At 31.2% G+C, this 62,522-nt stretch overlaps 6 protein-coding genes, 1 long non-coding RNA gene, 1 other non-coding gene and 3 pseudogenes across 13 annotated transcripts; 8 read left to right on the top strand and 3 right to left on the bottom strand.

The window, feature by feature from the left end:
• The first annotated feature begins 7,854 nt into the window (after positions 1-7,854).
• Positions 7,855-9,448, top strand: LOC106356191 (bet1-like protein At4g14600). The gene is made up of 4 exons (XM_013795990.3): positions 7,855-8,112; positions 8,190-8,313; positions 8,525-8,581; positions 9,063-9,448. The coding sequence occupies exons 1-4, from the start codon at positions 8,066-8,068 to the stop codon at positions 9,222-9,224; spliced, it is 390 nt and encodes a 129-aa protein (XP_013651444.1). The 5' UTR covers positions 7,855-8,065; the 3' UTR covers positions 9,225-9,448.
• Positions 9,449-10,573: 1,125 nt separating this feature from the next.
• On the top strand, positions 10,574-12,101 carry LOC125576120 (annotated as a pseudogene).
• Positions 11,127-12,614, bottom strand: LOC106355017 (annotated as a pseudogene).
• Positions 12,615-12,990: 376 nt separating this feature from the next.
• Positions 12,991-14,423, bottom strand: LOC106356193 (ervatamin-B-like). Its single transcript, XM_013795994.3, has 2 exons — positions 13,925-14,423; positions 12,991-13,667 (listed from the first exon to the last, which is right to left on the bottom strand). Exons 1-2 carry the CDS (start codon positions 14,367-14,369, stop codon positions 13,066-13,068), a joined length of 1,047 nt encoding a protein of 348 aa, XP_013651448.2. The 5' UTR covers positions 14,370-14,423; the 3' UTR covers positions 12,991-13,065.
• Positions 14,424-19,721: 5,298 nt separating this feature from the next.
• LOC106413847 lies at positions 19,722-22,100 on the top strand. Its single transcript, XR_007314844.1, has 2 exons — positions 19,722-21,345; positions 21,543-22,100. It is a non-coding gene; the product is annotated as an uncharacterized LOC106413847 (transcript).
• Positions 22,101-25,204: 3,104 nt separating this feature from the next.
• LOC106356194 (heavy metal-associated isoprenylated plant protein 29-like) lies at positions 25,205-26,729 on the top strand. 2 transcript variants are annotated; one of them, XM_048736642.1, is made up of 3 exons: positions 25,810-25,852; positions 25,933-26,008; positions 26,142-26,729. In XM_048736642.1, exons 1-3 carry the CDS (start codon positions 25,844-25,846, stop codon positions 26,498-26,500), a joined length of 444 nt encoding a protein of 147 aa, XP_048592599.1. In that variant the 5' UTR covers positions 25,810-25,843; the 3' UTR covers positions 26,501-26,729. The 2 variants fall into 2 exon arrangements, with proteins under 2 accessions (XP_022545245.2, XP_048592599.1); XM_022689524.2 differs by having other exon boundaries at positions 25,205-26,008.
• Positions 26,730-30,785: 4,056 nt separating this feature from the next.
• On the top strand, positions 30,786-35,297 carry LOC106357756 (putative lipase ROG1). 5 transcript variants are annotated; one of them, XR_007314843.1, is made up of 11 exons: positions 30,786-31,105; positions 31,217-31,337; positions 31,424-31,491; positions 32,506-32,585; positions 32,866-33,099; positions 33,207-33,370; positions 33,438-33,493; positions 33,595-33,647; positions 34,500-34,668; positions 34,738-34,855; positions 34,940-35,297. XR_007314843.1 is itself a non-coding variant. In XM_013797452.3 (11 exons), exons 2-11 carry the CDS (start codon positions 31,261-31,263, stop codon positions 35,042-35,044), a joined length of 1,095 nt encoding a protein of 364 aa, XP_013652906.2. In that variant the 5' UTR covers positions 30,786-31,105; positions 31,217-31,260; the 3' UTR covers positions 35,045-35,297. The 5 variants fall into 5 exon arrangements, 4 of the variants coding, with proteins under 4 accessions (XP_013652906.2, XP_048592596.1, XP_013652907.2 ...); XM_013797452.3 differs by having other exon boundaries at positions 32,515-32,585; positions 34,758-34,855; XM_048736639.1 differs by having other exon boundaries at positions 34,758-34,855.
• An 857-nt stretch (positions 35,298-36,154) lies between these two features.
• On the top strand, positions 36,155-37,313 carry LOC125576478 (pollen-specific protein-like At4g18596). Its single transcript, XM_048736641.1, has 2 exons — positions 36,155-36,360; positions 36,682-37,313. Exons 1-2 carry the CDS (start codon positions 36,192-36,194, stop codon positions 37,026-37,028), a joined length of 516 nt encoding a protein of 171 aa, XP_048592598.1. The 5' UTR covers positions 36,155-36,191; the 3' UTR covers positions 37,029-37,313.
• Positions 37,314-37,673: 360 nt separating this feature from the next.
• LOC125576477 lies at positions 37,674-38,854 on the top strand. The gene is made up of 3 exons (XR_007314842.1): positions 37,674-38,081; positions 38,163-38,220; positions 38,553-38,854. It is a non-coding gene; the product is annotated as an uncharacterized LOC125576477 (long non-coding RNA).
• A 4,715-nt stretch (positions 38,855-43,569) lies between these two features.
• LOC125576476 lies at positions 43,570-45,585 on the top strand (annotated as a pseudogene).
• A 2,853-nt stretch (positions 45,586-48,438) lies between these two features.
• LOC106356297 (dof zinc finger protein DOF1.5-like) lies at positions 48,439-49,280 on the bottom strand. The gene has a single exon (XM_013796076.3). The coding sequence runs from the start codon at positions 49,218-49,220 to the stop codon at positions 48,687-48,689; it is 534 nt and encodes a 177-aa protein (XP_013651530.2). The 5' UTR covers positions 49,221-49,280; the 3' UTR covers positions 48,439-48,686.
• Between the last annotated feature and the right edge of the window lie 13,242 nt (positions 49,281-62,522).

Below are 62,522 nucleotides of genomic sequence, written 5' to 3'. Positions count from 1 at the left end.
GTATCTTTACTATGTAAAACAACCATAATTGCCAACATAATTGAATCACAATGAAAATATTGGTTTTCAATCTCATAAGACAGGTAGAATTGTCGGCTGTAAAATCGGTCGTAATATTTTCATAATTTGTAATAACATAACTAGATTTTGACCCGTGCAACCGCACGGGTGTTTGTTTTCAATTTTCTATACATAAATTATTGTTTTAGAAAATAAGTGATATATATTTTTAATGTTAATCATATACTTAAATATTTATATAACTATTTCAAATACAATAATTTTATAATTTACATGTTATAATTAATTAATTGTTTAAATCTTATGTATTTGCCTCTTCTTATTATATATTTATCTTATTGTATTTGCATTTAGTTATTAAGCAAATTAATATATTCATGAGAAAATATATTTAAAAAATATTTTGTATTTAATTTATGCTAAATTCTAACCCGTATTTCAAAACTGGATTTATTTTTACCAATATATTTATGCTTATTCATTTTAGATAATTTATTATTAGACATGTATTATATAGTTTGTTAATTTTTAGTCGTTCTATCATCATATTATATTTTAAATAAATAGTTTATATTTATGAAAATAAAATTTATAAATTTATCAATTGAATATAATTTTATCATATTGATTTTAGTATAATAATTATATTTTAACATGATCATGACTATAAAAGTAGATAAAATAGGATATAATTTATTTATTTTCATTTCTAAACGATAACTTAAAATACATTAAGTTATTGTTTAAATATTACACTGATTTATTAGAATTTTTAAAATATAATATATAAATATATATTATATTTAAAATGAAAATATATTATGATTAAAGTAGTTACAAAGATTTTATATTATTAACTTTAAAGAAATACATGTTAATTTTTATACATGTATTATATAGTTTGATAATGTTAACCCATCTTACCAACATATTAGATTTTATTTTTGAACATAAATATTTTATAATTACGAAAACAAAATATATAAATATATAAATTTAATACAATTTTATTATATTTAGATCAATATAATAATTTTAATTTAATATGATTGATTATGATTATATAATAACTAAAATATTATAGATTTTTTTTATTTTTCATTTTATATAACTGAATATATTAATGTATAATAATATTTTAAACTAATTTCGAAATTAGTGAAAATATTTAAATATAATTTTAAAAATGAAGATCTTGTAAAAATCTTTTAAAACAGATTTGTTTGAATTTTAAAATAAATATATTTATATTTAAAATGAAAAGATATCAAAAGATACTATGATTAAAATATTTTAAAAATTATATTTATTATTAGTCTGAATTAAAATATAGTATGAAATTCTATGAATAGGTCCATTAGGTCCATTTTTTAAAAAATCACACATGAATCAAGGTTGTGACTTCTGTTTTAATATATAAGATTATCCAATGTTAGAAAATTAAAAAAAAAAACTACTCTGAATCGATTCACATATACAATTAATTTGGGCTGAACTCAACTTTAGCTAACAAAACACAAACTGGGTATTATATGTGACTGATTATGTATTATCTTACTATAAATATAGTAGTTTTTTTTTTAATCAAAAGTTCTCCAAGTGCACCATACAAGTCCATAACATTTTGGTCAACTAAAAATACAAATGAAATAGATGGACCTGTTTAGGTCCCATGGGGGGTGTCGTTTATTGGGTCCACACACGTTACTCCATTGAGTGGATTTTGGTTTGGTGGCCGAAGTTGCTTCCAGGCAATGCTAACCCGAGTTCCGTATCCCACAAACACATTCATTTTATATATTTGGAAATTGCAATGGGTTGATCAATAACATTTTATTTGTTTCTTATCTAAATCACAATCATGAAAATGGGATGAAGTGATTGGTTTGGTGTTGTATTTATAAGATATTATCATATGGTTAGAGGATAGATATAACACTATATCAGGAAGTATAGATTAATTCAACTAAAGTATTAATAGCTAAGTGATGGTAAATGTAACTGTTGGAGATAGGCCATTGATCAATCTTCGCTAAACATATTTTTGGGAGCAGTTTCGGAATTTATACTGGAACACACCGTTACCATACACTCTGGAGAAATAGCTCTTGATTTGAAATGGCCTCCACCATCATAAAATATTACATATTATTTATTTATTTTAATACCTATTACTATAGCCACAATCTAATATGAAATTTAAAATAAATCGTGCATAATTGTATTAGGAAAGATTCCTTGTCATTCCACATTGGCTGGCTGTGCTAAACACGTTGGCAAGTTAGATAAGATATGCTTATCTTCACACAAATATTTGACAGTTATTATTAAATGATTAGATTATGGAGCAAGCTTGGTTCCCTAGTTCTTCCTTCAACGATCAATTATATCCCTACCGAGTTCATATATTTTGATAGAATAACTATAGATTATTGTATACAATCTGAGATCCAAAATATATGAAAACTCGGTAAACTTTAATACATCAGTTCAGTTTAATGATATCATGATAATTCTATAGTGATTTGATGAAAATCAAAATATGGAGAATTCGATATTGCTTAGAAACTTTACTTCGGTCTACAGAAAATTTGATCAATATATAAAGTACGATCATGCAATCCTAAATGACCGTTTATAAATGTCTTAAGTGAGATATTTCTGAACAAGTTAGTTGTAGTTGAGCCAAAGTGCAAAATATGAAGTGGATATAGCACATGAATAATTTTTCATTTTTTCACTTTACTTAAAAATAAAGGAATTGTAAAGTATCATTATGCTGGTTTGTGTAAATTATATACGACTTTGTGGGCTAGAAATTGGAAGATAATGATGAGAAATCGCATTAAAAAAACGAAAAGTCAACCAAGTTGTGAAGTAGTGGAAGTATGTGGTGGGATTTATTAACTAACTTACAATACATCAACGTATCATACTGCACGTCCTTTTTTACGTACCTATGACTCCATATATGACAATACCTCTCTTTTTGGACGACATACATGACCATGGACCTGTGAATTTACTAGTTATCAATTCTTCTTCTTTATTGATTATTCTTTATTATTGATTACTTAATTAGACGTTTGATACCATGTTATATGTATGTTTGTTTAATGGAAATCCGGTCGACAAACTTTGCATCAGCGATTTACAAAGACCAATATACATGTGGTTTGAAAGCATACAATTATTTTTTTTCCTTTTGCTTTGTTTTCGAATTTTTAACAAATCAATTTATTTTATCCACAAAAAATCAATTTCTTCCATACTTTTCGAATTTTATTTATGAACCATTTTTGCCAAATAAGAATTAAAATATTATTTCGTTAAAACAAAGAATTAAAATATTATTTATGGGTACGAAGGTCAAACCTCTGACCAATAGATAGGCCGATGGATGCAACATGAACAGTATATTATATTGTGCTGGTTGTCAGACGAGATCAGACAAAAGAATGATGGAACAAGACTTATAAACCATTTTATTAGATACGTCAAAAACAAAAATCATTGAACAGTTCTTTTTCAAATAGTTTTTTTTTTGGGATTTTTGCAAAATTGACCTACAACTTAAAGTCAAACACAAAACTAACCTCCTTTTTTTTTGAAAATTGGTTTTGCCCTATTCACCCCACAAGTTCATATAATTTACGAAAATGCCATCAATTTTTTTTTTTTTTTTTTTTTTCCGAAAATGACATCTTTACTCTCTCACCCTCATCATCTTCAAGTAATTACAAGATTGCCATTGTCATCAATACCACAACCACCATGAACAACCAATTTGAAGCTCTTAATGCTCCTAAAATCGATTTACCCTTCTTCTTTTTCCATTCTTGTGAACTAAACACAACATATCTCTCACTTTCTCTCCACAATGAGCTAAAAAAACCCAAGATTTTGATTCTAAATTTTTTATGGTTCATAGAGTCATAGAAGCTAACGATTATGGGTGGGTGACTTCCGTTTGTGATTCTGTGTGCTTGGAGAAGCCTTATGTATGCTAAGGAACTTATCTCACCAATTTAAGGTATGACATCGAGTTTTTTTCCAGATCTGTTCGTCAGACGACTTACTTGGGAAGTTGTCTGGCTGTAGACGACTTACCTTTCAGTCGTCTGGCTGTAGACGACTTACCTGGAAGTCGTCTGGTCAACGCAGAGGTTATTTTTGCAATTGACTTTGAAATTTGTAACCTGAGACGACTGAAAGTTAAGTCGTCTACTATTGTTTGGTTTCAAAAAAAATTCCAAAGAACCTAGACGACTTACATTTCAGTCGTCATAGGTTAGTTTTGTATTTGACTCGATAATTTCAGAAGTTTGACTTCCCCAGACGACTTACATTTCAGTCGTCTGGCGAAAATTAAAATAATAATATGTTTTTTAAAGTAAACGACTTACAATTAAGTAGTCATAGGTTAGTTTTGCAATTGAAAAAAAAACTTCAAGATTTAATTATACACAGACGACTTATAATTCAGTCGTCCACCAGACGACTTAATTGTAAGTCGTCCAGGATTTTTTTCCGAGATTCTGGTCAAACCTCGTAAATTCTGGACGACTTACATTTCAGTCGTCTCGTGGACGACTGAATTATAAGTCGTCTGTATATAATTAAATCTTGAAGTTTTTTTTTTCAATTGCAAAACTAACCTATGACGACTTAACTTTAAGTCGTCTACTTTTAAAAAAATATTATTATTTTAATTTTCACTAGACGACTGAAATGTAAGTCGTCCAAAAAGTCAAACTTCTGAAATAATCCAGTCAAATGCAAAACTAACCTCTGACGACTGAAATGTAAGTCGTCTAGCTTTTTTGGAGTTTTTTTTTAACCAAACAATAGTAGACGACTTAACTTTCAGTCGTCCGAAATAACAGATTTCAAAGTCAATTGCAAAAATAACCTCTGCGTTGACCAGACGACATATAGTTTAGTCGTCTAGACAACTTAGATTGAAGTCGTCCGCGTCTTCTCAACTAGTTTTTAAGTCTTCTACGTTAGTTTTTGAATAACTTGTATTTTTAAGAGTGATAAGTAACTTCAAGATATGTAAAACTCATATTTACAAAATATGTTCTCTCCCTTAGTTTTACTAAATTTGACTAAGTTTTTCAATGCAAACTTATAAAAAATATGATATGCTTTGACTAGTTACTATTGTTTGTTTCCATCTCTTACCAACATTCTTGTTTATTAAGATGAGAAAAAGGCCATTGGAGTTTATTATTGCATATGAGAGATCCAAAGATAAGAAAAAGGCTATTGAAGTCTATTATTTCATTGATTTGTAAATGTGTAAACACATTGTTAGCACATTTAATACATCTTGGAAAACATTATTACTGATTTTACAAAAAATTCACAACTAAAAGAGTATACATGCACTTCATAAAACATACCACAAACAAAACTATTATAGATCATTCATCTACAAAGACAAGCTTGGATTCCACTTGAGTAGACAAGACCAGACAACTTTTAAGAAGTCCAGACGACTTCTAAGAAGTCCAGACGACTTCTAAGAAGTCCTGACGACTTCCAGAATGTTCAGACGACTTTGCCAGAAGACTTTTAGGAAGTTCGGACCACTTCCAGACGACTTTACAGGAAGTCCAGACGACTTTTAGGAAGTCCAGACGACTTCCAGACGACTTCCAGATGACTTCCAGACGACTAACAAGTAAGTCGTCCCAGAAGTCTTCCAGATCTGAAAAACCTGCATATTAAATCCAGATCTGAAAAACCTGCATATTCAAAAACGTTCAAATGGCTTAAAAACAGAAAAAATGAGTGGAAGATTAGATAAATCTACCTTTACAGAACACACAAAAATACATATCTAAAAATAATAGATCTACCTTTAAATTAGTGGAAGATGAGTACCAAATAATTAAAAACCTGCAAAAAAAAAATAGATTAGTAACAAAGACATGAGACAAAATTGAAAAATTCATATAAAGTTTGGTGTTTTCAAGTCAAAGAGATTAGAGTGGGTTTGGAGAGTTTTAGTTTGAGAAAAAAGTAAGAACTTTATACAACAAGAAGTTACCAAATGAAGAAAAATCAGACATAAGAACTTACCAAAACGCTCAGAAAAATCCAGACGACTTCCTAGAAGTCCAGACGACTTCCTGGAAGTCCAGACGACTTCCTGGAAGTCCAGACGACTTCCTGGAAGTCCAGACGACTTCCTGGAAGTCCAGACGACTTCCTGGAAGTCCAGACGACTTCCTGGAAGTCCAGACGACTTCCTGGAAGTCCAGACGACTTTGTCAGAAGACTTCCAAGAAGTCCAGACGACTTCCAGACGACTAACAGGTAAGTCGTCCCAAAAGTCTTCCAGATCTGAAAAACCTGCACATAAAATCCAGATCTGAAAAACCTGCATATTCAAAAACGTTCAAATGACTTAAAAATAGAGAAAATGAGTGGAAGATTAGATAAATCTACATTTATAGAACACACAAAAATACATATCTAAAATTAATAGATCTACCTCTAAATTAGTGGAAGATGAGTACCATTTGATTAAAAACCTGCAAAAGAGATAGATTAGTAAGAAATACATGAGACAAAACTGAAAAATTCATATAAAGTTTGGTGTTTTCAAGTCAAAGAGATTAGAGAGAGGTTGGAGAGTTTTAGAATGATGAACATTACATTTTTGTTGCAGCCATTTGAGAGGAGGAGAGAGAATGTGTAAATTTTTCTTTATATAGGGAGACAAAAAATCCAATTAGATTAAATATTTTTTGACTCAGACGACTTCCTGGACGACTTACATTTCAGTCGTCTGGTGAAGAAATTAAAACAGACGACTTACATGTAAGTCGTCCAGAAGAGTTTAATATTTTTAGCGGGAAATTAAATATTTTTAGCGGGAAACTAAAATAGAAGACTTTCCAGACGACTTACAAGTAAGTCGTCTGGACGACTGAAATATACGTCGTCCGGGTAAATTATTCAACAGACGACTGAAATATAAGTCGTCCACACCCTAAACATAACCCCTAAACTTAATTATCTAATTAAACACTTCATAAAACCAAATCAAACTTGAAAAGTGTTTACTATACACAGAAATAAACACATATAGGTGAAAACTAATTTTTGAAAAAAACATTTTAGTTTTCCAAAATCTAACCCTAACAATACATACAATACTACAACATATGTTTGACAAACTCCTAAACCAAAGTATTTCATGATTCACTACTTCCACTCATATATCTTCAAAACAAATCAATTTTATCATATCTTAATTTATATCAGTTAAAACTGTTTATAATTACTTGATTTTTATTTTTTACGCATCAAAATATTTTTTACAAGATTTATAAATTATTTTTAAAATAAACTGGTACCAGACGACTTACACTTCAGTCGTCCAGACGACTTCCAACATCTCAGACGACTCAGACGATTTACTGGGGCTATATTCGTAAAAATGGCTTCTGTTTTTTTGTTTGGTCACAAGGGGCTGAGCTGTAATTTCACTAGGCTTTTAGGTTAGTTTTGCATTTGATTCAATTTTGGGTATAGGTTTGGAATTAAAATCAAGTTGTAGGTTAGTTTTGGCAAAAACCCCTTTTTTTTTATAATTTTTTGTCATAAAATAGCATTCAAAAAAAATAAAGAAAATAACTAAAATAATTCTTTTTTATTTTTTTTATTTTTATTTTTATTTTAATTTTTAAAATTTGAAACTTTATCATCAAAACTCTATGGCTTAACTCTAAATCTTTAAGTGTAGGAAAAGGCAAAACTAGACACACAAAAACCCCAGGAACAATAACTCAAAGACATGATTTTGATGTTGTTCATGTAAAATTAGCGAAACCCTTTGTTCACTTAAGAGTTAGTAGCTTTGGATGAGCCCATTTTAAAGCCCATAAAAGCCCGTTAGCTTTTTTTGTTCTTATAGTTTCGGTGTTTTTCTTCTAATTGTGCAAATCATCTTCTCAATTTGTTCTTCTTGTCTCGATTCTTCACGCCTCAGCATATCCGAGTTTAGGGTCCGATTGATTTGGCGTGGATGGCATCGAATCCTCACAGAGGCGGTGCGGCACCGTACAGATCCAGGTGCTCCTTTTTGAGATTCAAAATCTGGTTTCTTCCTCTGATCAGAGAAAACTAAAGGGTTTTGTAATTGGTTGCAGAGATGGGCTTAGCACAAGAAGTGGCGCTGGGTCAGAGGAAATCCAGCTAAGGATTGATCCCATGCACTCTGACCTCGACGACGAGATCACTGGCCTCCATGGTCAAGTCAGGCAATTGAAAAATGTAATCCCATTACTCTTTGAGGAGTCTATGGTTCTGAATCTCTTTGATCATCATAACGTTGTCTTCCTTAAGTTATTGCAAAGGACTAGATATTTATTAGTTGCATATATGTTTGCTGAGTGGTGATTAATTATTTGACTTTTCTATTCGTTTTATATTCCTTGTGTTTTGCACATAACTTATCTTTTGGTTGCTTATTTTTCTGATGCAGATTGCTCAAGAAATTGGGTCAGAAGCCAAGTTTCAGAGGGACTTCTTAGATGAGCTGGTATGTTGTTGTTCATGTCACTTTTGTTCTTGATTCAAATGTATTTGCTTACTCACCACTCAATTATTCTGGAATCTACACCAATTTTAGGAATGAATCTTTTGTAAATCCACAGTTTGAAGGCTTATATACTGAGGGTCTGCTATGGTCTGAAGTCTGAAAGCTGGTGGGTAGGATAGGAATAGATATTTTCAATCTCTGCTAGTTAGGTGAACGCATTAGGAAATGGTTTCAACTTATCATGGACGGCGGTCTAGTCATGAATGAGAATATGGTGTTGAATATAGAACAGCCAACAGAGATTGTGACAAAAAAAAACTAGATTTGGTGGTTGTGCGAGTCTGGCAGAAAACATACATAAAAGTACTGCTATAAACATACCCTAGGATGTAAAATAGCAAGTGAACCTAATGATGTTCTTGTCTAAAACATAATAAGCTTTACGGTGTTGTTTATCTTCTTTTTTTTCATTTTGTTACAGCAAATGACTTTGATCAGAGCGCAAGCGGGGGTGAAAAACAACATAAGGAAACTGAACTTGAGCATCATACAGAGTGGCAACAACCATATAATGCACGTGGTTCTTTTTGCTCTGTTCTGCTTCTTTATTCTCTACATGTGGTCCAAGATGTTCAAACGATGAAAGACTGGTATCTGGTGTTAACCTCACGAAAAAAATAATTGATGCAATGTTGGAAAGTTGTAGAAATATCTTTTAGTTACGGTACGACATTCTTGTGTGGTTCTTCCCGTTCAGTGTTGTATAGAGTGCTTTTTTTGAACAATTCATAACCGCAGGCAAGATTGTGTTACATAACCACCGGCTGAGATACTTTTAGCCTTTTATTTAATTTCTTTGTTAGACCTGTTCAGAATCTGGTCTGTCTCAAGTCCTAAACCCGATTCATGATTCAAGTCTATTCCGAAAGATAAGTCTCAGCAAGTTGTTGACGATTGTTGGGTTCATAGTCAGTGTTCTGGGTCTACTATTCACTTCATGATCTCTCACGTGGCTTGTTCTTATTGGTGACTAGACTAATCTTACGATGGTAGCGACTGCACATGATAAAACACTCTACGCTGCAGGTAGAAAAAAAAGAAATTGGATGAGATAACTATAAAAAAAACAATAATTTACTAACTAACTAAAATTCTTTTCTTTTCCTATTTCTCTGCAAAATTAATAGTTTTTTTTTAAAGCTGATTTATTATGATACTAGTATATCTTCCGTGCTACACGCACGGCCATTATTTTATATGTTATATTTTTAAAAAAATATAATATGTATAGAATTTATAATAAAAAGTTTAATACTACTTTGAATTATCACCACCCCCCAACTAATAATCACGTTCCAACATATTGAGAATTGATTTACTGCATTGTGAATATGTTATTGACATAGTTTGTTTCCATTTACTTTTTTTGTTTTTTTGACCATATGTAATTTTTCAATATCTAAAGAATTTTTTTAAAAACGTTAGAATAGAAATAATTCATGAAAAAAAGAAATTCAACATGATGAAAATTCTAATTTGAGCATTGTAGAGTTTGGCCCTTTTTAGTTTCATTAACTTGGGTTTTTAAACCTTTATTTGCTCAATACGCTCTAGCCAATATTAGAGGCTTTAATAATCAGAGAAAATAGTTTTAAAATCGTGATCATTACTTTAGAACGTGGTGTTGATGATCTTTTTGAAAGAGGCTTTAATAATCAGAGAAAATTAAGGAATTTTGTTATTAGACAGTTTAGTTTTTTTTAGCGTGTTGTTGATTAATTTTATTGATATTAGTTATTTTTTTAAAAATATATTCTATTTGTCAAGATTTGATTCGCCAAGCGACTTGCGATTTAGTATATAAGGGATGGAAAAGATTATAATACTACAATAAATTGTTTATAGTATTGTATAGTTTGGGATTCGAACCCCAAACCTGAGTGTAGAAGTCTTTAAACCTTAACCAGTAGACTACGGTATTAATAGCTTTGAATACATGTTCTTTTAATTATCAAAGACTTGGAGATTCGGAACAATACAATATCTAGCTTAGATACTACCCGACCATATAACGTTCTTGTTTCGTTTCCATGTCTTTTGCCAGGTTTGTCCATTGCGTTTGATCTCAGCACTGGAATGAATGGCCAAAAACGCAGAGGGCTTTGGTGAGAGCTGGAAAAGCTGCTTTGTGTCAAACAAAGAGAAGCCGATCAAGAAAGTCACTGGCTAGGACTCATGGTTTCCGTTTGAGGATGCGAACCATTAGTGGTCGAGCCACCATCAAGCGCCGACGTGCCAAGGGACGTTGGAACCTCTGCAGTCTGCCCTAAGTCCAACCCCAGCAGCGGCAAACAGGCTTAAAGCTCGTTTTTCTCCTCATTTTATCTCTAATCTTGCCTGATATGCTTCTTCTTTTTATGTGTTCTCCATTCGTTTTAAATCAATTTCTTGGGATACTTGCTTCATTAAATTTTAAACATAATTGTAACGCTGTTAGCAATTATTAGTTTGCTTATTTCAGTATAAAATCATATAACCGAGTTAGCTAGTCAAGCAAAATGAAAGCATACTGAGCGACACCACACATGCCTTGAGGCCACTCCACATCTCTACGAAGTCTAATCTAACCATTCTCTCCCCGAGTCGTACCCCATGAATTCTTAGCCCGCCAATACTTGATTCCTTCTGGGCTTGTCCGTACCCAACCAACGTCATTGCATGATTCATAAGTGTCCCAGTGTCTCCGGCATTATACACTCCACTTGGATGAAACTGTTTCCTTGCAGCAATCCCCACCGAGACGGCCTGTCGCGATACAGCCTCAAGCAACGCACACTCGTTTTTTTGTTGAACTGCATTGAACTCTTTGATCTGCATGGCGGGTTTGACGTGTGACTGGCAAGCCCCATCTTTCACTTGGTAAGGATATGCTTGATCTGAAGCAATGCCTCGGTTTGATACAATGTACAGTACTGGAAAGCATATGACTCATTGATCTGCCTTTGCAGCCATGGTTACGCGCTCTATCACAATCTATAAGTTGCTGTTTGGACAGTGATACTAGGTTTCTAATAGAGTGTATATACTTAAGTTAATTATAGATAGTTAGCTTAGTCTAATCACACATGTATATAAAGAGACATTTGTACATTCATAATCTTTAATGAAGATATTTCCCCTTTATTCATAATCTTTAATCTTTTACCTCCCCCCGCTGTAAACGTCGAGAACCCAACAAGCACCAGCCCCATATATTGATTACTTCAGAACAAATCTCATTATAAGAAAACATATTAAACCCAATTCCAAATAAGTATCCGAAAATAATTACAAATTTATAATGAATACTTCAAATAAATATAACATGTATTAATAATTCAAATACTTGATTTTTTTTTTGAAACAATTCAAATACTTAGTTTAATGTATATATTTTTAACCAGAAAAAGAAGAGTATCGTATTTGTTACCCTGTAACCTAGAATGATCACCCGAACGTGGGTATTAAGTTTTGTATGTGGAGTTAAATTATGACATTAAGTTACTAATGAAGACATTCACTACATTCTTACCAATCCGTAGAGACTTGTTATAATATGTAATTCTAGCAAGCTTACCACATCCTCCTTGTTTTTTTACAGGTGTTACAACTCCTCCCTTTCTCCAGTCCTTACTCTCACCAACGCGGCTGACGTTCCAATTCCAAGGTAGCATCGTTACGGATGGTGAAGTTACGTTAATATCACTGATACCCCGTGTTGGTGGCTAGGAACTCCTCATCGGTCAAATCCGTGAACTCGTTGACACCAAGTTTGTAGCTTTGATTCCCCTTGTTATTGAAGTTCTCAATGAATTCCAAGTTTTTCTTGAATATTTTAAGCCTCATCTGTTTCTCCGATCGACTCATCGCTATAAACTCGAGAGAATTGGATCATCCAGTGTTGGTGGTAATCAGCAATGGTTGTCTCCTGAAAAATGACACGGGATGTAGCTTGAGAGATCCTAAGATCCATGGAAAGAATAGTTAGAACCAATGCGACACTACCATATCTTTTTTAGGTTTTGATGGATACGATAAGTAAGAACATATGAAAATTTCAAGCTTACACAAAAAGTATGAAAGTGTTTAGTATTTATAAAAATGTTAGGCAATAATTATATTTACATTTAGAGGAAACAAATGAACTGAATACTTAAAAGACCTTTACTGGATTCACACCAGTCAAATGTAAATATAATTGTATTGCCTAAGATTGAGAAATTACATTTGTATTTTACCAAAATAGGATGAGTAAGAAACAAATCAAATAATGGGAAACTACATCACTTTTTGCATTTTTGGTCGACTGATTGTATGCAATAAAAGTGTAGATTTAGACCACACCAAAACAATTGATAAACGAGACTATATAATCATTTTTTTTGTTATTCTAATGTTATATAATAATTATATAACACTTTAACAATCAGTCATTTGCCACTTAATTAAGCAATAGGATAATAAGCATACTGAGCCACACCACACATGCCCTCAGGCCAATCAACATCTCTACGAATCCTAATGTAACCGTTCTCTCCCCAAGTCTCACCCCAAGAATTCTTAGCCAGCCAATACTTGATCCCTTCAGGGCTCGTTCCGTACCCAACGAACGTCACTGCATGATTCACTCTGGTCCCACAGTACGGCTCATCGTACACTCCCCCTGAGTAATGCATGAAACCGGGTCCATCTGCGTCAATGGAAACCGAGACAGGCTGTCTCGACACAGCCTCGAGCAACGCACGCTCGTTGTTGTTTGGGACAGCCTGGAAACCTCTGATTGATGCGACAACAGCTGAGAACCGGCACATCTCGTCTGTCCATAGGAAAGGGTACGCTTGCTCTGAGAAAGGGTAAGCTTCCTCTGAGGCAATGCCTTGTTGGACTATGTAGTCGAAAGCTTCTTGCATTATCCCACCTCGACAACCATTATTATACCCTCTGTCGCAATCGAGAAGTTGTTGTTCAGATAATGGTATCAGATTGCCTCCGGCAATCTTTTTCACACCTTCCACAGCGGCAACAGCTGAGAACGCCCAACAACCTCCTGCTCAAATATAAACCCATATATATTGATTAGTTTTCTTATATGTATGTATATACATATAAACATTGATTAGTTTTCTTATCAATGAGTTTCTTAATACTCTAAACCTAAGCTAGACTGAGAAACCGAACTTGGAGTCTAAGTTTTTTTAAAAAAATTATGATGAAACCATGGAATTCAAATTACTACAAAATGTTTATTATGCATATCATACACTAGGAATCATCGTTTAGAATGTATAATTCCTTAAAGCTTACCGCATCGGCCTTGGTATCTAACCGGTGTTACAGCTCCTTCCTTTCTCCAATCTTTGGTCTCATGAGGGGCGACATCAGTGACGTTCCGGTTCCGATACGGTTCCATTTCATAGAAATATCCAGCTGGTGAAAATCCGCCAGTGCTCCTAAGACCGGTATGTGTGGCAATGAAATCCTCTTCGGTCCAATCCGCAAACTCGTTGACACCAAGCTTGTAGGTTCTGTCTCCCTTTCTATTAAATTCCTCAATGAATTTAAAGTTCTTCTTGAACACGTCGAATCTCATCTGCTTCTCGAGCTCGCTGTTATAAACTCGAGAGAATCGATCCATCCATTGTTGATGGTGGTCAGCCGATAATGGCTCGTGGAAGGTGACACGAGATGTGGCTTGAGAGACGTTTAAACCCATGGTTAGAACCACAAACATGAGTACTATCGATGACATTTTTTTTTAATGAATAGGGTTTTGAGTTTGTTGTTATGAAAAAGTAAGAATGGGGGAAAAGGTGCTTATAAAGAAAATAATTGTAGTTGGTTATGATCTTACTGGAAATTGAGAAAATATTGCAAGTTCACTCTATATTTCGCAGCTTTATTTGCACATATATAGCAACCAATCTGTTATCACGATTTAATTTTAAAATTAAGAGAATAAGATCTTGCTATATTTACTAGCAACAATAGTGTTTATGGTAGTGTTACATTTGCGTTCAAATGGAATCCTTTGTGTGAGTTATTAAAAGTTAATTCGAACCCAAAATTTTCACTGCAGCAGTTTTTTTGGGGATAATTGAGTATTAGATTATGGCTGCAACTAGAATCATTTGGAATGTTCTTGGAATAAAATCATTTAGAATGGATCATTCCATAAGATTCTATGAAATAGCTATCATAAAAAGTTTTTTAAAAAATTTCACATATTTAATTTGAATGGAACAAAAAAACTTTTGTAAAATCCATTTTTTGTTTTCATGATTCTAAACTTTAGTGAATAAATGGAACCTGTGAATTTTTTAATTCAAGTAGTAATTTTAGTTTTATTCCATTTCTTACATCATTTCATTTTTTCTATTCCATAAATAATCATTGATTTTATTCATAATAGTTTTATAGGAATAACCAGTTACACTCTATCACTATGATCCGTATTTTTAAAACGCAAAATTATTTGTGTTACCAAATTTATTTAAATTCCATACAAATGAAACTATTTGTAAGTAATTTTATTTTAATAAATAGTGTACCTTATGTTTTTATTGGTGTAAAGTGTTTGTTTCGATAGGCATGTGTTGTTTTATTTGAGTTTGATTAGTTAATAGGTCTGCACGTGAAACTGTTTAAATCAAAGTTTGTTATAGTTCAGTTTACAACTCACGTCGAGTTAGGGTGATTGTTCGCATTTGTAAAACCAAAACAATGGACTTATCTTAAAGGGTGTGTGATGAAATAGGCACTAGATAAAAGTTCTATACATGTCGGATGTACTATATACAATCTTCAAGAATCAAAGTATCAAACCGTGGATTGTAGTTAATTTCTGTGTGTTATTAGGTAAGTTTTAAATGTTGTAGAATATTTGATAATATTCTATTGGAAGAATATACTTATGTCTTCGTGTTTATTTCAAAATAGTTAACTGTTAGTATTGATATAATTGATAATATATTTAACTTTTAATAGTTTTCTATATTTTTGGTCTAATCAAAAATGACAAAATTACTTAACGAAATATTAAAACGTTTACAAAATATCAATGGCATAGAATATTTCTGTTTTATTCTATGCACGGAAGCGCTCGCTTGCCTTCTTAATCATGCAGAGAATCAAGGGAAGATAACGGGGATGCGTGTCACACGCGCGTGTCCGTCGGTATCCCACCTTCTCTTTGCTGATGATAGCCTTTTCTTCTGTAAGGCGGAGCCCCGTGAATGTGAAGAAGTAATGAAAGTAGTCAGGACATATGGTCAAGCATCTGGTCAATGTATTAATTTCGATAAATCTTCCTTACTCTTTGGTAAGAGGATTAATGCAACTACTAGGCAACAGATTAAAGATGCACTTGGAATTCAGAATGATGGTGGGATGGGGAAGTATTTGGGGATCCCGGAGGATATTAGTGGATCCAAATGCAAACTTTTTGCATTTCTGAAGGACAACCTAATGCATAGAGTAAATGGTTGGACAGGCAGATGGTTCTCAAAAGGAGGGAAGGAGGTAATGATCAAGTCCATTCTACTTGCTCTTCCGACATACGTCATGTCGACGTTTCTGCTCCCATTGGAGATTTGTGAAAACCTCGCCAGTGCCATTGCACAATTTTGGTGGAGTTCGAATCCACCAAAAAGAGGAATACATTGGGCGAAATGGGAAAAGGTTTGTCTACCAAAGGAAGAGGGTGGGATTGGCTTTCGTTTGATTCATGAGTTTAATCTAGCTCTGTTGGCAAAGCAATTATGGAGATTGGTTCAGTACCCTGATTCACTGGTTGGCCGAGTCTTGAGGGGTAGATACTATAGAATGACCTCGCCTTTAAGAGCAACATCTACTAGTAGCCCATCATATGTGTGGACAAGCATTTCTGCCGCGAGGAAGCTTTGCTTTTGGGGATTAGACAGAAGATTCATTCTGGTTATGAAGTTAAGGTGTGGGAGGATCCGTGGATTCCAACGATACCTGCAAGACCAGCTACACCTGTAGCGCCTGTAATGAATCCGAATATGAGAGTTAGTGACCTCATTAATCAGGAATCAAAGGAATGGAACATAGGGCTACTAGAGGATTATGTCCACCCAGACGACATATCACTCATCCGTAGCATGGCCATAAGTTCTACCCATCGTCGGGATACTTTCTGCTGGAACTACACGAGAAATGGCCAATACACAGTGAAATCTGGATACTGGGTTGCACAGAATCTGTTGAAGCCAGAAGAGGGAAAAGAAATATTGGAACCAAGTATAACTAAACTTCAAGCCTTTGCTTGGAAGGTGAAAGCACCACGGAAGATGTGCCATCTTATATGGCAATTGATAACGGGTCAGGTGGCAGTAACGAGAAATCTAGTAAGGAGAAATATGAGGTGCGATAATTACTGCTCCAGATGTGGAGAAATAGAAGAATCTGTAACTCATGCGATATTTGATTGCCCTCCAGCACTCCAAGTATGGTCCCTATCAGTAACTCCTACAGCCCCAGGTACATTTCCAGTGTCAAGCGTCTACACGAACATGGACTATCTATTCTGGAGGAAGAATGATATCTTAGAGCCAGGCCAAGACAGGGATCCTTATCCCTGGATAATATGGTATATTTGGAAGGCTCGTAACGATAAGCTTTTCAGGGGAATAGACAGAGACCCTCTAGAACTAGTTCGATACGCAGAAAGTGAGTGTCAAGCATGGTGTAATGCAAATGAGAGGATACCGCCAATAGTACAGGCCAACAATAATGATGAAGACCAAGTCTTAAGCTTGGGTAGTATTTGCATGTTAGATGGATCGTGGACAGCTTCTGATCGATTTAGTGGATGTGGATGGGTCTGGATGGATGGTGGAGAGAACATACAAATTATGGGAACTCGGAATTTCTTTCGATGTGAATCAGCATTACACTCGGAGGTAGAAGCACTGCGGTGGGCGATGGAGAACATGCTTCAACATTCGACATGCCAGAGCTTTGGAACAGACTGTAAGGAGCTGATTGCAATGATAAAGGAACCCCATGAGTGGCCAAGCTTCGCAACAGAATTGGAGAAGATAGAGACGCTGCAGATTTGCTTTCCGGAATTCAAGATTATCCACGTGCCACGTGTGCGCAACCGGTTTTCTGATTTTTTAGCCAAGACTGCTAGGACCTTTCGCAGAGAGTTATTTTTTATTGGTTGTTCTATTCCGGTCTGGTTACCCAGACCACCTCAAGTTTGAGTAATAGAATGGCCGTTCGACGTCAAAAAAAAAAAAAAAAAAAAAAAAAAAAAAAAAAAAAATTAGATAGTAGGTCTTGATCCATGGAACAGCATGGATGTTTGTTTTTATTTTTATATACATAAATATTTGTTTTACGTTGTTAATGATTTTTAGCGTTAAATATACTTAAATTTTGATATGACTATTTCAAATACAATAATTTTACATTATACATGCTGAATTTGAATCAATTGTTACAAATTGTCACATGTATTTGTCGCTTTTTATTAAATATTTATGTTATTAAATTTGTGTTTGATTATTAAACGAATTAATACATGAAACAACATTAAAGAGCGACAAAACCAACTCGAGTATCAGACATATTCATTTATAAGATATACGTAACTACATATATTCTTTGTGTTTCGATTAAAACTGTTTTTTTCATTTTAAAGTCGTTTTAAAACGAAAATATGAAGTTTTTTTGGCAATTTAGGGTTCTTAGACCATCTTCATCCTCACTCCATAATTTACTGCAAAATAGAATGGAAAATAGAGTAATGAAGAAACAAAAAAGTGATTACTCTATAAATGAAATGATTTTTTATTGTTTATTCATACTCTATTTTCCACTCCATATTTGGAATAAATTATGGAGTGGGGATGAAGATGCCCTTAGAATGGAGAATTGGGACTTTCAACTCAACCTTCAAAATTTCAATTGATTCTGGGATTCATGATGATTTAAGGTGATTTCACAATAACAGAGTTCAAAAAAGGAGCTTATGCGACCAAAACGAAAAACTCCGTTTTATTTTTGAGACGTCGCAACGCAAAGGATATATGTTCTGTGGTATATGTAAGAAACAAATATGTCTGATAGCCAAGTTAGTTTGCTCGCTGGATAAATTGGGGCGGAGGCTGGGTTCGAAACTGTGGGGCGCAATGTTTTTAGTTTCAAGTTTAATACTAAAACGACGTAGTTTTGGTTTATGTTAAAATAAAGGTTTGACTTATAAGTTTTTGAGTTTGTGGATTAATTTACAAAAAAAAAACTACATTGAGATTCTTTTTGCAGAAGACCCTATTTTTTTTGAACCAAAAGAATAAATAAAAAATCTTCCTAAGATTATAATTTAAAATATATACATATATATTGTTAAATTAAAATATTTATTCTATCTTCTAATTAATTTAAAAATTAAATTAAATTTTAAGCAAATAATGAAAACTAAAAAATATTTTCAAATATAATTTAAATTTTTTTAAAAAAATTTGGCACATGTTACAAGAAAACCCCTAGTTAGAAGATATATATTAATCTTGACAAATTAGATACTGGATTACATTAGTAACATTGTTGCAACATTAAAAAAATTAACTGAACTTTTTGAAACTTTTGTGTTTACTTATCAATTTAAAGATGTTTTCACAAATTATTATTGGGATACCAAAAAAAATCCAATTGACTAATTAAATAGAGAATTGTACTTGTAACACTGTTGAAACTTGCAGCATAAAAAGAAGATTTTTGTTAAAGTTGAACAAAAAATGAATAAATCCGATCGGACATTAATTAAACTTCTCGAAAGGACGGACTTTTAATAAAAAAGTGTGAAACACAACATATTATTATGTTTCTACAATTCTAATGTAATCAAATAATAGTAAATCTTCTAACAGTAAACACACATCAACTAACCTGTTGTTATAAATTCGAGCTTGATTCAGTAAATATTAGGGAATTTATTTTCATCCAAAACTGAATTTAGATTTTGTTTGAATTCGTATGCTGTTACAGATTATTATAGCGGAAACATTTTGTTTTAATTTTCCGAAGACATTTACCATATAAATTATGCAAAAAACATTATTATTGATATTTAGTCAAAAGTTTCTTAAACTATTTAAACAGCAAGGAATATACAAAATGTTTCTCCTTGTCGATCTTTCCACTTATTATATTCGTAATATTACTCTTACTAGATAAGTAAGAAAATATAAGCTGACCAGATAACTGGGTTAGTGAAACTTTAATTAGCGTGATATTCAAACTCTTGTTTTACTCCATCATTCAGCATGATATTCAGAACCATAAGAGTAAACTAGGGAATTGTTGTTTGGAAGACATGGATAAAGCTAATTTGAAGGTTGCTAATGGTTTGAATCTAACCATGCTAAATAACTATATCAATATGTATATTAGGTAAGAGTGAATTGGCTCAAAATCCTAAAAGAAGTTATTAATTAAGTAACTACCCATGAAACAAATTGTGTGGGATTTAATATTCAACTTGGAGAACTGCAATTACAAAACAGTCCTTTTGGTTTATAGGAAATGTTTAGGGTGAATTGGGTGAAAATCCTAAAAGAATATGGAAATTAGCAAAGTACCAAAGAGAAGAAAATAGTGGGGTTTAGTTTTTCTCTGTGACATAGCAATTTACCTTAGTACCCCTAAGCTCTTTGGACGTAGGTTTATAGATGGGAAAAAGATTTTTAAGCTATTATAAATATTTTGCTTAGATTTTTTGGGGGATTTTCTATATAGTAAACAATAACGCTTTTTCTTCTCTCTTATTTATCTCTCTTGTCTCTTCACCCTTCCTCTTCTCTTTTCTCTTCAACTACTTCAGCTACATCTTTGGTCGGATCGTCTTTTTTTAGCTGTATCTTTGTTTTCCTTTTGTCTATCACTGTCAATGATTTACATCTCCATTCTTGCTCTTAACATGTAGATCTAGATCGTTAGATCCCTTCTCGGTTGTTCTTGCATGTTTGTTTTAGATCTTCTGGTGCATGATCTCTTCCAGTTGCTGGCTCGGGGTTTGATCTAAGCACTGAGGGGCTCTGTTTCTAGATTCATGGATCTTTATTTGGTTCAAATTTCCTTTCTCTAGGCGTTTTCATGGCACTAGATAGATAGGGAGAAGAATGTGAGGCTTCAATGGACGTAGGCGTTGAAAGTAATTAGTGATTATAGGTGTAACAAAAATATTAAATATGTATCAAACATGTTAGCCGCATTGAATAGTATTAACCGGTTTGAGTATGTAATCATATGCGATTGTCTGTGGCTAATAACAAACGTAGAGGTTTAATTTCATATGTACCCGGCTAAAATTTTATGTTTTCTATTAAATATAATATTAATTTCAACAAATCGAAACACAAATGCTAAAAAATGTTGATATTAGGATAAATAATTCAAAGGTTGGGTAAAATTAATATTAGCTATCAATAAGAAAAGCTTATATGTCTCACAATGGATCTTAAAGATTAATTCAAAATAGAAATGAAAATATGAATAAGTAGTTACATGTTAACAAATTAACTAACAGGCTAATAATAAACACAAAGATGCTGATATTCCACCGACTTTCTTTGGAAATGGTTTTGCTGACAACTTTATAGCAAACGAAAACAGTGGACATCCACCAGTAAAAGGAATAATAGAAATTCTTGATGACCAGGATGAGGTGGTGGACATTAATCATGGAACTTTGGGCACAGGTTAGTTATGTAGAACAACATCTACATCTTTGTCAGTCTTTTTACTAGCTAATATAATTTGTTTGAATGCTACTACATATATTAACCTGATAAGTATATCATTAACTGTCAATATTAAATAGTATAGCGTTTTATGATATGATAACTGCTAAAATAAATTATGTAAGCGTAACTAACTGTGCTGAAAATGAATATAGGTGCTTCAAACAGTGTGCAGGTTCTTACTAATCAAGAGGATGCACCGCCAACCTTATAGGATTTTGGGATAGACTTGGTGAACTACACTAAACATGGAATTCACCAGGGACATACTAATGAAGGGTTAGACAATGGGATGATGTTTCGGGAGGGAGTTATAACTTATAAGTGATGGCCGAGCGGCTGAAGGAGAGTTAACTATTAATGATCCAGATGTCAAAATGTAGGGGTGATTCTAGGTACCACGGGAAACAGTTGATGGAGGAGGTTCTTCAACAGGGTCCAGTAATGAATACATTTCACCCTATCGGCACGGTTATGGAAAAAAAATAGCATTTAGGATGGTTTTGGGGGATAAACTTATATGTAACCGTATAAGTATTGTTTAGTTACCGTTAATTATAATCGGAAACTGTTAGAAGATAGTTTAGCAAGGAGTGATTTGATTTTGGTTTGTTAAAATATCTTGTAACCATTGTTGTTATATATAATGGTCAGCTACTTTTATGTGATTGTTTCATAAATAAAATGTATGTTAACCAACTGGTTTTAATTGAGGGAGAGAAACATAAAATGAAAATCATACATTAAAACATATCCAGTGGCTGGATAAATATATCAGTTAGCAATATATTTATAAATTTGGCTGGATAAATTATAATATGACGATGAAAACTGACATTGCAAGCGAATGTATTTAGTGTTTCCTCAACACGGTTTAGTGATTACTGTTAGCTGTGTTAATTAATAATTAGAGACTTAATAAATCTCAGATACGAGGACGGAGATTCCGCCGGAGCGATGGATCTGAGCGGAGGTTCGGACTTGTTTCTCCCACTGGATGCCGCCCCAGGAGGCGGTGAGGTAGCTGCTGCCGGAATCAACGAAGCTCTGGAAGCTTAGGTAGGAGGCGGTGAGGGCGATGAGGAAGAGAGCCCAGAGGAACATGGTGCTCATCGAAGCGAAGCAACAGTGGAGATGACGGTTTCACCGGTCGATTTTGCATTTTCTGGCGTTTACGGAAACAGCTCACATGGTTAACGGCGTTGACGGAAAGATTTATCGAACTGAAAAAAAAAACAAAAAAAAAAATTCAAAAGAGGGGCGACACATGTAGATTTTTATTTTATTTTTTGGTATCTTCCAAAAACATCTGCTAAGGAGAAGAGCGAGCAACGGAGGAGTAATTATGAATTTTGGGTTATCAGATATGTTAGTTTTGTCTTGGAGTTATCGATAGAAAGGTAGTAGGGGTGTAATCGTCATAAAAGTTTCGAACAAAGTGACAAAAATCCTAAATGGGTATAGAGCTAATTAGGACATAAATCTTATGTGTAGAGTGCAAATACTCAAATGTTTATAAGAATAGGGCCACGGGTACATTAAAAAGTGAAAAGAATGTGGAAACAATAATACGGGGAATTAATAATGATTAGATTGCCAAATGAGAAGCTTGGTCATTCTGACACAAGGAGTCTGAAAAAAAAGGGAAATCACAGCAATGAGTCCTTGCATGCAAAAAAATTGTACAGGGAGAGAGGCAAAAAATTAGTGATATCATGTTTTATAGATTGTTCAACATTTACAAGCTATTAAAGTGTCTGCAATCTAACGTTAAATTTGGATATATTACATAATCTGGTTTGATATTATGTTCTACAGATTGTTCAACATTAACAATACTATTATATGTGATTTATTATTTGTTATGTGTTATGTATATGATATATAACGGATAAATAAATTGTTACACATTTTTAGATATGTTAGCTATATAACAGTAAATCTCATAAAGTAATCTAAAATATCAATAAAAATTAAAATAAAATTTATGTTAATATGTAAGTTGGAAGGTTACTAAAGAACCTTAAATATTAAAAGATAATGTAAATGTATGATAAAATTAGTTGTTATATGCTATAAATTATGGTAGCAGTCTAAAAAAGAACATTCAAAGGTATACTCAAAATTATACATGGCTAAAATCTTTATTGTATCAAATTAAATTGGTAGATACTTTCAATATTATATTTAGCGCGTAAAAAAAATATTAACAAGTTATACAACGATAAAAATATATAAATTCTAAGCATGACCTAGTTTTTAAGCATTTTAAGCTTTTACGTGTATATGTATCTATAAATTCTAAATTTGTAATTAATAGTAAAAAAATTTCGTCAGCTAATTTGGCAAGTGTATATTAACAAAACCCAAGTTCGAATTGTGCGTCCTTGAAGTTTTTGTTTTTTTTTCCTAAGGAGCGGCAAACATGTAATTTTGGTATCATCTCTTCCCCTTTTCTATAACCTGCGTTTTCTGAAGCTCAAACAATGACTGCCTCCACCTTTTCCCAGATTTTGCACTCGCTTTTTTTTTGGAACTGAATTCACTTGTTTATTCACCTATTTAATTATTTTAATTTAAACTTTATAAATCTAAGTTGGATTCGAAAAGAGAGGTTGAGGGGTTAGCCACTACAATCTTAACCATAGCAGATCGTATGAAAAAAATTGATTGAGAATATGACTCTGGTAATTAAGTATGAAATGAAAGGAGATGCATAGAATTGAATAAATTAGAGGAATAGGGAAACACAAAGATTTTAGAAAGCTTTGTTCAGGAGAATAATTCATAAAAAAAAACAATTCAATTTGTCTAACATCATATCTTTTGTGTAAAGTTGGTTTATCAGAAAAAGAAATTTAAAAACAGATTTGAGTTAGAGAAAACCGTAGCTTAGCATCAAGATAAAATAGGGGTATTATGGTCATAAAAATTTCGACAAAAGCTATGTAAACACTAAATGTGTATATACTTAATTATGCTATAATGTTAGTGTGTGGAGTGCAAATACTCATTAGGTAATTTATAACAAGATTCGATCCACGCTTAAAAAGTGTGGAACTATTTTTATTAAAATTTTCTATTTCAAAATTATTATTTTTAGATAATATAGAATTGTCGATCTAAAAATTTAAGACATGTTAAAAAATTTTACTTTTGTATAAATTTTTATATATTTACTATTTTTAACATGTTCTAAGAACATATTATGTATTATATATTTTAAATTTAAATGAATGCAATTTTATATCATTAAAATGTATGTTAAGTTATCAATGTAATATGATTTGTCATGTGTCATATAATATTTTTATTTTAATATAACAGATTTGATGAGTATAAAATATATTAAATAGCATTGAATTATGAGAAATTTCCATAAAAACCACATTCATAGTACCACTTTTCATGTTTACACTAATCATTTTTACCATCACTTTTAATGAAGAATAAAAGACACTTATACCTCTAGGGTTAACTAATCTAGACTTAGGGTTTAGAGTTAAGGAGGTCGGGATAGGATTTTTGGAATGCGAAATTTAGGATTCTAATAAATATATAAATAAATATTAAAAAATATAATTTTAGAAAAATAGTTTCAAACATAATTTTCGATTTTCAAAAATAAATTTCGAAAAAACAATTCAAAAAAAAATTCTAAAAAAGTTCGAATATGAAAAAGTATAATTCGAAAATATATTTTTTTATTTAAGTAATGATTTATTATATATATAAATAACAACGGTATAAGAGTATTTTGCCACTTAATGAATAATATATTTTTAAAAATGTCCTTTTAGTGGTGGTAAAGATGAAAAGTGGTACCATGAAAGTTGTAAACATAAAATTTCCCCATGAAAATTGGTGTGATTATGTTTTAATAAGATAGATAGTTTTTTTTAGAATTTGTGTAGTTTAAATTGTTTTGATATTAAAAACATCTCTAACTCATCTTTATAATTTTCTCTATATTAGATGAACTCTAAAATATAATCATTTTCTTTTGTGCCAATGTGGTTTTCTATGATATAATATTGCTATATTTTCCCCTATTATACAGCAAGACATTTGAATAAGAAACATCTGTATTTTAGAATTGCTTTGTTATAGAGAAAAAAGTAGAAATTGGTTGGAGATAGGCTAAAGAAACACAAAATCCTCATGTCATAACGTTAGCAAATATCTAAATTTGATCTGTCAAATCATGATCATCATTTTCAAGATTATATATTATTGTAAAACCGGGTCACATAAGCTTTTGACTTCAAGGCAGTTTCCATGCATTTTCACAAAATTTTCATGTAGAAGCAACATAATATAAAAATAATATTCTATAGACCTTCAAATATATTCTCAATTCCTGTGATGCCTATTTATATATGTGTTTCTCTTCTAGTCAGTCATTCATCGACCAAACTGTGATAAGTCTAATAAGGTCTCACGCTACAACGTAAAAATGACGACGGTGAATAACTTTTCTCTATATCCATTTTCATGGGTACTCGTACATGCACACATTTACTGAATATATTTTTGTGTACGCAGGTAGTGGAAATGGATGTGCCTATGGACTGTCCTGGTTGCGAGAGAAAAGTTAGGAAGGCTCTTGAAAGCATTAAGGGTAATTAATTAGTGAAAATGGGTTAACAATCATTTAACTTATTTCATCAGTAACTTGTTTATATATAACATTTCATCAAGAATTACTTTCTTGCCAATCAAGAAAATTGGTAATCAAGACTTGGATTGAACAGGAGTCCATGATGTTCAGATAGATATGAATCAGCAGAAAGTAACGGTGACTGGTTCGGCGGAGCAGAAGAAGGTTCTTAAAGTTGCAAGGAGTATTACAGGAAGAGAGGTATGCTTATGGTCGTGCCCTTACCACCCCGAATCTAATGGATTTAACGACAAGTACTACAAGAAGAAGTTCCGCAAGAGAATCATCATGTCAAAAAATGGTGAGAAAGTGAGTTCTTATAACTATTATATGCATGGATACCACGGACACGACCATGGTTACCATCAGGAACGGCCTTATTCTGGTCTTATCGACGAGAACGCTACTTCAATGTTCAGTGAGGAAAACCCTCATTTCTGTAACATCATGTGATCGATCTCCATTTCAACGGCTACTATGCATGGAACAACTTTAGTTTGGTTATGCTCCTTCCTTTGTAAATAAACACGCAACCTAGTCGAAACCAAATATGAGTCCTCGTCCTCAGCTCAGTTGGATTTGATCCAGTCTCGATCAAAATGTTTATGTAATAAATGGGTTTGGTTTAAATTTAGTAAGATCAAATAAAGCTTGGTAGTTATCATCGCATGTATAATGTATACGTGGCTTTAATTGGTTTAAAAAAACCAAATATTTTATTATTGTATATACAGTAGAAACTCTATAAATTAATATTCGATAAATTAATAAATTTATCCGGTTTCAAATTAGGCCGTTTTAAAATAAGATATTTTCGATAAAATAATAAGATAATAAAAATGTAAAAGCCAACCGTTAACGAACAAACATAAAATTAACAGGTTTTGTCTATTTTTAATGATTGACTAATATAATCTTAATTTTGCGTAGTTAAATGGCTAGTTACGAAATAAGCCTGTGCACACAATACATGTTTATTAAATATGCAGATTTTAAACACTTCAAGAAAAAAAAACTATTTTTCCGTTATGATCCATTTCTCTTATATATTAAAAGCGAAACATTACAACCTTTGAGTTATGCATATGTCATCATTAGTATGATTTTTAGAATCTTAACAAAATAGGTTGGTCTATCTAGTTATATATTATATATTTTTTATTAAACTAAGCATAGTTTAAATATTAATGTTTTAAAATATATTCTCCATTTTTTCCATAAATAAAATCTACGGAATTACCTAATATGATTAAAATATATATGACAATTAATGATTTTGAATAATAAAGATATGATAACAATTTGTGTAACTTCAGTCATTTTTGTTTAATTTTATATTACATTTTTTAAATAACTTTAAATTAATACAACTTTTACAATTCCACATTATTTTTTTATGATTAATGGATTTAATTTTATTTATAAAAATACAAATTAACATAGAACATATGAGTATGAAGTCTCATTTAATAGATATTCAGATTAAAATATATATCTATTTTAAAATCAGTTAAATTAATAAATTCAACTGTATACCATATAAAATACATAAATATTGGAAACTTTAAATTTACATTGAACAAATCTTAAGAATTTACTATTTAATTTCAAAATTTGCATTGAATTTTTTAAAATAATTATAAATTACTAAAACTATTAAAAATCTCATATTGAAAATTTGTTATCAATGATTTACAAATTTTGTTATAAAAATATAAATGATCATGAAACTATATGAGTTGGAAGATTCATTTAATAAATAATTATATTAAAATATATTATTTATCTGTGTTAATATCATAAAATTTTAATTATATATCACATAAAATAGATAAAATCGATTGTTTAGATTTATTTATTATAAACTGATTGTAAATAAACAATAATAATTGTTTTAATTTATACGCTGACATCAATTTATTTATATATGTAACAGTAACTGACTTATAAAATTTAATATATATTTATTATTTTATTATTTTATAATATTTAAAAGAACGCAAATAAATGATATTGCATAAAAGTATTTATATATATATTATTTATTCCGCCCAAAACGCGGATCTTAGTTTTTAAATTAAGAACACCAATCTATTTTCTAAAAGCCGATTTAATAAGATATCTGAAGTTTGATAGAATAATGTGATAAGAACATTAAGTCATCATCATTTATGGAGCAAATAGTCATGAGCCATAGAGAGGAGAATGTCAAGTTGAGTTAAGCCCAAAAAACACCTGTGTCAAACATGCTCACTCAACTAACACAAACATATTCAACTCATCTAGATCACACTAAGAAGAAGAATCATACCCAAAATATTCACCATGAAAAAATATTGAAGATATAATCCGACAGAAGGTTACTAAACCAGAGGAAGACACATGAGTACTCTTTGAGGGCATTACGACCAAACCAGAACAAAGCAATAATCTTTGAGTACTGAATTCTCAACTCATGAGAAGCACACGACGAATTAGATTCATGATGCAATTCATTATGTTTTAAAAATTATTCAACTTCTAAACCGATTTATTCTCGACTTGCTTTATTTAGAAGATCACGAATAAATTACTTGAAAACCAGATTTTGGCTTACCAGGAAACACATTAGATACATTAAATCATTTAGGAGAGTTATCAAGCATCTTCTGATGCATCAGCAAACACAAATCATGCAAATCAATTAAAAGAATCATTTTTCATATTTGGATCATTTTTACATATTTACAACTGCCATATCTTCATTATTTTTTTTTGCTTAAATTTGGTGCACCATATCTTCATTATTGCTGCATCCTGGAGGCTTTCTCATGAATCAAGACAATCCAAGACATCTTCTGTTTATGCTCAAGCTCTCAAGATTCAATAAATAATCATCACACCAACTTTCTTTGTCTGGACTGATTACACCACGATCTCGTGCAACTACCATATTCATTAAATTTGAATTATTTGTTTCTTTGTTTAACTTTTAGAACGTTAGAATAGCAATAAGTTTGGAATCTCTTGATCATCTTGTGATCTCAAGTTTGGTGAATTTCAATTTTATATCATAATGTTAACTCTCAGACAGAGTTTTTAGGAATTATCTTTGGGTGATTCTTTAGGAATTCTCTTTCGATCATAGAATATATTAATATAACGCTCTCTTTAATTGATTCTTTGTAATGCTCTACTTGGATGATTTTTGGGAGAATTCTAACTTTACTTCGAATTCGAGATCATTTTTCAAATTTACCTTTAAATGATAACTATTTTCATAATTATCTTAAATTTATTATAAAAACAAAATTAATCTTACTAAATCATTTATAAATGTTTAAAAATTATTTATAGAAATTTATAAACTAAACCTCCCCTAAATACTAAACTATAAAAATAATAAATAAAAAAATAAATTCAAATGTTATAGTATTTTGGATTGAGTTTATTTTTGAAAAATAGTGTCCAACTTAGTATAATTTAAACAATTTCTCATGCTTTTTGCCTTAAAAACTAATACGGATCATAAAGAAAATATAATTTTGTATTCTACAGATATTTTCAATCGATATATTTAATACTCAACTATTAGTGCACATATTTATGCTTTTAGACTAGCTGCTGACTCCCTCTGTAATATAAGATTTAATTAATAAACGGTTAAAAATGGACAGAAATTGTCAGTTTCTTTTTTTCATTAGCGGTTGATTTTTTATGTTCTAAGGTCTTAGCATGTCTTGCTTTCACTCTGTCTGAGCTTTTATCATTTATACTCAGAGATAAGGGTGAGCAAAGATCGAATATCCGAATTTTTGGAGGTCTTCGTGATCCGCTCTATTTCGTAGTAATAATTAATTATTATCTGATCCGATTCGATTTATAGTCAACCGGATATTTAGTGTCTGGAAAATTTTAGATTTTTAACCTTATATATTATTTTATTCGTAAAAATAAAATAATAATTAAAAAGAAATTAAAAATTCAAAACTAATATAAAATAATAATATTTGTTTACAAAATAAAAAAAAATATTTTTTTTTCTAACTTCAAAAAAAAATTATTTAATTTTAAAAATTCTAATAGCTAATGAATAAATTTAATAAATTAAATGTTGTATAACTTATATGAAATATAAGCTATATATATATATATAATTCTTTAAATATATATATATATATATATATATATGTGTGTGTGTGTGCGCGCATATTTATGCATATAACGGATATCATTTCCTACAAATATAAGTATTTGTGATTTATTTCGTTTTTTTACGGATATTGCATATTAGTATTTGCTTTGCTTCGTTGATTGCGAATATCCAATTTTTTTGGTTCGATTCGAAACGAATAACAAATCGAATCAAAATTCACATATATTTTTTTGAAGCCCTACTCGGAGATAGTCAATTGTCTGTTTAGTTTTTTGTTACTTCTTTCATGTGTTTCTGTATTAATTTTTAGTAAATTTTGCCAACATTTTAAAACTGGTCTAAAAATTAACATTTTACAACAATAAAAAAGTACGATAACTGATAGTATGTTCATGAATGATCCAACACGTTAAATTCTTTTTAAGAGGGTTTATGCTTTCCATTTTTACTAGTTGCTAAAATGTTGTAATTGTAGAATATAACTTGTTCAGACTAAAAAATAATCATCCAAGCAACTTCAATCATGTTAATCTATTTTATTAAAACAGGAGCATGGCCTATTGATATAGATATGGTCAGCTATTTTAAAACATTTATTAAAAACATTTATTAATCATTTAAGAGAAATACTATAAAAAAAATATGACTAAAAACATTAATATAAAAATTAAATTTCTAAAAAATATAAAACAAAAAATATACGTGCTCTTGATTTAGGACGAGTCAGAATCTAATTAATTTTGGTAAAACCATAGATCCAAACTTTGTACTGTCACGTGTATCTCGTTCTTTTTCTAAATGATTAAATGAAACAAAAATATTAATAAGAAAATGTGGATTATCATTTGTGGTTGTGGTTTCGCTAAGAGAAGCCTTAGCAGAGCGCGGGTGTTTCCTTCCGTCTTCCTCGTGCTCTTGATTTGGTAATTGCTTCCGTTCTTCTGTCGTAGAATCGTAGGGATTTGGTGTATGAGAATGGCTGATCCTGATAGTCGATCAAAATGTAGATTAGTGTTTGATTTCTGTGCAAACAGGATCTAGCAGAAGCGGGAGTCATCAGAGACTCAGAGTTCAAGCAATGAGTGCCATAGCGCAACGGGATGAGAATAATGTACCTGATCATCTTCTTGTTCTTGTACACGGTATTTGGGCCAGGTATAACGTCTCTTAAGAGATTATTTTTTATTTTAATAGTGTCGGTGTATTGAGTTTGAAAATTGTGTATATTCTATCTGCGTCAGTCCCAGCGTCTGGCTCTACGTGGAAGCTGAGATGAAAAGACGCGTTGGAACAAGATTCCTGATCTATGGTATGCTTATATGCTTTCAACTTTTATTCTTCTTTTAGTTTACTTGAGCACTTGTTGGAGTATGTATGGAAGATAGTTTCCCATTAGAACGGTTACTTAAACCATATCCAATGTTTTGACAAAAAAAAAAACATATCCGATCTATTTTATTATAGAGTTAATTTCAATTTATTTTTCTACAATATTATTCCCCAAAATATAATGTAAAAATAGAGAAATGCTATTTATTTTTCTAAATAAAAAAATATAAATCTCTATTTAGAAGAAGAAACAGAGATAAATAAAATAAATGTAGATGGGCTAGAGAAATTGCCTCTAAATATTATTCTTTTTATTTTTAAAAGATAAATGTTTTAAAATAATTTTTGTTTTAAAAAATGTATGTTTTACATTTTCTATGTAATTTTAATAGTAATGATTATATATTGTAAACTTCAAAGAGTTTTTTGAAAAAAAAGGTTTGTACTTATTCAAATGCTATTGGTTTAAATTTATAAATTTGTGGAAAAATAGCTAAATACTAAAGTGATGTATTTATAGTCAACATTTCATATATATTTTTAATATGTGAAAAACACAAAAAGTGTATTATTTAGAAAATAATGAATAATTATAGAAATAATTATAGAGATGAATTGGAAACATTCTAAAAGCTTGGAGTGTCCTTTCAGTTCCAATCCATCTCTATATGCCTCTAAAACAAATCTATTCTAATTCATCTCTATTTCCTTATATTTAGGACAAGAAATATCATTTCTCTATTTTACTCTATATTTTGGGAAATACTGTTTTAAATTTAACTCTATTATAAAATCTTTTTATTTATTTTTAAATTAGCAAAATGCATTAGAAATAGTTGCATACCATCTTTAGCAGCAACATGCGAAAGAGACATTTTGAGACATGTCTGTTTGGGACCGCATTTTAGTTTGGTTATTTTATCTTGTTCTTCTATGCATGCCTAAATTACACATCATGTTTTCTTTTATAATTCACTCTTTTTCCCTTGAACATGCTGCACAGCAAGTTCTTCCAATACTTCCACTAAAACGTTTGGCGGAATCGATGGAGCTGGAAAACGACTAGCAGAAGAGGTGAATTTACTATTTTGCTTTGGATTTATGTTTTCATATGGTGTTTTGGTTTTAAACGTTTATTTTATCAGTGAAAGTGATGTTTTGGTTTTATCTTTACTGTGTTTTTTTTCCTTATCAAAAGTTTAACATAAGTGAAAGTTAAGAGTAGAATCTTACCGTTTTAGTCGGGTGATACACATTGACGCCAAGTCTAGACACACGACCCAGGGGTTTCTACTCCTCAACACTAGTATATGAGCTGATATATGTATCCGTTCCTGATGTGAGAGAGGAATAGGTTAGACAAGTTGTCCAAAAGAGCAAGAGCTTGAAGAAGATTTCATTTTTAGCCCACTCTCTCGGTGGCTTATTTGCCAGACATGCAGTTGCTGTTCTTTATTCACAAGCCAATGATGATGCTGTCTCTAAATCTGGGGATTCACATATTCTGCGAGGTAGGATTGCTGGCCTCGAACCAATTAATTTCATCACCTTGGCTACACCTCATTTAGGAGTCAGAGGCAGAAAACAGGTTCTCTTCTTCTTCTTCTCTTATCATAATTGTAATCCGAGAGTTTCATAAAGGATAAATATAACCACTATTGTCTCTGACACATATATTATTATATTTTATGTCAGCTGCCTTTCCTTTTGGGAGTTCCTATTTTAGAGAAACTTGCTGCCCCAATAGCTCCGTTTTTTATTGGTCGCACTGGTACCCAGTTGTTTCTTACTGATGGTAAAGCTGATAAACCACCTCTTCTCTTGAGGATGGCATCTGACTGTGAAGATCTTAAATTTTTGTGAGTTAAAGGCACTATCATTATAATGACTTATTCTTAGATCCTAATGTATTTCCTTTTCGGGCAGATCGTCTCTGGGGGCATTTCCATGTCGCATCGTATATGCAAACGTATCTTATGACTGTATCCTATGCATTTCTGTTGATGTTTCTGTTTAACTTGTTCAGTCATGATTTCGAGTTTTGTCTGCATTTGTTTCTCAAATCTCCTTTCACATCTATTAGACATGGTTGGTTGGCGTACATCTTCCATAAGGAGAGAAACTGAACTTTTCAAGGTACATTTACTTAATCCGAAACGGTAAAACCTTTACATTAAATATTATTCCATTTTTCCCTACTAATTCTATATACAGTAGAAACTTCTATATGGTCCCGAGTTGATAAACATTATAAATTAATAAAAAAAATTTGGTTCCGAGTTGGATCAGTTTAAAATATGACACAAATCCCTAAAATAATAATATAATAATATTTTAGAAAATCTTATGTAAATATATAATAATTAATAATTATCTCTTATATAGTCTTGCTGAAATCATAAATTAATAATTTTTGTATATATTCATTTTATTATATTCTTTATTTCAAGTATCTCTATATTTTCGTAACACTTCAATTTTTTTTTATGTTCAGTGAAATTATATCTAAACCACATTTAAATTTTATAGAACATATTTTGTATACACCAAATAATACAATAAAAATAACGTGAAAGTCGAATTTCAAAAATTTAACTAGTGTATATACAATAAAATTAATTATTTTTAATTTATAAAAATATATTCTAAAAGAAAAAATCCAGAAAATACATTTTTATAATCAATAACGATATAAATTAATAAAATATCATAATTCCTAACATTATTAATTTTTAGAGTTTTACTGTATATAACTTGATCGTGAGTAGTACACTTGCTTACATCTATATTCACCGAAGATGTTTCTGGTACTTCATTTCTCTCAAATAGCTTAAGAGTCTAGGGAAGATTGGTTGCTGTAATTTATTCGTGCAAGAAGTTCTCTGGGGCTTGTAACCAACCCAATGCAAGTTTGAAAACTACTCTTTCGGTTTCTTTAAGACTCAGATCTGATAGTTATGTTTTCCCCCTGTTTTATTTTACACGCAGCCTCCACGACGGTCGTTGGATGGATACAAGCATGTTGTCGATGTAGAATACTGCCCACCTGTTTCATCAGATGGAGCCCATTTCCCTCCAGAAGCTGCTAAAGCTAAGGAAGCCGCACAAAGCTCGCCTAGTCCTCAGAACACACTTGAGTATCATGAAATAGTAGAAGGTGAGAACAAAGAAAGCCAACTATTAGCCCCAAACATTCGATTTGATTGATTCTTCTAAATCGTAACAGTTTCCAAAAAAAAATTTCAGAGGAGATGATCCGTGGCCTGCAGACATTGGGGTGGAAGAAAGTGGATGTCAGCTTCCACTCCACCTTCTGGCCGTACCTAGCTCATAACAACATCCACGTAAATTTCCAAAATCTTCACTTTGTGGGAACTGTTTTAATTCTTCCAGACAGGAACTAATAGAGAGTTTTGGGTCTTTTTCAGGTGAAAAGTGAAAGACTTCACAAAGCAGGAGCTGGAGTTGTTGCGCACGTGGTAGATAGCATAAAACAGCAAGAGTCTTCTACCCTTATTACCGCCAGCTTATGAATTGTCCAAGTCTTGGAGTGTTTAACCAGTTAAGCTGAGTGTGCCACGACATTTAAACCATACAAGTGTGTTCTTACTTACCAGTCCGGGAGATAGATGCGGATCAAGAACGTTCACATTCCTGACGATTTCTTTTTGTGTAGCCCCCAATTTTTTTTTTTACAAAATCATTTTACATATATAAAATATTTACTTGTACACGAATAATTTTTTTTGTTGTTGTTATAATTTAATAAAAATAAATTTAAGAATATAAATAAAATAAGAAAATATATTTGTATTAAATTTAAAAGTACACTAAAATAGAAAATATTTTTTATGTGATTAAAATTTAATTAAATTTTTGATTTGGCTTTAAAAAAATAAATTATTTAAACTGCTTTTTAAAAATTATATTTTTTGAAAATAAATATAATTGTTTTCTTAATTTTGAATAGGGTTTTAGAAATCTTATTTTTTAAAAATAAATATAATTATCGCCTTTCGAAATCAAGATCTTGGGATTGGACTTGTCAATCGATTCATAACCTTTGGAACACAATCAATATCTATTCGAATTTCTTTTACTTGTCGGAATACATCTCTGATCTGTCGATTATGTTATGGCCGGAGTCCCACTCATGGTGACCTAGTTGAATTGGCTTGGGGGAAGCTGTATGTATTATTGTGGGTCAATCTATTGGCGAACCGGGAACTTAACTAACATTAAGAACTTTTCATACTGGTGGAGTATTTACAGGAAATACTGCCGAACATGTATGATGGTACTACATTTGAAAGAGGTTATAGGTAAAAGCCTCAACATATTTTTGTTTGCCACTTCAAAATTACAGTTTCATCGGTTAACAATCGTCCATAAGAATATGACAAAGAAAACAGAATATAAGACGGTCGTTTCAGAAATGAAATCAAGTCCTAGCTGGCTCATACAAAAAAAAAAGTTCAATGAATCCAATAAGAAAATATTATTAGCAGAACATGGATGGTAATGAGAAAAACTCGGGTTCAAACCGGTCAAGAACCACAAACACCAAATATAAACAGGCATTTCCAAAAATAGACATGTGTTTTGTTGTTTTGTCTATTTATTCTCCATAAAAGAAGATCATTGATTGGATCTATAATTTCTTCATCTTAAAGAATAATAATGGCAAAATTCGTCATCTTCTTCCTTGCCTCTGCCCTATGTTTCACCACCCTCCTTCACTTCGCGGCCGCTGATGCCGACGACTTCGACCGCTTCCACATTAAGGGCTCCGTCTACTGTGACACCTGCCGTGTTCAATTCATGACCCGTCTCAGTAAAGTCCTCGAAGGTAATTTAAGAACATTATCTAATATAATTCATATGTGGATCATCTACAATCGCCAAGAACGTATAATAGCTATACAAAATGAATCCCATCTTTGTTTAGTTCGATGGTCTCAACTATGAAGTAAATGTTATCGTGGTTTTGCGTTATTCTAAACTATAATAACATGCATTTTCTCATCGTTTAGAAAAGATTTACGATTTGTCATCTTATAGTTTTAAATGACCTAGCGTACTCAAACGTCTAGACATGACCCTGGTTATTCACATGTCTTAGTTCGATAAGATTATACAAAAATTCACTTCGCATGTGTGTGTATTTCAGGGGCAAAGGTGAAGCTCGAGTGCAAGGGTCGTGAGAACCAGACAGTGACATTGACCAAAGAAGCTATGACCGACAAAGACGGTAACTACGAGATGGAAGTTATGGGAGACCACGAAGAGGAAGTGTGCGAGATCATCCTCGTCCAATCACCAGACGCAGAGTGTGGCGATGTGAACAATCAAGAGTTCCTAAGAAACGCAGCAAGGATCAGTCTCACGGCTAACGATGGCATTGTCTCCAACGAGACTCGAACCATTAACCCACTTGGGTTCATGAGGAAGACTCCTCTCGCTGACTGTCCTCAAGCTTTCAAGGAGCTTGGAATCGTCCCTGACGTCACCTTCTAAGCTTTATATATTTATTCTACCCATATATATCCATCTCTCAACATTTTATTTTTGACAACTCTTTCTATCTAATTATATAAAGCATTTTTTTTACATGTTGTGTTTGTGTTTACTTAACTAACGGTGTTTTCATTTCATATCTTGTGTTTGTGTTCCAGCAATTTTTCTTTTGCTCTTTTACTCTTGGGTGTTCTTTTATTTTCTAAAGAATGATCTGATTACCTTCCAAATTTTTAAGTCTAGGGAGTTTGTTTTAAGAATGATTTGAAGACGTATACATGATTTGAACACGTATACGATATTGCGATCCAAAGTTTTTACAGTTGACTACATAATAACATATTTAGTTTACAAAAAAAAACATATTTGTAATTTGTTGAATTGGATAATATTTTATATCATATATGTTTCTATGTGTTTTATATTGTTATTGTAAATTGTGATTCTCGTCCAACTATTCACTTTATTTTTGTTTTCACAAAGTTGTTATCTTTATATATAAAATAGGCTTTGCTTCTCTCCTAGGATGTCCACCTCAGCTGCCAGCGCATAAATTCACTCATTGTCAGAGCGACACGTGTCACGGACGGCCAAAACTCACCGTATCATTTAGACTGCATCAAATAGGCTTTTAATGATTTTGGGCTCTAGGTAAAGTGTATTTTGCGGCCTGTTTAGATATCTTCGTCCCTAGCCCTAATTCTAAAGACTCAAGGACATGGATATCTGTCTCTCTTCTCTGATGGCCGCCTGAGTTTCTCCGTGCTATCTGAAACGTTCTGAATAATGTCTTCCTCTTGCCATCAATTCCATTTTCTCTTTTCCCTTTTCACAATTTCAGTGTAACGTCTCCATAAGAGTTGTCAACTTCTTCAATTCCCTAATAAAAGCTTATTAGCCCCACTTACTACGCCGTATTTAATACATCTTAACCTTCCTCTACATCGGTTGCAATCATACTCTTATAAATAGACATGCCTCTCTGCGTTCTTCCCATCACTGCATCACGAATACAGATTCATTGAGTTCGAAAGCGAGGAAGATGCTGACTATGTAAGTCCTGGTACTTCCCTTCTTTGAAAGAAGAGTTGTAGACATTTTTTTGTTGGCTCAAATGGTAAGTCTTTTCTGCAGGCAATTAAAATTTTGTGAGATGAATAAGCTTCATGGGAAACATATACATCTAAACAAGGTATCATCTTTGTTCCTATCTTTCGTTATTAAGCATCATATTTTTTATTTTATTTTTTGCTTAAATTTGGACATTTTTATTTGCTTGAAAGTTCTTAGGAACTTGGATTATTGCAATTCTGGTGCAGAGACGTGTTTAATTTCTCCTTTATGAGTTTCTCACATTTTGTTTCTTGGATTGTAATTAAACATAGAAAGAGCTTCGATGTTGGTGCTAACATTTTCATTGGAAACCTTGACCCTGTATGTATATTATATATATTGGGTAATTATACTCTGGAATATTGGTACTTCAACTACAATTAAAGGAGAGGTTCACTTCATTTTGTCCAGAGAACATTGCAGAAGCTGCAGTTCAAGAAGAAAGTTGTGAATTAGAATTTGAGTGGGACAGTTGCAAAAAGATAAACAAGAGATTTCATCTGAGCTTTTCTTAACTTGGGGGCGGAGAAAGTAAGGACAAAGAAACACAACAAAATGAGAGAAGTAGAAGCTGCACACGCCAAGACAAGAGAAGATGAGCAGATTTGTAGAAAGTAAAAAGATCATCAAGAGAGACCAACTATAAGATAGTTCTCCATGCATGGATTATATAACAGAATTGGTAACTGATATACATAAGATATTTCTACAGATTTTCTAGAGTGTGGTTTGCAACTGACTGAACTTTAACACCAGCATAAATGGTTCCAACAAAAACCTCAAAAAGGTCTAGATTTCCAAGACTAAACGGAAATGTAAAAAAAACATCACTGATCATAAAGATTTTAAGTCATATGACAAATCTAAATCATTCTCCAAAGATGGCTAGAGAAAAGCACTCTACAGTGCTTGAAGAGAATCAACTTGCATCATGAATTTCTTACTGGAGAAACAAATATGAACACATCAGTCGCATCCCAAAAATGTGACTATGTGAGAAAAGAAAAACAAGTAACCCACACAGAGATTTCATAATGTCATATTCAGCGAGTATGGGAGGATGCTTGGGCGAGAGTCGTCGGAAAATTTCTTTGAAATACAAATAGTAAAAAAATATTTGATTGTATTCAATTATTTGATCCTCTATATATATGCATGTGTTTTCACACTTATCGCAATCACCTTTTGTCAAAAAAAAAAAAAAAAAGAGAACCAGATTCGTTAGTTTATTTTCTTGAGATTTGTCATATTATAATTTTTGAAACACTTACTATATTAACAAATCAAACAATATTTTTAATTCCATCTTAGATTTTATTCAATAACTTTAAAATATTATATTTCAAACAGCTAACGTAGCTCAAAACAAATGTAATCTGATTTTTGGTTTGGTGTTGGTTTGGTATTTTTGATCAAAAATAAAATAGTTGTTCAAAAAAAAGTTAAAAAATGTATACATAAATTTATACCTAGCATTTGAGAAGAATTAAAAGTTATATTAACAAAGCAAACAAATATTCTTTAATAAAAAATATATCAACAAAGCAAACATCTAGAATATCCCCACATCCAAAATGAAACCACATATACTAAAATGATCAAATGCTATCGAGAATGAAACCACAAAGAAAGAAGTTTAATATTATAATATTTTAAAACATTTTTAGCAAAAATAAAAATAAAAAGTTAACTAAACAAATATAACTACTCAAACATATGCATTTATTCCTGACGAGGTTCCGTAGAAAAAAAAGAGAGAGAAAAAGAGTTAAAAGATATAAACAAAATGATAAAATAAAAAAATTATTAATGGTGAAAGGATCAGAGATAACATCTGTGCATTCACATGCCATTACCTCTTTTTGACAATTTCTTTATTATTATTTATTATCAGAAAACTCTTTAATTCCGATTTTGAAAACATATACAAACATATAATATTACCTTAACTATTTTCATATATTATGAATAAAACTGAAATATAAAACAAAAAGATAAAACTGAAATATAAAACTGAAAGATAAAATAAAAAAATTATTAATGGTGAAAGGATCAGAGATAACATCTGTGCATTCACATGCCATTACCTCTTTTTGACAATTTCTTTATTATTATTTATTATCAGAAAACTCTTTAATTCCGATTTTGAAAACATATACAAACATATAATATTACCTTAACTATTTTCATATATTATGAATAAAACTGAAATATAAAACATGAAACTGCAAATTAACCTCTTTACAAATAAACATGAAAGTATGTTTAATTTTAATGAATAAGTTATCATCTTTTGCAAAGCATTAATTTTTTTTAAATAAAAATAGTTTATTTCATGAAACAAGCATATAAAGGAGATAGCAAATATCTTTAGTCTGCTTATTATTTAGAATTCCACTAAACCCAATCGACCATAATTTTAATCCATAGACTAAAGTAAATATCAAAAAAGTAAATTATTAAATATAATAATTATATAAATATATAATCTCTAAAATGAATAGTAAATTAAATTTTACATTATTGTGAAAATATTATAAAACTTATTGCTATTTTATTTATGATAAATTAAATATTTTAAAATAATTTTATATTATTTATTTATTTTTCCACCCGCCCGTAGGGCGGGTTTACCCTAGTAGCTGACTAAAGTACACTTATTTAGAAACGGATGACGTAATTTCTTTGTAAATTTATTGTGTATCATGGAGCTTATCCAAATTTTATAATTATTTATTTTAGTTTTTTTTAAATAAACAAATATTTATCTGCTTTAATTTTAAAAAGCAAAAAAACGGTGTTGTGGCGCCATTTTTCTTTTAAGAATATTTCGATGCTTTATTAATTAGAATATGCATCATGTATGGTGTTTAATTATTTTATTTATTAAATTTTGTTACTTTAAAAATGTATTTTGATTAATCATTTCTGCATCAGTTTTATGTTAATTTATAAGATTAAGTTTGGTAACCACAAAATAGAATCCATAATATTTTTTTCGTTTGTTGGAACTGATAAACATTTTTAAAAATATCATAAATAGATTATCTTGTTTTTTTGTTCTTATGAAATTTTTACCTTTTCTTGAAGTTTATGTATTTTTAGATTAGATCATGTATACATTTGGATTTTTTTTTACAAAAAAGGTTATTGTTTTATTTGTTATAAATTAGCAACAATTTTTTTTTTGAATTTTTTTCTCTTTTATGTCCACCTAGTTTTCTTCCTCGCCTTCTCCCTCTTCTTTACTCATTTTCTTCTTTATGATGAGTAACAGTTGTGACTTGATTGTTTCATATTATTCATTTGCAAAATATAGTACAGCACAATATCACACATTCACAAATAATCACGTTTGGAGAAAAAGCAGTTTATCTATTTTCATATCATATTTTCACATTTATCAATTCATGGCTATATTTTTATTTTTTTATTTTACTATGATTATCCTACAAATTCACCTTTATTTATTCTATAAATGTTTTTTTCCTTTCATAACTAAATCTTTTATTTAAGTTTGTAACAATTTTTTAAAAACTTTAAATTGAAAAATTAATCATTAACTCTTTTTTCTTGTTCATTTGAGATCCATATTGTACTACTTTTATGATCATATATATTTAATTTTCAATAATAGTACAATTATACACTTTAAATAAAATATTATTCAAAACTTTTACAATTCTAACTAGCAATTTGATTTTAATAAACCTTAAACTAATAGTCAAAGTTTCAACAACCAAATTCTCTAGAGCCATATTTTTAAAACCAGTGTCTTAATCAATCGAAGCCTATATGTTTAACAGAATTTTGGAAAATTACCAAAAAAAATATCACATTCATAGTACCACTTTTCATGTTTACACTAACCACTTTTACTCTCATTTTTAAATAAGGTTAAAAGATATTTATAACCTTAGTGCTAACTAATCTAGACTTAGGGCTTAGAAGTAAAGGTGGAGTAGAGTTGAGGGTTGGGATAGAGTTTTTGGAATGTGAAATTTAAGATTCTCATAAATATATAAATAAATACTTAAAGTTTTTTTTTTAAAATAGTTTCAAAAATAATATTCTATTTTCAAAAATAAATTTTGAAAATCAAAACAGAAAAAAATTTCAAAAAAATATTTATAAAAAAGTTTGAATTTGAGAAAATATAATTCGAAAACATAAATTTTTTTAAAATTTTTTTATTTATTTAAATAATTATTTATTATATATATATATATATAAAGAACAAAGGTATACGAGTCTTTTGCCACTTAATGAAAATGATATTTTTGAAAATATCTCTTTAGTGTTGGTAAACATGAATAATGGTACAAAGAAAATGGTAAAAATGAAAATTTCCCCAGAACTTTTGATGTTTCAATAAGTAAAATGTTTTCTTATTTTAAAGTAATTTTTAATTTATTAAAAACTGCATAGCTATACAACAGTATTTGTAGCTTTTTTATAATTGTTAAATAAATTTTAATTTTAATTTATTGATATTTTTAGATAAAAAGAACTTTCTTAATAATTTTGTATTGACCTAAAACATTATATATTTTGAAACAAATGAAATACATTTTAATAATTATTTAACATTGAATAATTATGTTTTTACAAACTACGAGAAATATTACAGACAATTCTATAAATTGCATCACATGAGCTGCCTTATGTGATCTACGTTTGACAGTACTTCATGCGTCATGCTGTAGGTTTCTTGTAAGTTTTTTCTCCATTAATCTGCATAATTCTGTCTTATCTGGAAATAGAAATTGAGACTTCCTTGTGTATAAGTATTAATGAACCCTTAATAAAATCATTGAACCAAGAAACTTTCACATACATTTTAATATTTTTAGTTGAATTATTTTGAAATATTAATATTGATATTGTGATGATAAGATATTATATTATTTTTTACCAATAATGAAAATGATGTTAAGGCTGCATCATAGTTTTTTTGTACAGTGAGCCTTTAGTCTGGGCTAATGGGTTTCAATCTCAATACTCGCGTTTGCATATCGTGCGCGTTTGTGTGCCGTTTTGACAGAACCGTAGATCTTTGGGTGTGATTTTTATTAATTGGAGTAAAGTGGTGGAAAAATAAAGGTGAAAAAGTGAGGTAAGAGAAAAACAAAATTGAGAGTAAAAGTTTCTCTCTGTTTAATGATAGAGTAAAGAGTAATAGTTTACTCTACTTTTGTTTACTTTTGGCGTTAATGGGCTAAAAAAGTTTTTACTTGATTGGTTAACAAATGGTGAAACTGAACATAAGTTTCATTTAATATCACTAAAAATTATTTTCAGTCACACTCTTTTTAACAGAAATACCGAACATTTTAAATCATCTGTCCCTGATTTTAGAAATCGAAATGATATATATACCCTTCACTAAATTTTAAACTATGGAAGACCTTTATCTTCCCTACCAAGACAAAGATATCTTCAGGACATCTCTTTCCCTACCGTCGTTGAAGGCTTTAACCCAGAGACGACGATTCATCAGTGAGTTTCTTCTCTTACGCAAGTTGTTTACTTGTTCTTTTGGGTTTGCTCATCAGATCTAATCATTTCTGGGTTTTGGCATGCATTTGTTGTTTCGGCTTTCTTTGATATCAAATCTGGGTTCCCTTTATCGATAGATTCTAGGGTTTATCTTTGTTCGATTTACTTCACTAATCAAATTGGTGGGTTGGCTCGACGATGTTTGAAGCTTTCATCTTATACTGATTAGTACTGATATACCTGATTCAATTAGTGAATTAAAGAATAGATCGAAGAAATTGAACTGAAAGAGTTAGCAATTACATAACTACATGTCATTGGTGATTCATGTTATTACTCAAAATTATCTAAGGCTCTTATGTTGCAGGGGTTTGAGTTCTTACAACCGTAATGGTTTCATTCCCCGCTACAACTGAAACGATCTCCCTGGCTCTAGAATCCAACAGCTCGGAGGCTATTCAGATACTGGACGAGGTCTTGGAAGACCCTTCTTCATCTCCCGAGGATCTCCAGATCGAGGAGCAAGCGATCACTAACCTCTGTGAACGTCTGACTAAGGAGAAGAGAGATGAGGATCTCCGGACACTGTTAACCAAGATGAGACCTTTATTTTTCACTCATCCCCAGGGCCAAGACCGCCAAAATCTTCAGAGGGATCATCCATGCCATGGCAAAGATACCTTGAACAACTGATCTCCAGATCACTCTCTGCAAAGAGATGGTGGAATGGACGCGCGCTGAGAAGCGTACTTTCCTCAGGCAGAGAATGGAGGCGAGGTTAGCAGCGCTTTTGATGGAGAACAAGGAGTATGTTGAAGCTTTGGCGCTGTTGAGTACTTTGCTGAAAGAGTTTAGGAGGTTAGATGATAAGCTCCTTTTGGTTGACATAGACTTGTTGGAGAGTAAGCTTCACTTCTCGTTGAGGAACTTACCCAAGGCGAAAGCTGCTCCCACTGCAGCTAGAACGGCTGCAAATGCTATATATTACCTACCGGCTCAACAAGGGACTATAGATTTCCAGAGTGGGATTCTTAACGCTGAAGAGAAGTACTGCAAAACAGGATACAAATACTTCTTTAAAAGCTTTGAGTCCTTCAATGCTCTAGGAAATTCAAGAGCGGTTTTCAGTTTCAAGTACATGTTGTTTTGCAAGATCATGGTTAGCCAAGCTGATGATGTTGTGGGAATAATCTCCTCAAAGGTTGGACTCCAGTATGTTGGCCCTGATCTAGATGCCATGAAGGCAGTCGCTGATGCTCACTGAAAGAGGTCTTTGAAACTGTTTGAGAACGCTATCTATGACTACAAAGCGGAGATAGAGGATGACCCAGTTATCCACAGGCATCTCTCTTCTCTCTATGACACGCTTCTGGAGCAGAATCTGTGTCATTTGATCGAGCCTTTCTCACGAGTTGAGATAGCCCACATTGCTGAGTTGATTGAGTTGCCTATCGACCATGTGGAGAAACTCTCTCAGATGATACTTGATAAGAAATTCGCAGGCACGTTGGATCAAAGAGCTGGATGCCTCATCATATTCGAAGATCCAAAGGCGGATGCTATCTACTCGGCTACTCTTGACACCATTGCAACATGGAGAAGGTTGTTGACAGCCTTTATGTCCGGTCTGCCAAAATCATGGCCTGAATGAGTGATTGAGTTTGTCTTCCATTTTTCTTTTCTTCATTTTCGGGTTTTAGATATCGTTTGGACTCAAAGAAACTGATGTTCCTCAATGGAAAGAGTAAAACTGTATGAATTGTTCTCATTTGCTTCTTTGGCTTATGTTTCTTCTGAGATACAAATGCAAGTGTGTCTTTAAAACTGTAGAATTTGTTTTCATTTTTGGTTGCTGCAAGTTTCTTTCTATTAACCTCACAAAGTCACAAATTATAAGTCTAACTCAATTCATTGATTTGTTTCAGCTGTGCAATTATAAAAGTCTGACCAACCCAGAACTCAATTCACAGGACCCAACAGTTTCTGTTACCAAAGCATGACATAACCTGCACAAAAGTCTTGATTTTGTTCTCTTCTGTGATATGCTTTTATGTGTGTTTAATAGTGTAGCTGTTCCATTTGGCTTTGAGTGATTCAACTTCAGATTTGTTTTCGAAGGCTTCGAATGGGTAACGCATATCAAACAAAAATGCAAATCAAGTACAACAAATGCAGACCATGCATATCAAACAAAACAAATGATCAAACTAATTCAATAAATTATTATAATTAAATACATGCTGAATATTTTAATGAAATTTAAATATCTAAACAAAACACAACTTATTATAAATAATTAATAAATATAATGTTGACAAAAATAACAATAAATATCATCATTCTCATAAATATAGTGAAATTGTAAATTATACGAGAATTCATCACAATTACAAAAATTATAAAGAGTATTCTAGTTTTGCTCTTATTTTTTGTATTTTTATTTAACTTTCGGTTTTTTCTTACCATTTGGTTCAACTATAGAATTAATAATGCATGGGCATAAAAACCAGAACCAAAAACCAAACCAAACAAAAAAAAAAAAACCCAAAACCAAAGTTCGAAAATAACTGAATGGTTCCTATATTTCTTTAGCCGAAAAAACGAAACCAAACAGGAACCAAACCGAGAACCGAATGGTACCCGAATATCTGAAATACAATTTATCTATCTAAAGATATTAATTATATTTAGTATCAGAAATAAAAAAATATTCTAAACATATTACTTATACACCAAACTATCCATAAAAATCAAAATACTCGAATGTTTTTTTATCTAAAGTATTTTAAATTATCTAAATTATCCTAAAGAACCGAATTACTAGAATAGTTTTTTTATCCAAAGTATTAAAATTTGTCCGAGTTATCCCGAAATATCTAAAATTAACCAAAAAATGTGGAACCAAATCGTAACCGAACTGGAACAAAAAAAATCGTAACCGAATTGGTACAAAAAAATTTTATCGGGTATTATTTGGTTTTTTTAATACCGATCCGAAACCAAAAATAACCGAACCGAAACCAAACCAAATTTCATAAATAACATAACAGTTCCTATATCTCTAGAACCAAAAAACCCAAAATCGAAAGAACCGGACAGAAACCAAACCAAAATCCGAATGTCCAAACCTAGAATTAATATTGTCAATTTTATATATGTTATTATGAATATATAAAGTCTATTTATAACATTCTTTAAACATATTTTTAGAAGATAAGTGATGTATAAAAGAATATATATTCTATATATCATTTAAAAAATAAATTCATCCAAAATATTGAACTATAGTTTTGAGAGAAATTTTGTTTGATTTAGAAACTAAATAAACCAATTATAAGATACTAATAAGATGGAAATTTTTTTATATATTCATTGGTCCTAGCCCCTAATTGGTCATCTGCATCTTTTTCACTTGTTTTTGTTTACTTTTTGCAGATCAGCTTTTTAAAGCTCTTTAATAATCTGCATGGAGATTTGAAATATTTTATTATTTCTGTTTGTTCTGCATTTAAAATGGTGAATGACAAAAAAAATGTAGATTAATCTGTATATTAATTGTACTGCGTTTTATCTGCATATTATCTGCAGTCAGAGAGGTGTCCATGAGATGTTTAAGACCTAAAACAATTTAATGAAAGTTCTCTAAAAAAAAAATTGCAAATTCGGTAGCTTTTTCTATCTAAATTTTTTTAAAAAATTTGGAGACCCTATGCCTATATTTCAATTCGATGTGCATCCATATCCGAAAACTTGAATATGTCACGGTTTGCCTCGAATTACTATAGTCGTTGTTGATTATTTTGATTATAGAGTCGCGGCGTTACAAGTTTGGGTTTAACACGCATACTTTTCCTCTTTGTCTTGGGACGGTCGTGAAGTTCGTTGCCGTTTACAAAGTCAAATTACCTTTCAATTCTAACACTAAATTAGTAAATTGTGACAAACTATTATCATCCATAAATATTTTTGGTTAGTAATATCATCCTTTTTTATCAACGGTTATGTAATATCATCCCTAGTTGTTAAAATGTAAATGTTTGATCTAAGTATATATTTTGACGGATTAAGAGTTTTTATTAAGATTTAACACTAGTGTTTTGTGAATTGATGTTTTTCACTATTCTTAAAGTTTGTCTTATATTTGTGTTATCCTTTAGAATGCAATTACTTTCTTCTTCTTTCCTAATAACCATCAGTGGTCTTATTGGAAATACAACATTTAGAAAGCATCTCCCACTTTTTGTTCTATTTTTTTTTTGAATCACAGTAAATAAACAAGTCCATCTATTTTAACTTTACAATTTGTTCTAGTTAAAAGCATACATATTAAATTTTGTTTTATATTTGTATATAATATTTTGTATTAGACTTTGAAAACGTACTACTTATATTGTGAAACAGAAAAAAGTCCCTAAAACAACTTATATTGTAAGAAAAAAACAATCTAAAACAACTTATATATTGAAAAAGAGGAGTATACTATTATTTTTGTAGGTTTTAAATTATTGTCTGATTATCTGCTTGTTGCTGAAAAGTGAGAACTTAAATGCCCAGTTGAATGAGGTTTCTTAGTTAAATTAACGTCCTAAATATTTGATTAACTTTACGTACACTTACACGAAAATTAAGCTACAGAAATAAGAAAATGTAAAACTATTTATTGGTTAATGAGATGGAGCAATAGCTAACAATTAAAAAAAGATACTGAGCAATAAAACTAGCCACGAAGCTTATATAATAGTAGACATTAATTGTAGACTAGTATGCAGATCTTGAAATAATAAGTTTCAAGGGATGATTAGTGGTCAACGATGCCGTCTTTCTTTTTATAAGGAAAATCCCACAAAATCAACAAGAGAAATTGAAATAAGCGACAGCTGTTTAGTAGATAAGCAAGTATTAAAACCCCCTAGTTAATTTTTGTTGCTAGCCTGTACGTATCCAGTAAGCAAATCAAAGCAAACTTAACCACGTTATTTCTAACGGGTTAAATGGAAAACCTGAAACAAAAACAAATAATAGAAAATAAAAGAAAATTTAATACAATCAACAAGATTGACCATCGGTGTAGCAACGGAGTCTCTTCACCGGATAATCATGCCGGAAAACACCATGGGAAGCACCTGCTCGCCACTCTTCCACCAGCAAAGCGTCAAGCTCGACCTGATCAACGGCTCCAGTCGCAGCTCCAAGCAACTCGGAGAACCCACCTGCACGACCCGGAGGTTTGGACCTCCGACGACCGGCACCGACGGGAACATTCCGGAGAGCTCCACCGGCGGTCCAATAACGCTGACAACCTTTGCAGAAGTGACGTGGTTGGTTAACGTTGTAATTATTGAAGTAACAGAATTTAGTCGCCATGCTCTTGCATCTCGGACATGCTATTATCTTGTCTGGACGCTTCTCTGCCATTAGATCCGATGATGATGGTGATCTAACGGCTATTTTTGTTTGTAACTCTGGCTGTTGTTCCTGCCCTTCTTCTTTCTTAATCGTCTGTATGATATTATTATTATTGGCGTTGAATGTAATGGTTTTGCCAAAAAGTTTAATCCCTGGGGAATCTTTGGTCGCCATGAAAATGAGAGAGATATAGATAGAGAAAGGGAGTTGTAGCTAAAATATCAAAGAGAGAAGAGACGTTTATAGGATGAAGATTTTGATATTTTTTGTTTTCTTTTCTAAAATATTATTTTGAAACATTATTATCATACCTTTTACGTAGGAAAAGAGAGAAAAGCAATAGTGTTAGTAGGGAGAATATATATATATATATATATATATATATATATATATATATATGAAAATATGTAAGGCACATTTATTGCTTACTACATTCAGAGATATATAGAGTAATATGTATCTCGATCCATATCAGCTGACCAAATGTGTGTATTCTTCTTCTTTCTGTCCAAAATTGTGTATTCACTATTCAGTACAGTATCTATGCTCTTTCCGTATATTTTATCAAAAAGTTTTTCTGGAATAATGCTGTTTAGCCTTTTTCATGACTTATCAAGCTGTATGTGAATTTTATAGCTTTTTACTTTTTAAAACTATATTTTAGTCACTAGTCACTACTGATATTTCATGTTTTTTATTGGCCAACTAAATTTGCCAACCCTCATTCATTATGAACCATATTTTGTCGTTAAAGAAGTTAAAAAGCAAGTGTAATTAGTTAGATAAACAGAACAGTAACAAAAATAGTGCCTAAGATTTGTATAACAACTTATATTCTATATAATTTCTTGGGTAGGAATGGTTTTGATCGATTAAATTTGGGTTTCTTATACTTATTCAAACAATTTTTAAAGAACTTATAAAAAAAGATGTATGTGTGTGTTTAAGGGCATTCTTATTAAATATTATCATTCTGAAATGAGATTGTGCGACAATAACAAAACAAATGCCACCATCTCAAAACAAAGTTAATCTCCATACAGATGTATAATATCCTATTTAAATTCGAAGAAGTATCATCCAATTCTTCTTATTTTCATAGTTTTTTTGAAACTTTCTTATTTTCATAGTTGACTAACATTTTTAGGTGATTCAGTGGCATGAGCCGAGACTAAATTGAGAAGGTAACTCTCTCGTTTGCTTTTCTGCTCAATCATCACTGCGTCAGTCATCTTAAACATCGCAACTATAATCTGACAAAGCTTTTGTAATTTATGTGTCTCTGTTATCCTAATTTTAATGACGATTTTTAGAAATGTAAATAAGCTAACTACTAAAGATGATAAATGGAAAATTGAAACATTGTTATATGTTCGGTTCCATAATATGATTTTAGATATACATGATAATTATTTAAATGAACTTGAAGATTTGGATTTGGACAAAGCCGCCAAAGAGAAACAGAGTTTAGTGTGTTGCGTAGAAAATGAGAAGAGATTAAAATAGCGAATAGGGATCAGCTTTCAATTCAAAGGCACACATCATCTCGTGGGGCTCTCTTTCCAGGTGTGTTTCCGGTCATCCTTCCATTTTTTTTTTTGGTAAAAATGTTAAATTTTATTACCAATTTTCTTTGTGACAGAACAACATAGAAACAAGGAACAGAAGATGCAAAAATGAAACTAAGCACATACTCAATCTATCTAGGCAGGGACTTCAAGTAAAGCTTCTAACAAGAGGATACATCCAAGTCAATCAAACACTTGTCATCCTTCCATTTTCTTCATTCGTTTTATTTATTCCTCCAATATGTAATATTGTAGAGAGATTTGAATTTCAGCTGATAGAAGAATAAGTTTCTTTATGTTTTGTTTGTACTTTGTTTACCAGAAGAGTTCGATTTATACTTAAGTTATGAAAGGTAACAAATAAATAATGTTTAGTTGAGTATAAAGTTATTTCATAGTTTACAAAAAAAAAAAAGTTATTTCAGTTGAGAACTGAGATGCAATGTTTTTCTTTAAAAGAGTGCAACACTAAGATTTTTTCCAATCATCTATCCTAATACTATTCTTGTCCAAACACATTTAATTGCAGAGTTCTAATGAGAACCAATGTATTAGGACTGATATGATCGCACCATGCAATGATCTTTCTGTATAGATTGACATAAATACAAATTAAGAACTTGTAAATTAGTTTAACATTAGAATTTATTTTATTTAAGGTGTATGATTATACAAGGTAGCATGTATTTTGACATGACTATCAAACATCTGATTTGAAGGAGACTAAACCAAGTGGAAGGTACGTATATTTTATATTTTGATGTTTGTTCTGTTAGGTTAAATGCTGTCAACCCATAGTGGACCATCTATATCCCGTCTTAGTTCTTATAGGTAATGGATAGCGTAAGTTTGTACTAATAGTTTGAGCAATTTAGTTTGATCGATTAGTAGAATTGCTGAGTAAATATTTCCTCCGGAAAATAAAATAAAATAAACTTGCCTCTATAGAAGAAAAAAATTAAAATAAAGTTGAGTAAAGCATGTTTTTAAAAGTACTTTATTTAAAATTCACATAAATCACGTACGTTATTAAACACAAAAGAAAGTGTCAAAGATGAGAGAAAGGGAAAAAGAGGAAAAGAAAAAGAAAAAGGAAAGCACTAATCGAATTCACGTTTATCTTTTCTTCTCAAATTCGTGCTTTTATATTTTCTCATTGGAAACTTTCTACTACATAGTCGCAAGAAAGAACACCTTTATAGTACTTTTAAGAGAGATCGACTTTCCGTTACATAAAAAACTAAAGAAAAGTTTAATAGACTTATTCAAAAAGGGAATATAAATGTGCGTAAAATTATATATGTAGAAGCATAATTTCATCCATGATCATATACGTAGAAGTCATGATTTTTTTTGTTTTTGAAAATTATGCATGCAATGTATTCTGATTTTAAACAACTGTATACTCCTCGCAAGGTGATTGAATCTACGTTTATAGCCAAATCGAAATTAAAAGACAATTGAGCTAAACTAGTTTGTTTTGTTTATAATTCTATATGAAACTTATATTGTATACATATAAGATTATTATATGATTTTGTGTTCTTCATTCTAAAATTTCGATCACTTGTTTATGGAGATACACTTTACATTGCGTGCTACATTTCTTAGACAAATGTGCAGTAAAAGGAAGTTTAGTCATGTTCTGCATAGACTAAAACTATATATATGCGTGTGTATATAATTAGTTGTAACTTATAAAGGTGGATTATCCTTTCTTAGGCTATTATTTCCTTCTTACTTTAGGCTTTCAATTGGTTTGGTGACTAACTTTTGTTGGTTCTTGTCTCCTTTAAAATCTTAATCTTTTCAGTCTGTGCTTCTTTTGGTTCGGAAAATTCATTTTATAAAAATGCTTTCTTTTTAAAGAAAGCAAAAATCTTTTCTATGGTTTTTGTTCTTTAATTCTATCTTTAATAAAGTGATTTAAAACTAGTTAACGAATAAAGTGCGAAAATTATAATTATTATCTCTCTTTAGTTTAATGTCTACTATAGAGATATGGCTCGTGCTTTATTGATCTTGTATATAATAAGATAATATATTATTCATTTCTATCCCAACTTGTCGGACTATGCCTCATATATATTTTAACTAGCTGTATTTTAAAATAAATGAGAGGATCAAATCTGATTTAGTTTTTCCACATGGTCGTCCATTTGATATAAATTGGCTCTATAACTTATGTTTCACAATTTTGAAAATAATTATATATACACTAGGCTTTATGAGGAGAACATGTGATACCAACAAGAAGTTTCTCTGCGAGGGTTCCACATTCCACAGTTTTAAAGAGACACTCCATACAATCTTATATATTAAAACAGAAGTCACAACTTTGATTCACGTGTGATTTTTTTTAAAATGGACCTAATGGACCTATTCATAGAAATTCATACTATATTTTAATTCAGACTAATAATAAACATAATTTTTAAAATATTTTAATCATAGTATCTTATGATATCTTTTCATTTTAAATATAAATATATTTATTTTAAAATTCTAACAAATCTGTTTAAAAATATTTTTACAAGATCTTCATTTTCAAAATTATATTTAAATATTTTCACTAATTTTGAAATTAATTTAAAATATTATTATACATTAATATATTCAGTTATATAAAATGAAAAATAAAAAAATCTATAATATTTTACTTATTATATAATCATAATCAATCATATTAAATTAAAATTATTATATTGAGCTAAATATAATAAAATTGTATTAAATTTATATATTTATATATTTTATTTTCGTAATTATAAAATATTTATGTTCAAAAATAAAATCTAATATGTTGGTAAGATGGGTTAACATTATCAAACTATATAATACATGTATAAAAATTAACATGTATTTCTTTAAAGTTAATAATATAAAATCTTTGTAACTATTTTAATCATAATATATTTTCATTTTAAATATAATATATATTTATATATTATATTTTAAAAATTCTAATAAATCTGTGTAATATTTAAACAATAACTTAATGTATTTTAAGTTATCGTTTAGAGATGAAAATAAATTATATCGTTTATAACTTAATGTACTTTTATAGTCATGATCATGTTAAAATATAATTATTATACTAAAATAAATATGATAAAATTATATTCAATTGATAAATTTATTATATTTATTTTCATAAATATAAACTATTTATTTAAAATATAATATGATGATAGAACGGCTTAAAATTAACAAACTATATAATACATGTCTAAAAATTAATATATCTTACACTTTTATATATACAATAATAAATATCTAAAATGAATAAGCATAAAAATATTGGTAAAAAGAAATCCAGTTTTGAAATACGGGTCAGAATTTAGCATAAATTAAATACAAAATATTTTTTAAATATATTTTCTCATGAATATATTAATTTGCTTAATAACTAAATACAAATACAATAAGATAAATATATAATAAGAAGTTGCAAATACATAAGGTTTAAACAATTAATTAATTATAACATGTAAATGATAAAATTATTGTATTTGAAATAGTTATATAAATATTTAAGTATATGATTAACATTAAAAATATATACCACTTATGTTCTAAAACAATAATTTATGTATAGAAAAATGAAAACAAACACCCGTGCGGTTGCACGGGTCAAAATCTAGTTAATAATGTTTATTTCTATTTTTTGGTCGAAAATCATAGTAATGTTTACTTATTGCTAGATAAAGTGCAACGCATTAATAAGATAAACTTTGTACATGTTTAGTTTAATTGGGGGAAGTTGTACCTTCGATTGAGAATTAAAAAATTAAAGAAAAAGATGAAGAACGTTTTTTTTTATCAAAAGAGACGAAGAACTTAAGGAGAAAATTTAATCCTGCTGGCTGCTTGGGATAAAATTTAACATCCGGGCTCCTCCAGCGTTCGGTGACCAAAGCCTACTCCGGCCGATAACATAGGCTAGGCTGTTACGGACACTCGCCGTTAGTCTGGATCCACTTCGGTGGAGGCCAGGATACACCAAATTATTCAAAAAAAATTAATTTTATATTTATGAACAAAAGGATCATGAGTCTAAAGGTAGTGTTTTCCATTTAGGAGATTAACGTTATGATGTATAATTACAAGCTAATGAGATTTGTTCAACCTTCAGGTTTGATATCTTGAGATTGAGATATAGTAAAATTTATTCGAGGACTCGTCCGAAAAGTTTTAAACAAAGATATCCAGGTTTAAGTGACCGATATTTGGGATGAGTAAGTTTCTTGACAAGGCTTTCACGATCTCACGACAAATAATTCACTAGAGCTAAAATCTAAGTATGTTTAATGGAGCTGAATCCAATATATGCAATTTAGCTTTTGCAAAAAAAAATGCTATTTAGCTAAATTATTCTGTTTATATGATTTTTTTTTATTTTAAATACCCTGGTATATCAATTTCTTGATCAATCATTAAACAAGCACATTCAAAAACAACAGAAAGGTGTGTAGCTAGACACAATCATATTGTATATTTCTAGCATCTAGTTGAGATGATAATTCTGTCACCCAGACCTGTAGAGTCCAAGAAACAACATCAGATGATTTTCTTTTTTTTTGACTAATCATCAGATGAATATTGTTCCCGAAAAAAGTTCAATTTCCCGTCACATGACCATAAGGCGCACGCAAATTTCTAAGATTTAGTATTCGATGTTAATGGAATGCGAGTCTCGCATTAAGAATTGTTGATAAAATGTTTATCTACGAAGAAAATGATATATAGTACACACAAGAACAAAATATATATTGTTTAATCACTCGATTCAAGTGGTAGATATAAGATAATAATTGAAGAAGGCAGCATACAGGCGAACTTTACGGCTTAAGGGTTCTGAATACTTATCTTCTTCGAAGTCTCTTGTCTATTTGCAAACCCACTTTTTGATGTTTCTTTAAAGTTCTTAATTTATAAGCAAAACCATTTAGGCATTAACTAATGGGAAATTCTCTCGAATAGACTCTTTTAAATGTTTGCCACAAAAAAAATGTCCAAAATAAATTTTATTAAAAAATCAAAAAAACTCTTATATCTCTTGCTTTGTTGATATATAGATAATAATAATAAATAATTCTTTAATTAATATAATTTAAAATTATAGTTTTTAAATTCGAAATTTTTATAATTTTTAAAGGATTTATTTTTCAAATTTTCTTTTTTCAATTTGTTTTTGAAATTCGAAAATGCTTTTAAATTTTTTATTTTAAAATTTTTAATTTCTATTTTCTATTTTTGAAATAAACTCAACTCCCAAAACTCCACTCTTGTCTCTAAATCCAGAATCTAAGATTAGTTAACACTAGACATATAAAAGTTTACCTTTCAATAAAATCTCTTTTACTCTTTTTTTTTCTTTAAAAGTTTTTTTATAACAATAAATTAAAAAGCTATCCTATAGAATTCCTTTTTACTAATCTCTTAAAAAATATTTAGTGTATATACTATTTTTTGTTGACAAAAAAAAGTGTATATACTATTTTTTGTTGACAAAAAAAGTGTATATACTATTTTCTCTTCAACCTTTTTGATTGCGGTTGCTTCCAAAATCAATAAGCACAGCTGAAAACATAACGAGCTTCTTCCGTATAGTATACAGATCGAATAAAAAACAGTATTTTAAAATGCATTTAAAACAAGGATATATTATTATTTGTCACCACTTGTGAATTGTGATTTACGTCAACCTTCAAGAAGAATTGAGCATAACAGCTTTTTATTCTAATATATTTAATTTCCTGAAGATATATATCAAGTACGACAAAATCTGCTTATCTACTACACAAACACACATGTATAAGATTCCATACAATAAAAGTTGCCTGCATAACAAGATTAAACGCTAATATAGGTTCTCTCCGCAAGCTACGGTTGTCGTGTGCATTGAGTAATTTAGGTTGAAGAGTTGGAATCTTTAGAAAATATCAGATAAACTTTGGATAAAATTAGGAGATTGAAGGACATCTATAACGTATATAGTTTCTCCAAAATCAAGATGATCTTAGTCTTTATGGCATGGGTCATCGTTGTGGAAACCACGTGTGTCAAGTTGAATTGATGTTTATGCTATAAGAACCCAAGAATGTCTTTAAAGATGATATAACACATCACGAATCGATAATACTTTTCCATTAAGGCTGGCTGATGCTCGGATCTGATGCAAGAAGTCTCCAGTTTTGGTCTCCTTTTCATTTGCATTTGTTCACCCTGAAAACTGTTCTTCGAATAGACCTCTGAGAACATATGCTTCTTATTCGTAATTGGAAACATATCAAAAACGATTCTTCTGACACTGAACTTATCCACAATTCGAAGAAAACTTTAAGGCTCCTCATAATTATATGCCTAAACTTGTTGAAGAGGTATACCGTTTTCAAGCATAGTCATTGTGATTTGTCACTGATGTGTTAATTAACTGCTTTGTATTCTCATTGTCATCAACACATTATACATTATGCATGATAAAATAACAATGCTTGAAGAAACTTGTTAACTATGTAAGTGTCTTAGATTTCTGTGCTTTGCTTTCTTCGAGTTTGATTCGAGTTTGTTCACAACAAAAATAAATTACAAAAGATGAAATGAGGTAAAGGTGTTTTACGTATCGCTCCATGTATTACTTTCATCCCCATCTTTGCTAGCTACAGCCTGTAAAGGAAAAGAGAGAGGAAGTGAATGAGTGATAGATAAAACATGTGTTGGAGTTAGACCAAAAGACGCCTAAGATTCTGAACCAAATATAGATTTGGTTTATGTATGACTGGCCTATTGAGTATGCTTGCTCAAAAATCTCACTGATCTTAGTGTTTATTGTTGGGAAAGTTGTTGAAGCAGCAGATAACGTCGTTGTCATAACCATAGGTCGTCTCAGGTTGGATTGCTGTTTACAATTGTAAGAAATGAAGAATATAACCAAAGATTATTAAATGCATCAAGAAGTCGAACATAACTTTATTTCACAAAAAGCACTCACTTGTGTTCTGATTTGTTGCAAGAAGTGGAAAGCTTCAGTCTCTTTTTCGTTGGCACCTTTGTTTGTTCTCCCTGACATTATTCTTCAAATGGACCTATGAGAACATATGCTTGTTTGTATCTCGTAACTTGAAATATATAGAAAATGATTTCTGGCATATGGAAGTGACCCACACAGTACTTAGAAAACTTCTCTGTGCCTTAGTTTCTTGTTAGGAGCAGAAGCCACAATGTACAGAGAGCATTGCGTGGCGAACAAGTTATCTCTGAACTCTCGCGTGGATCTTGATGATTCATTTCAGCAGTTGCATTTACGAACGACGACCTTCCTGTTAAACCACAAGATTTCTCTTCATTTCAAAAACCGTACGTTGTTCATTGATCTACAACACTCTTCGACACAGTTCGAATTCTACTCTAGTTTTTGCTCACACGCTGACTTTTCCAACCTCTTGTCTGTAACACCACAGAACTTGCTGACTATTTCGGATATTTTGATCATTTTCGGATTCTGATTCAATAACATTAAGCGTATCAACCAAAAATTCCCTTTCGCTTTCAGTCTCATGTTCACTATCCCTCACTATCTCCAGACCAGTTTTGGTTTCCCTTGCCTCATCAATCACAGTGCGTTGTTGTAGTCTTGATTCTGCTTTTGCATTTTCAGTATCCTTAGAATGGAAATCAACTCTACCAGATGCTTTACTAGAGCCAGACCGAATGCCCGTGCTGGAGGCCAGACGCTCAACTAGAATCAAACGTTCATCACCAGATGTCCAACCCCTCGCTTAGTATGATATTGTCCGCTTTAGGCCTAAGCCCTCACGGATTTCTTCTTGGGTCGTTACTCCCAAAAAGCCTCATACTAAATGGGATTGGACCAGCTATATATATTAAACTTTATTATGTCTAATATCCGATGTGGAACTTGAATTGCTTTTTAATTTATTCTAATAATATACATCTCATAATTAAACCTTAACCGAGCCTAAACCAACTGTACAACGACTCTATATATATACTAATAATAGAGATCGATCGTCTCCATCATTTTAGAGGCTTCATATGTCTGCACACCAAGAGGTTCCACTATCTCTGATTTCTCATCCCAACAGACGCATGACGAGCCATGAGCAGTTTGCCCTTGCGAAGCTATCATGAGCATCAACGGTTTCACATTCAGAAAGGACTGAAGAGATGGTGCAAAAGCTTGGTGTTAAGGTTGCGGTTGAAACGCATTCGATGTAGCCCGAGCCACTTCTGGAATTAAAAGAGTGAGAATGATGATCTTGCAAATCAGATGTTTTTTCCATATCACTGGTTGAGGAAGTTTTAGAAAAAGAGGTTTGTCCACTGAAGCTAAATGAAGTAAATGTCTTCCTGAAACAAATTCCATGACTGATTTATATATGAAATACATGGTAAATAAACCATGTTAAACTATTCATTGCGTACACTTTTTAGAAAAAGAAGCAAAAATGACACCAAAAAACTTCATCCCGGTAGACCCTTTGCTTCCAAGTTGGTCAATGAACACCAGTTCGTTGAATGTGTGTCGTTGTTGAAGCAGCACACCTAAAGTGGAGAAACAACTAAAACTTTGATTGTGCCAAGCCTAGCATTTTAGAGATTCAAAGCAAACATCTTAAATTTTTACTTTTATTTTTATGAATTGAAGATATTATTAATGTACCTACAAAAGGTTTTACTGCCATGCCTAGCATTTTAAAGATTCAAAGCAAACATCTTAAAATTTTACTTTTATTTTTATGAAGATATAATTTATGTACGTACAAAAATATATATTAACTTTATATATATATATATATATATAAATTTTTACTTTTATTTTTATGAAGATATAATTAATGTACCTACAAAAATATATCTTAACTTTATATATATATATATATATATATATATATATATATATATATATATATATATTAACCTTTGCAAAGAGATAAAAAATTTATATATAATTATATTGGTGATTGTGAATATCTTCATCATATATAATAAATATATATATATATATATATATATGCTGATTAAAATATATACAATGTAGATGTACAACTATACGTGATAAACAATTAATATAACAAATGTACAAAAAATACAATTTCAATCAAAAAATATTTGATAAAAATATGGCCAAAATAAGAAAAAAGAAGCAAAATTTCAAATTTTTTACTAGTATATTATTACTCATGAATATGCATATGCACACATTGCTATTGTCGTTATACCGGGAGTTCAAATAATATTCCTCCACACCTACTCGCTACAACCAGACCTTTAATTACTAGTTCTGCTTCATTGAATCATTTAGATCATGTTCAAATAATATTCGGCGGAACAAATTCTTTCACACATGCTGGGGCGAATCTAGAAGTCTTTTTAACTGGGTGCATCACTAGTAATAAAAATTAAATATACATGAATGGAGAATTGAACCAGTGATATTATGGGTGCACCATGTTTAGTTTTACCATCTGAGCCACTGAAAATTTACTGTTTTTACATGTAAAATGTTTGATATCAAAATAACTATGGGTGCACGTGCCACCACACTCCGTAACGTAGCTTCGCCCCTGCACATGCACACATTTACGAAAAGAAACAATAATTAAATATGCACATACAGAAGAAACTCTATAGATTAATACTCCATAAATTAATAAACACCATAAATTAATAAATTTCTCCGATCTTAAATTAGACCAATGTAAAATATAACACTATTCGATAAAATAAAAAATAATAATATATACGATAGATCGAAAAAGTAAAGAAAAGCAAATTAAGATGTCGCCACCAAACTTCAAGACTTTGGTTAAACTTTTTGTTTCGCAAGTGGTGAAGGAGCATAAGTTTACTGATATTGTATCGGTGATGCACCAGCTCGCCAATGAGTTGGCGCATGGATCTCATGTCCACTGCCGTCAAGAAAGAGAACGGTGACCGTTACGTTATCAATCATGCACCTGAGGGCGTTAACGTCTCGATAAACAGGGAGAGTGCCATAGTTTTAATCCAGAACAAGACCATACCGACCCGAGGAGAGAAGCCTGACGTGACTAACCAATTGAAAATCCAGCTTCCCCAAGTCAGCAAGACGGATGAAGCCGGCGCCAGCACAAGCGCCAAGGCTGTAAGTGTAGTGAGGTGAGACTTAAATCTAAGGACAAAGAAAACACTCTTAGATCAACGGACACAAATGATATATGGTGTTTTATACATCTTGTATATATGCTTTTCAATTGGTTTTCAAGTCTTTATCGAGTCTTTCTAGTCCTTTTCGAGTCATTACAGGTCTGAAGTTGCATTGGATGGGAGATGGACCAGCTGGAACAAAAGAGGCAGCAAACAGTGCAATTTGGTGATTTTCACGCAGAACAGTCTTGATGACTATTCCGGATAGCGGAGCAACCCGAGTGACTGTTCCGAGTGAGTGTTCCAGCGGCAGAGATTTTTAAGGAAACTACAACCTATTTCGGGATTTGCCCTAATCTCTCTATTTTCTCTCCCAGCCGCCTGTGGTTTGGATATATCTTCTTTTTCTGTTTTTCTTTATCATTCTACGCTGTTTTTGAGAAAAAGAACCAGACCAGAGCTTTTAGAGATTTGTGATTCGATACTTTGTAAAGGGAGAAGGCTCCATCTCTCTCACCATAGAGAAGAACCTCCTGAACCCTTATTCTATTTTATCTACACATGTTTTATTCAGTCTCTGTCTCTGTGTTTTCTCTGTTCATGGCTGAGTAGTCAACTTGCTTAGTCTAGGGTGTTTGGGTGTTAGATCCGTGAGTTAGACATAGATAAGTGAAACCATTGATTGTCTTCATTCATAACTGTTCTTAATGCTTGCATTAATCTGGCCGCTTAATGTTAGATCCTAGGTTTAACCTGTTCATTAACCGTGTAATAGGTTGATAGATCTGTTATGAATGAGCCTAGCATCCCTAATCAGCGAAAGTAGATATTATGGTGTTTGGTGAACCTATCGGACTTGATCTTTATTGCTTGCTGTCGCATCTTGATCCAAACGAGAGTTTAGGTATCGAGATCGATCAGCATAGGGGGCAGTTCCACGACAGTGGGCTGTTCTACTTGAGTGATCCGAGTTCTAGACTTGCTCTTAATTAAACTTGAATAATTGTTTGGCTCAAACTTGTTTAACACCCGACCAAACCACCCTAGGCTAGCATTTTTAATCATCTGAATTCTTTAATTAATCTTGTTACTTGTTTCTCACGAAACCTTCAAATCTTAAAATCCCCATATTGTTTTAGCTTGATATTGATCCCATAAAAATAAAGTGTAATAGTTAGTCTCTGTGGATTCGATCCTAAAGTGCTACATCGACATACCATTCGATTGTGGTAGTGTGCACATTAGGTTAATTGGTGTGCGTATACACGTAATATCAACGAACGCCAAAATTTTTTAACATATTGTAACTAAAAATTTCTCCTCTCATCGTCAAGGTTGTGGTTGCTTTGAACCCACGATTGTATGCCCTTAACTAACAGAATTTCTATGAGTTTTTGATGGGCCTTCATCAAATGCATACCCAATTTGATGCGATCTATACTATTATTTGCGAAGTAAATTTTTAGAATCGAGCTCTCACGTTAAAAGTTAGAGTGGTTAATATCGTTTATACCCTTAATGAATAAAATGTATAAATAAATTAAAAAATAAAAACGAAATTTTAATTTATTTGATTAGATAATTGATTAAAATTAATAATAGTAAGAATTATCCAAAATCTTTTTTTTTTTTTTTGTCGTCAACTTTACAGACTCATATAGACTCTGTAAACCAAGCCGGAAGATATTGATCCATGTGAACGACGAAAGACGGCTGAATCCTAACACTGCGTGCTAGGCTATCCGCCTTTGTATTC

This window comes from Brassica napus, chromosome A7 (assembly GCF_020379485.1).
Source record: "Brassica napus cultivar Da-Ae chromosome A7, Da-Ae, whole genome shotgun sequence".
Taxonomy (NCBI): Eukaryota; Viridiplantae; Streptophyta; class Magnoliopsida; order Brassicales; family Brassicaceae; genus Brassica; species Brassica napus.
Note: the sequence above shows the minus strand (reverse complement) of the source record. Positions and strands in the feature narration are given on the sequence as shown.

Coding starts and splice junctions, on each gene's coding strand:
- LOC106357756 (XM_048736639.1), top strand. CDS start 31,261: ATGAGTGCCATAGCGCAACGGGATGAGAATAATGTACCTGATCATCTT. Junction 31,338..31,423: donor GTACACGGTATTTGGGCCAG/GTATAACGTCTC, acceptor TATCTGCGTCAG/TCCCAGCGTCTGGCTCTACG. Junction 31,492..32,505: donor AACAAGATTCCTGATCTATG/GTATGCTTATAT, acceptor TCCCTTGAACAT/GCTGCACAGCAAGTTCTTCC.
- LOC106356297 (XM_013796076.3), bottom strand. CDS start 49,220: ATGGCGACCAAAGATTCCCCAGGGATTAAACTTTTTGGCAAAACCATT.
- LOC106356191 (XM_013795990.3), top strand. CDS start 8,066: ATGGCATCGAATCCTCACAGAGGCGGTGCGGCACCGTACAGATCCAG. Junction 8,113..8,189: donor GCGGCACCGTACAGATCCAG/GTGCTCCTTTTT, acceptor AATTGGTTGCAG/AGATGGGCTTAGCACAAGAA. Junction 8,582..9,062: donor GGGACTTCTTAGATGAGCTG/GTATGTTGTTGT, acceptor ATTTTGTTACAG/CAAATGACTTTGATCAGAGC.
- LOC125576478 (XM_048736641.1), top strand. CDS start 36,192: ATGGCAAAATTCGTCATCTTCTTCCTTGCCTCTGCCCTATGTTTCACC. Junction 36,361..36,681: donor TCTCAGTAAAGTCCTCGAAG/GTAATTTAAGAA, acceptor TGTGTATTTCAG/GGGCAAAGGTGAAGCTCGAG.
- LOC106356194 (XM_022689524.2), top strand. CDS start 25,882: ATGGGTACTCGTACATGCACACATTTACTGAATATATTTTTGTGTACG. Junction 26,009..26,141: donor GGCTCTTGAAAGCATTAAGG/GTAATTAATTAG, acceptor TGGATTGAACAG/GAGTCCATGATGTTCAGATA.
- LOC106356193 (XM_013795994.3), bottom strand. CDS start 14,369: ATGTCATCGATAGTACTCATGTTTGTGGTTCTAACCATGGGTTTAAAC. Junction 13,668..13,924: donor TAGATACCAAGGCCGATGCG/GTAAGCTTTAAG, acceptor ATATTTGAGCAG/GAGGTTGTTGGGCGTTCTCA.